At 42.8% G+C, this 60,948-nt stretch overlaps 2 protein-coding genes across 2 annotated transcripts; both read left to right on the plus strand.

Moving 5' to 3' along the window:
- Positions 1–14,323: 14,323 nt before the first annotated feature.
- On the plus strand, positions 14,324–15,497 carry LOC311262653 (trace amine-associated receptor 1-like; the record flags this gene model as incomplete). Its single annotated transcript, XM_084362218.1, has 2 exons — positions 14,324–14,505; positions 14,687–15,497. Exons 1-2 carry the CDS (start codon positions 14,333–14,335, stop codon positions 15,495–15,497), a joined length of 984 nt encoding a protein of 327 aa, XP_084218344.1. The 5' UTR covers positions 14,324–14,332.
- Positions 15,498–33,752: 18,255 nt separating this feature from the next.
- On the plus strand, positions 33,753–60,289 carry LOC311262150 (trace amine-associated receptor 13c-like; the record flags this gene model as incomplete). The annotated part of the gene is made up of 3 exons (XM_084361380.1): positions 33,753–33,925; positions 34,175–34,943; positions 60,041–60,289. The coding sequence occupies 3 exons, from the start codon at positions 33,753–33,755 to the stop codon at positions 60,287–60,289; spliced, it is 1,191 nt and encodes a 396-aa protein (XP_084217506.1).
- Positions 60,290–60,948: the final 659 nt, after the last annotated feature.

Genomic DNA, 60,948 nt, shown 5'->3' on the forward strand with positions numbered 1-60,948 from the left:
AACCATACACCTAAATACCTAAATTAGACTGTAATTAGAAAATGCATGCAAATGATGTATTAGGAACCAAATGGAGACCCTTATACACCATAACATACAATTTTGCAAGATCATGCAATAAGTAATGAAATGCAATTCCATATCAGATCCAAAATCGACACTATTTTATCCATATTACTAAATAATACTGTAGACACCACACTTAATGCTACCAGCATGGACCTAAACTGGGTTAATTAGACAACACAGGCGGCACATTACAAGAAAACTGTGCTGGAAAATAAAGCAGAGAACATCTGATGTCCTACCTGTTAGACCATTATTAGACTATCTTAGAGGTTAATAAGACCACCTGTTTGGCTGGTCCAGTAGAATTCTATACTTCTGACAAACATTGGATGCTTTATCCTGTTGCCACTTTCTCTGCCATGCACTTGAAAACTCAGAAGTGTAAAATTGTAAGAAACCAGCCAAATGTTGTAATGTGTCGCTAATTAACCTCTGAGAATATCTAATACGGGTCTAACAATGTGGTTTTAGCAACAAATTACCCAGTAATAAAGTAAAACTATGTTAGTAAAGCCCAAATAAATGCATCATCCTCTGAGCTCTGTTTTTTGTTGGACCATTAATATGGCACTACTTTTGTCAAATTACAGCTTGTGCTGTCTAATTAAGCCATCATAGGTCCAAGTTGGTAGCATTAATAAGTGTGGTGTCTACAGTATTATGTGGTAGAAAGGGTAAAATAGCGTCTAAGTAGTATATTTTGGATCTAATGTGGCATTGCATCTGCTATTCAGTTCCTAATTAGAGTATAATTAGTAGGTCAGTTTATCAGTGTTGGGGGTGATGTGTTACAAAAGTACAAAATTTATATTACTAGTTACAAAAGTACAGTTCAAAGTTCAGTTTCTGTGTGGATGAAATGAGCGGTATTTTGTAGGCCCAGTGATGAAGCCTAATTCTCTATGCGCACTATAATTTACATTCTTGAATCACATATGCCCATGCGTTCCTTGCTCTATTGACTAAAATAAAAAGGCATAGAAAAATAGATTTTTGTCTTGGCATGTCAGTGTAGGCTACATTATGGAAGGTATAGGTCTTTTGTGTTTCACGTATCTAAGCCTACAATTAAAAATATGTATTCCTATCTCATAATATATCAGACGGTGATCTTTTGTCTGCCTGCTCATCCCTGTGTCCAAGGCCATTTGTTTATTTAAATATATATGTTATATATATATATATATATATATATATAGGTTATTTGGGCATTTTCTTGAAAGTAACTAAAAAGTACTGTAATAAGTAATATATTAATATTTAGACAGTAGACAGTAATATTGTAACGTAATATATTCCTTTAAAACCAAGGTAACTGTTAATATGTAATATATTGCATTTTGAAAATAACTTGCCTAACACTGCAAATTATGCATTATATGCAGTTTCTAATTTCAGCATTATTGAGGTATTTAATGTACATATCATTTCTAGTTTTTGCCTAATTTGATATAAAAGTCAGCTTGCTACATCTTAATGGAGTTATTATAACTAAGGACTCCGGAATCGGACCACGCCGCTTCTCCTGGCTGATCTGCCACCCAGGCTCAGCCAATCCAACCACCTGCGTCTCATCAACGTAACCACCTGTGTCTCATTAATTTAACCACCTGCGTCAACCTGATTCAATTCCCTGTGAAACTTATATAGGCATGCCTAACCAGTGTTCTCCCGTTCGTCCCAAGTTCTGACATCGTCTAACTGGACTAGCAAACCTAAAATCTCAAAACTAATCTTATACTTTACTGCCTTCATCATGGACCTGGAGCTGCTCCGACGATCTCTTCGCCGAGCGCTCTGTTGTATCTGAATCTCCCTAGTCCGTGATCGCCTCCACTCTGGAGCGGCCAGCCGAGTGGCCATCATGCCTGCGCTCCACCATCCACATCCCCCGGCAGCGCCAGTGCATCATCCATTATTCCGCATCCACCAGCTTCAGCAAAGCATCATCCGCGCAGGGGTCGTAGCCCTCCACGCCGCGATCCAAGTGATAACCGGGCTTCCAGACACTGCGGGTCCGACCGGCCAGCCTCCTGGCGCTCAACCCACGGCCGCATGGCCGCCAGCCAAAGACGCCTCCCCGTCCCACCACATCCATTTCAAACTGGACAATCGCTCGCCTCCAGCATGCCCTCAGGGAAATGCGCATCCCCTTCATCCAGAACCGACAATAAAGCCTGGCTCTTCCTGCTGCTGACGACCTGCACATCCACCTCCACTACGGCCACCACACACGCAACTCGGTGCACCAATGAGGTCAGTCACACCGATGATGTCACTGCAGCAGGGCCGCAATCTCTTCCAGCCCCAGCAGAGGTCCAGGTCATATCTCCCCTTGTGCCTGCTCCCTCCATGTTTAACCTGTTTTCCTCTTTCCTCTCATCCTTGAACCCACAGGTTGCACAATCCTCTCATGCACATACATCCCTTCATCCCAGCATCCCTTCTTCTTCTCTTCCATCTGCCTTCCCTCCAATTAACCTCGCTCCGACAGTAACATCCAGTTACCCTTTCCAGGCAACCACTACCAACCACACCACTGCACATGCCGCCACCACAACCACAGGCCAGGGCACATCCATGGCTGGCCCTTCCCAACTTCCTACTTTTCTATCCCTGTACCCTTCCCGCCCCCTCCCTCCGCCCTTCCTCCCCCAACACCCACCTGAATGTTCTGTTCCCACAGCGTCCTTCAGTCGAGTTCGCATTCGCTTTCTCCCTTTACCAGGACTCACTCTGCTCTGTCTTCCCTCTGCGGTTCAGCGACACAGGTTTCTATACTGACTACGTCCTCTTCTCTTCCCAAGCCGCAGGCCATCTACACCAGTTCAATCAGGGTACATATTGGGGGACCCTGGATTCCAAGCTCTACTGCGGCTTGTTCGCGGCAAGCCCCTACCTCCTGTGCAACCTTTGCGGAGCTTCCTCACACCCAGCCACCGAATGGGTGGCAGGATGGTCTGTAACAACTTCAACGACCAGGGTTGCAACCTTTCAAGCTGCCGCTTCTTTCACACTTGCTCCTTTCTGTGGCGGCACCCACACCAGGACCACCTGCCCCCATAACCCAACAAAACACACACCCTGACTAAAGCGACACCTCAAGACACCCATCAACATCACCGCCCTGAAGGCCGCCTTGACTCACCACCTCTACTGTTCCTTCGTCCACTTCCTTATCCATGGTTTCACTTTCGGCTTTCACCCAGGCATCGTCTCCTTCCCCGACTCATCTTTCATCTGCCACAATCTACAATCCACACTCGCCGAACCTGACACAGTGGACACATTACTCCGTAAGGAAGTCACGGACTGCTTTATGATCAGCCCCTTTTCCAGCCCTCCCTTCCCCATCTACCACATCAGCCCCATTGGCATTGCCACCCACAAAAGCTCAGGCTTATCATTGACCTCTCTTCCCCCCACGGCACCACCACACTAAGCATCAACAGCCTCATCCCCAGCCTGGATTTCTCCATGCATTACACCACCATCACCTACGCCATCAACCTCATCCGCCATGCCGGCCACGGTGCCTGGCTAGCTAAGGCAGATATCACCAGCGCGTCCAAAGTCTTGCCCATCCGCCATTCATTTCCAACTACCTCCTCGACCACCACTGCACCAAGCGCCAGCTTCTCTCCCTGCTCAGACACCTCAACTATGGCATCCGCATCATTCCCCAGGGCCGATCCCTCATCTCCCAACTTCTATCCCTGTCTTACACCATTCCGTCCCTCCACGACCACATCGATCTGGATGATTCATGCAAAATGGAGCTGAGAATGTGCCGCGATTTTCTGTCCGCATAGAATGGCATTTTCTTCTTTTATGATGACCGGATCACCCAACCAGAAGATATCCAGCTGTATACAGACACTGCACCCTCAACAGGTTTCGGAGGAGGCTACTACGCCGGCAGATGGTTCGCCTTCACATGGCCCCCGGAACTGTCCTCACTCTCCCCTTTCTCTGCCCTCTACGAAATATACCCAGTCATAATCGCTGCTCTTCTTTGGGGACATGAATGGTCCAGAACAGTCATCCTCATCCACTCCGACAACCTCCCAGCTGTCAACCTCATCAACAAAGGCCGCTCACAATCACTGGACATCGTGCAATTCATCCGTTGCCTCACCCAAGTCACAGCCCCCATAATCCGCACAGCCCACATTCCCAGCTACCTAAACCGCATTGCTGATTCACTCTCCCGGTTCTTGTTTCAGAAATACAAGTCCTTGGCCGCAGACTCGGACCCTCACCCTACACCAGTCCCACCGTTTTCGACCACCATCTACACAAAAAACCCCATCTCCTCCACCTCGTCGCCTCATCCCAGCACCTCGTCGTCTCATCCCAGCAAGTCATCCTGGACAGCCTGTCACCCTAACCCTCCGCACAGGATACTCATCCCCATTCATTGACTTGACCCTCGAATCAGTTTTCCTACTGGCATTCTTCGGCTTCCTGCGATGCTCAGAATTCACCTCCACTCACGACCCCTCTCGACACGCAACCCTCTCAGACATCTCCATCCACTCCCAAGACACCCTTCGATTCAACCTAAACGAAGCAAGACCAGTTCGGCCTCTCTCATCCCATCTTCCTTTTTCTGATTAAATTTGTACCTAAGCCCTTACGAATGACAAGCACACCACGCCTCCCCACAAGATCCACTCTTCATCACCGAATCAGGCAGAGTCTCAACTCTCTTCTGGTTCCATCACCATCGATGCCAGATTTTAACTAAGTCAGGGATCTCTCCCGAACTCTAAACAAGCCACTCCTTCCGCATAGACACTGCCACTACCACCTCCAGACAAGGAATTCCTGACCACACCATCAAGCTCCTGGGCCGCTGGTCCTCCCAAGCCTACAGCTCCTACATCCACAGCCACCTCAGCGATATCCATCGAGCACATTTCCGTATAACCCAGTAATCCTTTTTGGGGGATGATGAAGAAGCCACGCTGACTAAGACGTGCGCCCATTGAGACGTACCCCCATTCCGAGTCGCAACCTCCCTGGCTCCCAGATGGTCCGGCCAATAAGCAACTCAAACCCCGCTCTTCATCTACCTAACTCACCCCCCCTTCCTTCATCCACCAACCTCGACCCCTTTCCCTCATCCAACAACCCTGTCAGGGACCAAGGAGTATGGACAAGAACACAGGTACAATTTCAAACCAAAGTGGGTTTTATTTTACCCAAAAAAGCCACAAAATCAAACTTACAACTCAGGATTTGGGCCTCTGAAAGACGTCAACTTAATATAACTATAAATCAACTGGCAAATCATAAAGTACCAACTGAAACAACAGACCTCCCCAAATGAGATACAAGGGGATCTTATATACTAACTCGGGTAAACCAAATGTAACACAAAGGGGTGAACAAAATAGGCAACACCCTAAACTAATACAAAACACCAATAACTAAACCCCGAACCCCCCCTGACATCACAACAGGTGGTTTGGTCCCATTAAGCCGATGATTGTATAAAGGTGCTGCATGCCCTTGGCCACGCCTTTTGTTCCCCTGAGAGCCACCACCCTCCAGCCAGGTAACTCAAAGAGAAGAAACAATAATTAACACAATGTTTAAATCACAGTGTTGACGTGTGTACTCCAAATGATATAAGATTAATGTAGCAGGATGAGTATTTCCCCTTTTGTGTTGCTCATTGCCATGGTTGTTGCTTTAATTAAGCGGTGTATATAAGAGGGGAGGGACGCATAGATCGCCCCTTTCTCTGGCAGCTGGTGCGTGCTTCCCTTCCGGGTTACCTGGGTTCAGGTGCTGCAGACACGCTGCATCTCCCTCTCCTCCGCGCTGTTGTGCAACAACGTCTGACAAGACAGTGTCCAGTGTGTGCCTTGGCTTCCTTTTACCCTGCCCTCCGTGCTGTTGTGCGACAACATCCAACAAGACAGTGTCCAGTGTGTGTTGGCTTCCTTTCATCTTCTCCGCGCTGTTGCGCAACAACGTCCGACAGGACAGTGTCCAGTGTGTGTGTGTTGGCTTCCTTTCACCCTCTCCTCCTGGTGTTTGAGCCCAACGACGCTGACGGGTATGTGAATGTTTATTCCGGCTTTTATCAGCCCAGTCGTCCCATCCCTAATTTTATTGTGGTCATTTTACAGACAGGCTGAGGTCTCAGCACATGGCCTGCAGGAGCCACGCCACTCCACTCGGGACCGTTGCTGCTTTATGGAGGCTTGAAACTGCTGTTAGATGAAGGCTCAAACATGCTGCTGTGTCGAGCCTATTTTGGGATCATATTGATTATTGCTCTATTTGAGATTAGTTTGCTGCTTAAGTTTGAATTATATAATTTGGATATTGTTATACCTGAGTATTTTTTTTATATATTGTTTGGTTTTGTTAGAATACATGGTTTTGCCCTCACCCTAACCACGCTACCTGCAGCCAGATGATTTCATCAGTTCGATGTGGAACATGGCTCCTGTTGGATCGTCGTTTTGTATGACTTCTAGTTTTTTTCGTGTTTCTCGCGGAGATCTAACATTTTTTACATTTAACCCACCGAGCGTAACAGAAATATCTGGCCAAATTATGGACCCAGCGGATCCAGCATCCATCCACCAGGCCCTGAATGCACAAAGTGTCTGACACTTTGAATGCCAGGCGATGCCTTTCGGTCTCTCGAATACCCCAGCTGTCTTCCAAGCTCTCATCAATGACATTCTTTGTGACATTTTAAACCATTTTGTATTAGTCTACTTGGACGATATCCGGATTTTCTCCAGAACACTGGAGGAACACATAGAGCAGGTGAGGCTGGTGCTCAGACGACTCCTGGACAATAAGCTTTATGTGAAGCCAGAGAAGTGTGTGTTCCACTCGGCTGAAGACAGCTTTTTGGGCTTTGTTATAGCCAGGGGAGGCTTCAGCCAGACCCCGCCAAGATCCAGGCCGTGGAGGAGTGGCCCACAACTTCCCCACGAAAACAGCGTTTCCTGGGGTTTGCCAACTTCAGCTGGCAATTCATCCGTGACTACAGCCGAGTCGCGGCTCCTCTCACACAGCTCACCGCCCCTTATTCCCCTTTCATCTGGTCTCCACATGCCGACACAGCCTTCAAGAAGCTGAAGGCACTGTTCACTCATGCCCCCCATCCTTCAACATCCCGACCTGGCTCGCCAGTTCGTGGTGGAGGTGGACGCTTTGGACTCCAATGTAGGGGTCATTCTCTCCCACCACAACACCTCTACACACAAGCTTCATCCCTGTGCTTTTTTCTCCTGACGTCTCTCCCCTGCGGAGAGAAACTACAATGTGGGAAATAGATAGCTCCTGGGCGTAGGAGTGGCGACACTGGCTAGAGGGGACCCTGGAGCCTTTTCTCATTTGGACAGATCATAAGAGCACGAGATTCCCTCACCGGATCTACCTCGCGAAGTCAGTGGTTGGCGGATTGTCACGGTATCCCCACTCCCCAATATCAGCCGGGAGAAAAGGTGTGGCTTTCCTCTCGGGATCTCCTTCTCCAGGTGGAGTCTCGCAAGCTGGCTCCATGTTTCGTTGATCCGTTCGAGGTGGAGAAATGAATCAATCCCGCTGCTGTCTTATAAGTGTACTGATTACATTAAGTGAAGACAATTAGCCTACATTTTAATAAATGGGGCACTGTGGGGGACCTGGATAATGGATAGGGGGGCAATGACCAAAAACAAAAAGTTAAGAACCACTGGTTCAGAGTAAAGTATGACAGCTGAAATAAATTCACAGAAACATATTTTCATAACTCACATGGTAGTCTGACTTCCTTGTTCACTTTTTATTCTAAGCAAGCTTCTTTTTGGTCTGATCTCCGTATGCATACATAACTGTCATACAGCTTGGAGTATCCGCAAACTGCCACTGTGATCTTCTCCCCCTTGCTGTTTGTGAAAGTCAGGATGTCAACGACATTCACACCGTTACATCAGTTCAACATTTCAGAATCAGAATCAGAATCAGTATTCCTTTATTGTCCCACAATGGGGAAATGTGTTTGCCACAGCAGCCAAAGGACAGAATATTACAAAAAAACAATAACAATAGCCATCAATTAACAATATAATTATAAAGGTAAGAAATAGAATAGACTTATATATACATATAAACATGATATTGTACAAAATTAACAGCAGTGAATTTTTATTTATATTTATACAATACAAATAATAAATATGGGTATTAAGAAAATTGACCAGATAGTATAGTCGTATTGCACGTATCGCTGTGAGGTCTATTGGGAGCAGTGCTGATTATAGAGTCTGACAGCAGCAGGAAGGAATGACCTGCGATACCTCTCCTTCACACACTTAGGGTGTATCAGTCTGTTGCTGAAGAAGCTGCCCAGTGCTGTGAAAGTGACCTGCAGGGGGTGAGACTCCTTCACCAGCAGCGATGACAGCTTGTCCATCATCCTGCTCTCTCCCACCACCTGCACTGGGTCAAGAGGGCATCCCAGGATGGAGCTGCCTTCTTGATAAGTTTATCAAGTCTCCTCCTGCCTGCTGCCGAGATGCTACTGCTCCAGCAGACTACTCCATAGAAAATGGCTGATGCCACCACAGAGTCATAGAAAGAAGTCAGGAGTGCCCCCTGCACCCCAAAGGACCTGAGCTCCCTCAGCAGATGGAGTCTGCTCTGACCTTTCTTGTATGTATTTAACAACTTGCACAATCACACAAATTTAGTCTATTTGTGTCTTTTCATTGAGTGTTGACACAATCAGCCTCAAACATGAGGCAGTACAGAGTGGTGTAGGGAGGGGGCAGGGTGTTGGATTTTGGATTATTGCGGAAAATAATCTCTGTTTATGATACTGACACATTTTGTTCAGAAAGATAATCTTCGCAGATTAACACCATTTACATGATTTTCGAAGTGTAAAGTAAATTGCCAGAAGTAAAAAGCTGATGTTAGGCTATAAACAGACTTCATTGCGGTCGCATTACTCCAATGTCACCACCGTCGTACTACACAAGTACTATAATAGTTTGAAGCCAATGTCCACAGACGAACTAGTGGGTCTCCATGTTTGGTGTGATGACATTTTATGTCCATGACAACCTCTGTAGTCTCATTTAGACACGTTAGTGTGGCGACATGAGGAGCGTACTTTGGGCAGCAGTTGGTTAAGAATGAATTTCACACCAAACAACGCCACCCTGGGGTTTCACCCAGGGACCTTTTTTTTTTTTAAAAGGACTATTTTTAAAACCAAGAAGGCACTATTAATTACATTTCCAAAATCTTTAAAATCTCCAATGTTAAGGGGTCACTCAGGGGCAAAGAGGGGAGCCCATCAGGGCTGAGACTTACTGAGGCAGATGTGTCCAAAACAAGGGGGAACCCAGGAACACCACACATGAAGTAAATGAAAGTGAAACAAAATCAACCCAAAAAGTGCTAACACAAGGGGGACACCGCCACCAGGACACCAATCCGCCACCCTAGACTCAGCACCTGAATGGGGGAGTCAGAGGACAACAATTGAGAAACAAAAGAAAATTAAATGTACCTAACAACAAAACACACATCAGAAATCAAGAAATTAAATATACAAATTCTCCAATAATTAAACACAATAGCAAATCAGATAGAATTAACAAAATTGAAAAAATTCACAAATGAAATTTACCTGCAACCCGCAAAGACCAAAATAACCGTAAAGCAAACTTAATAGTCAAAATTACAGATTGCAGTGAAACCAATTGTTACAAAAGAAAAAATCAAGGTTCAAGGTTTAAGGTTTCTTTATTAATACCAGCTGGTAAATTTGTTGTGCAGACAGGCACTCGGCAATCCCAATATAAAAAACAGCCACACGCAGACATCATGACAGACAACTAAATAAAGACAATCCCATAAAGAGCAACTAATCATGAAGAAAATAAAATAAACTTTCCCACTGTTCTCACACACACACACACACACACACACACACACACACACACAGGTTAAGAGGTGACAGGGCAACAATACACAACAATACGGCGACAATTCAGCCACGGCAATGCTGAAACCGGACCTGGATGAAGGAGCAGAAGCTATTGCCTAGCCAGCTGTAGTGAGCAGCCAGGAGCCAGCCTGACAGCATTAGAGCACCGCGACAGCGTGTGCAGATAAAAGTCTGGAGGCGAAGCCGTGTGAAGCCAAGCAATAAGACAAATTAATAGCAACGATAAGAAGCAGCAAAGCAGCTAGGCAACGTAGCGAAGTGGCGAGCAGCGAACAGTGAGCAACATGCAGCCAGCAGCAACACCCAAGCAAGCCTCTGAAATAAAATAACCAGAATGAACAACTGGATGGACAGCATGAGACCAGACTGCAGTCGCCGCCGCCAGCCTACCTGCCACCAAGTGAAAGAGGAAGTGGAGGGCGTCAGGAAGTGACGTGACCCAGGCTCCGTCAAGCAAGAGGACAACCAGGTGCCTTCTGCCTGCCTTTATAAGGTGCTCTCTCACAGCGATTGGCTGGGCCACACAGCTGAAATCCACCATACACAACTTCACACTGCTACATTAGCAACCGGCATTTTTAAGACACGCAAGTGCATTTAGTTAAATCTGCATTTAACGAATAACCCATTCATAAAACCGGAGTATCTGGTGAATACTGAGTTCGTTGACAGTCATGTGACTTTGCTCGCTAGCTTACAGATAATGTGCAATAAAAGTGTTGTGGCTGTTTTGAGATCCCCACGATCAAACTCACACGAGTAACATGATGCAAAATTTGCTTTGCGTTAGGGTAAACTTCCTGAAATTGAATCAGTAGAAGAAGTCAGTGCTGTTTATGAGATTTCTACCAACTGGGATAACCCGGTTGCAAAAAGATTAAGGCAAGGATGTAATTTAATGGTCAGGGAAATTAGAAAGCCAAGTCTGGGTCATCTCAGGCCACTAACACACCCTTAAGCTACTCACTAACACCCCTAAAAAAAAACACCCCCTGTGGGGTTTCATCATTCAACCCAGCATCTGCAGCTACAGTCCTAAATTCTACTGAGTGCTCAGCTACACCCCTGCCAGAGTGAAAGGAGGCAAATGGCAGCTGAAACAAAAGGAGTTTTTTTCTTATTCCCAAATGTCCTGTTATGACCCTGGGTCATTGTTTTGTGTATATGGTGTGTATACTGCTATGTCCCTCCTCCTCCTAAGGTGTGAGCAGTCTCCTCTCAGTGTGTGTGTGTGTGTGTGTGGGTGTGTGTGATTGATAGCAGGTTGGACCTGCAGATTGGCTATCTCTGGCTGATTGCCGACCCAGGATTGGTCAGAGGCAGGAGAGGAGCCTTTTTGAAGCACCGGCTGACTGCAGTCTCCCTCTCTACCTGTCTTCCCACATCCAACAAGGACTGGTGTCTAAATGTGTAGCTCGTCTGTTGTGAGATCCAGTGTGTAAACCAGTATAATTAGGTACTCCGACCGTTGTACCTCAGTCAAAAGGAACTGTGTATATGGTAGCCCAGTAGGAGGGGGAAGCCTTTAATTTAACTCTTTTTCTCCAGTTTTTTCCCTATTTATGAGTTAGGTAAGGATTTTGTCTTTTGGTTACTATTTTGGTTTTGGTTAGGAAGGTAGGGGTTTAGAGTCTTTTAGTTTGTTGTTTTGGCTTTGGTCTCCCTCTGAAGTAAAAATAAATGCTACCTTGAAAATCACTATCCTGTGACACTGGCCTTCTTGGGAGTGGGGAGAGTGGGTGAGAGCACCTCATGTCATGTCTCTGGTTCCCCTAGACCAGGGGCGTAACAGTCCAGTACATCCATTTCAGTAACATATTATGTCCAAACACACAGTATTCCATGAGGAAACGGTGTCGAAGTGGCAAAAAACTGCGATCACGGATGCCTATTCATGCTTTTATCTGTCAAAAAACTCCTCACAGACACCAGTTTATTTCAGTTTTCAAAGCTATAAATTTAAAGTTTATGTAGTTTTATGCATTTTTTTCCTTTTAATAGGCTTCAAGAAATATAATGAGTTTTTCCCCGTGTTACCCTGTTTAGGCTATCAGGGGTATGTTGAGGTCATGCAATAGCATTGTTTTGCCAAGTGCCTGTATATTTCCTCAGAAAAAACAAGTGCTGAGTGTATTGTTAATAAATTGAACTTGGACCATGTAAGATTACATGATGTGGACCAATTCTATCTTATGTTCAGCACAAAGCGGTAAATGCTAGTTTCAGACCGACGCAGCTGTCATTTTCATGCCCAGCGCCCACATTGTATAAAAAGTAGATGTTCCTGCGCCCACTGGCGTGTTGGTCCGAAAAGGTCAGGCTAGGGTGACCAAATCCCAATAAGCCAAATGTGGGACAAAGGGTATGTTTGTGTGGAACAATGTGGGACACGTCACCAATGTATGGACGTAGTCTAAAATTTTGATATATTGTCTAACTTACTTTAAAATATAAACATTTCTATTCTGCCTGGTAGCTCACAACATCTATGCTTCTTCATTTTTTTGTGATAGTTTCCATTATATTCTGCCAAAATCTGCATCTCTTTCACTCTCAGTTTTCCTCATTGCGGGGGCGGGACAGTGGAGACAGTGACCGGTTAACTTGACTGATTGCGCAGTTTGATTGATAGCTGCTGACACAGGGATGACAGCCGTCCCTCCTTTCTTCACAGCCATTGGATAAACGATACATTTTAGAGGAAGCATCTTTGAAAAAACTAGAGCCAATTAAATTGCGGGACATCATCTCAATATGTGGGATGCGGGACAAGTGATTCAAATGCTGTGTAGTCCTGCACAAAGCGGGACATCTGGTCACTCTAGGTCAGGTGCACTAATGGCACATTGTTATCTTGAGGCAGCGGAAAGTGACTGTGTCATGGATGAAGAAAAAGCTGGTACCAGCGCAGTCTGTTTCCTGCTATTTAAAGAGCACATTAGATGCAGCAACAAAGAAGGGTTCACACCGTTTATACACTCTGATTTTATGATTTGAGAGGCTGCTTTCAGTTATTTTAAACATTTCCATGAACACAGTCATGTACTGTATCAAATATCATGGCAAACTTAAATCTGTAGTTATAAACTCTCCAAAGAAAACGAGTTAGGAGTTTTAAATAATCAGTGAAGTTTATCAGCTATTTCTTGTGCGCAAATGCGCATGTTAATGTAGGGATACACATGTAGTTTCTGCTGCTGGTGCTGGTAATGTCATTAATATTTTTCTCATTAAGGACGTATTTCCCCCCTCTCATCCCACTGGTTATTGATCAGGATGATACTTTTTATGACCCGTCTGATCCACGGACTGAGATCCGTGCACACACAGAGGGACGCAGCAGCAGCACTTCTCCTCCTCCTCAGTTAAATATCAATGTATTTTTTCATATGCAGTCAAACAGAGTTGTTGATGGGACAGATGAATGTTAAAATGCAAGGAATCCCTTTCCCTCAGTGAAGACGAGTACTAGTGTTTAATATGTGTCAGGCCCTGGTGCAGCTGGCTCTTAAAGGGAATGGGAGACGACACTCTGAATTAGTCACGGGTGTGTTTTGGGTGGAGCATAAATCAAACTAATCTGAGTTGAAATACCACCTCTATGCACCTGCTTGCAGATTATCCATTGTTTAACTAACAAAATGGACTTGGACACGCCCTAAATGCACTAGCATGCAACGCTTTAGACCGAGCGCTATAGACTGTCTAAATAGGGCCCATTCCATCTTTACAGCTGATAGAGGCCATTACAGGTCATCTTCAGGCTTATTTTTGTATTAAAAAATGTAAGCGATAATTCAGGTTCTTCTAACCCAGCACTCAAAACTAAAAATCATCTTAATAACCTTTCAAGAGAGCCCCAAACCATGTGACCAGCAATCCATGGCTCGACTGGGATAGGTGTTTTGTGATCATTTTACATACATTTCCAGAAATAAGAACAAGTTCATGGGATTTCTACCAGCTGGGATAATCTCAAGTGCACAAAGATTAGAGCAAGAATGTACTCTCACAAAGTGCAACATTTACCACTTGAGCTCAGCCCACTTTGACCTGTGACATCTGGCAGATGGCCAAAGGTGGAGATAAACATAAACCGAAGTCACCAACATGACGAGGAGGATGAACAAAGAAGGCCTAATACTTCAATCTCCATGGAGAGGAACAAAGCAGCAGAGGTGAGGAGGAAGGAGGGCTGGGCTGGAAGGATAGTGATAAATTAGTTGTATGACGGAAACCTTTGGTCAAAAGGCCGCCAGAGCGCAGCAGGTTCTCCTCTCTCTGGTGATGGAGACCTTGGAGGGAACTGAACTCTGCTTTCCACAACTCCTCAACAGCTCCTGCAGGAAGCCAATACGTCCTCACTTTGAGACCATGCTGATTTACATTCTGCTGTCCTTCATCTCTCTGCTCACTGCAGCTCTTAACCTGCTGGTCATCATCTCTATCTCCCACTTCAAGTAGTCATTCATAAATTCTTAAAACTGATACATAGTAACAAAGAGTCTTTGTGTCTGTGAGAAACAGTGGATTTTTTTCATAGTAATCTGATTGTATTTCAGTCGTGCTCTATCTGCAGTTTTCTCAATGGCAATTGATGCTATAAATATTGATAAATATATTTCTGGTCTTCCTCTCCAGGCAGCTCCACACTCCCACCAACCTCCTCCTCCTCTCTCTGGCTGTCACAGATTTCTACGTGGGCCTCTTCATGTTCTTTCAAATTGTCCTCATAGACAGCTGCTGGTTCCTTAGTGACCTCATGTGTACTGTGTATCAGTATGTAGATTATGTTATTTCCTCAGCCTCAGTAGGAACCATGGTGCTCGTATCTGTTGACCGCTATGTGGCTATTTGTCATCCTCTGCATTACTCCAGTGAAATCACACAAAAAAGAGTTCAGGTGTGTGTTTGTCTGTGTTGGATATGCTCTGTAATTTTTCAAAGTCTGACCCTGAAGGATATAATGAAAGATCCAGGCAGGTATCACTCCTGCATTGGGGAGTGTATATTTTTCATTAGCTACATTGCTGGACTTGCAGATCTCACTTTTTCCTTCATTGTTCCCATTACTGTTATTGTTGTTTTGTATATGAGAGTATTTGTGGTGGCTGTGTCTCAGGCTCGTGCCATGCGGTCTCATATTGCAGCTGTCACACAATCAGGGAAAGTAACTGCAAAGAAATCTGAAATGAAAGCAGCCAGGACTCTTGGTGTTGTTGTAGTTGTGTTTCTAATATGTCTCTGCCCATATTATTGTGTCGCTCTTACAGGCCAAGATAACTTGCTCAATGCTTCATCTGCTGCCTTTGTTTTCTGGTTGTATGATTTTAACTCCTGTCTAAATCCTGTGGTTTATGCCTTTTGTTTTCCCTGGTTCAGAAAATCAATTAAACTCATAGTTACATTTAAGATACTGCAGCCCGACTCCAGTGAGGCAAACATACTGTAGAGACACTGTGCATGTGGCCTGAAACGAGACCCTGAGCATGAATAGACAAATGTACATGTCACGGTGAAGAGTAATTAAATGCTGCAAATCACATGTGTGTCTTTACATTGCTTATGCTACAATATGATATTCTCTAAGAATGACTGAGTGGAAACAGAGAAGTAACTTGGGGTTTGTTATTTTTCCATTATTTCTTTCAAAACAGCATCTCTTGGGTTTACCGTGTAGTCTGTAAATATCAGGACTATAACCTTTTTTTTTTGTGGTGGTGGCTTCACAGTGGAGTGAAGAAAACTGAGTTTCCATTCCCAACCTCTAGTAGTGTTTTTTTTAGATGTTATTATCCACATCAGAAGAAAATGTTGGAAGTTGTACTCCATTTTATACTTGACCGAAGTCCGTGCCCACAGAATTTAGCAGGTACTGTGTCTTCACTGGTGGTGCAAGCCAGGCCTTCAATGCAGCCATTTGGTATGTGAACACCTACAAACAAAAATAAATCTAAGAGCCAGCAATTAACAGTCAGCTCAGAACCTCAAGAAACACAAAAAGAAAAGAAAAAACTTAGCATACCAGCCCACTTTAAACAACTTTTGAACTTTGGTCTATTTGTGGTCTATTCTTTTTTTGTTCTGATTCCTTGTGGCTTCAATAAACCATTATACAAGTTAGACAAAAGAGTAAATTTAAAAAAACTAAAAAAATTAAAAGTTTACTAAGTAATGCTATAAAAACAACACTCATTAGAAATAAACAATCCTACACCAGCGATGCCAGCCACCCCGCACAGTCTCCTGCCCTCTGGGAGAAGATATCGGAGTCTCTGTGCCCGCTCAACCAGACTCACAAACAGCTTCATCCACCAGGCTGTTAGGAAGGTGAACTCTCTCCCCTCTCTCCCACTCCCCCCCCCTCAGAAACTTTTTTGCTGCTATTACTGACTGACTTTTTTGCACTACATATCATACAGAAACTGGACATACTGTACATACAGAAACATAGTAGTTTTTTAAATATTTTTTTGTTTATTTAATGTTAGTAAATGTCTTTATCTGTTGTACACTTTATTGTTACTTTAGTGTAAGGAAATGTCGGTCTTCATCTGTTGTGCTTGTACACTTTATTTCTCTCACCGTGGGATAGTGAGAAACGTCTTTTCGATTCCTCTGTATGTCTGGTACATGTGGAGAAATTGACAATAAAAACTTGAATCTTGAATCCAATTAAACTTACTCTCCTCAATCAAAGCTAAACTAAAATGTGTGCCCCATACAGCCTTTAAATTCAACACAAAATAATTTGAGCACTGTGATTTATTGTTGCTGATTTTTCATTTTCAGTATGTTGCCTACTAAGTCATGTGTCAAGTGGCATGAGTCCAGAATGAAATATCTCAACAATTACAGATTGATTGCTATGAAATTTTGGATTGGATTTATGGTCCCCAGAGGAGGAAGCCTATTGACTGCTGATCCCCTAACTTCACCTCAAATGCCACCGATAGTTTGACATTTGTGGCTTTTAGTGAAATGTCTTGATAACTATGAGAATGAATGTCTTGCATTTGATTTACGAACAAAGACCACCGTAGCATATACTGTAAGTAGTTTTATTTCAAATGGCTCAAAGATAGATAGATAGATTTGTGATGTCGATGGAAGGTTGGTTGGTAGGTTGTCTGAGTTATGAAAGGACTGCAACTGCAAGAACTGGTGGAAAAGGTGGAGGGGCGAAAAGGTGAAAATGGTGGCTGAAAATGGAGCGACCAGTGTAGGGCGACGAATTGAATTTCTTGTATGAAAACAGTGAGTCAGCAATGATCAACTGTTGTTGGGCTCAGTTAAGGTCAGTATGCGGATAAACTTTTGGACCACTCGTGCCACCAAAGAAGGGCAGTGATGACAAGTTGGTATGAGGAGAGTCCTGGAGGCCAATCAGCGGCAAAACATCTGCAGCCATAGTAACATCCAAATCTGATTTAGGGTGATGTGTTGGTCTACAGCTTGACGTCTTTGGGTTGAGTAATGTGGTTGTCATAGACAAAAAGAAAGTTTGTTCCGAGAGGAAAAGATGGTGTGCCACAATCCCAACTCCAATTTGCAGGATTCGTCCATGATGATGTAGTCATGGAGTGATGGAATGGTTGAACACAGGGACAGTAAGCAGGAGATCAAGGATCAACATTGAAGGATTATGGTGAAATCTAGGTGTGCAAGCAGTGAGAGAAGCTGATGCTTGGTACATTGGAGGGCAAGGAGGACATTTGTAATGTATAAGGAGATAAAGTCATGAAAGTCATCCAGAAGGTGAATGATGTGGAAATTGGTGACTGTTGAGTTGTTTTGGGCTGCAGCACAGCTCCTGCCTGCCCTATCTGTTTACATGGAGTTTGCCTTTGATAATTATTGATGAATATGATGACGTGATATTCCTTGACCCCTTGAAAGAGAGAGACAGCTGGAGGGGCAACAGGAGGGAGCGAGGGCGAGAATTCTCTTCATGTCTGTGACATATTCTAAACATACAGACATTAAACTGTCTTAACCCTCTAGGCGCCAGAGTTTATTTAGGAAAATATTCCGTTTGGAATTTAAGATTTCAAAAGGCTGTAGCTTGGAAGTGATGAGAGATAAATCCATAGTGTAAATGAGAAAAATATTCATAATGACCTAATGTTTGTGATGGGAGTAAATTTACTCATCTAATTAGCATATTGTGACGTCACCAGGTGGCAGCCATATTGGATTGTGTAACTTTCAGTAAAACTGATTTTTGAACATATTTACACAGAAAAAAAAAATTTATATTGTCATCTCATCCTCAAAATAAAGGAACAGGAGTGTGATTGGAGTAAATTTACTAATCTAATTGGTATATCACTAGGTAAAATTCAGTAAAACGGAATTCTGAACATATTTACACAATAGATTTTTTTTATTTCATTTCATTTTTCATAGATTTTTTTGACCCTCTCATCCTCAGAGTAAATGAAGAGGAATCTGATAGGAGTTGAACTTATATACATTTATCAAGATGGCATTGTTTGGGGTTTTTCAGTGGCACACAGACCTACTCCACATTGACTGCACCTGAACTGTGTCTGGCGTCGCCCCTTAGGACGGGTGCGATCTGAGCAAACTACGCAATCTGGACGATCATCAGTATTGCGGAGCCAGTGGCGTTCAATGAGCCGCTGTGGCATTTCTCCCCCTTCCACTGAAGGCCTTCCTCCCTTCTTGCCTTCTGTCTTGGAGTAACCCTCAAGTAAAGAAGTTACAATGTCCTGGATGAAGGCCTTCAGTGGTTTGTGTGGGCCAGGACCACACCGACTTTAGATGATGTGGGCATTGACCACACTGATACTAAGAACCGCATGAACACAGACTCATCTACCCTTTTCGAAGGCAACTGAGCTGGTTTCAGGCCCTGTGGCATCCCCCGCCTGTTGCAGTTCACAGTCCCACACAGTCCAGGTCCGTTAGCTGCTAACTCGTTAGCTAAGGCTGGTGATGTGTAGTAGCTATCCATATACACCTCATGCCCTTTTCCAATGTATGGAGCCATCAGCTGACGGACAATACAGTGGGTCGCACCGAGATGATGATCATCCTCATCTGCTGCGTGTCAAATCAAATCAAATCAAATCAAATTTTATTTGTATAGCCCAAATTCACAAATCACAGTTTGCCTCAGAGGGCTTTACAATCTGTACAGAGACGACACCCTCTGTCCTTCGACCCTCGATTCGAGTGAGGAAAAAATTGCCCCCAAAAAAGCCCTTTTAACAGGGAAAAAAAATGCGGAAGAAACCTCAGGAAGAGCCACAGAGGAGGGATCCCTCTCCCAGGACGGACAGACGTGCAATAGATGTCGCATGTACAGAGCAGATCAACGAGATCACAATGTATACAATTATAATAGATGGTTGACAGGAATGAAAGTACATAAAGAGGTATTACAGCAATAATAATGAAATGCACATAATGGAAATGTGACTACTAGTGATAACAGTAGTAGTGGTTAACGGTAAGGATAGTATGTAGTAATGCATTACAATAATAGTAGTGAAACGTATGTAACAGAGATATGACTAATATTAGCAACAGTAGTGGTGGGTGTCAGGCAGGGCCATGGCAGTAGGCGCATCCACGATCCACGACCCGGGTGCGGGCAGGATCCATGAGAGCCTGTAGGACTAGAAAGCACAAGGACTCCGGGGAAGAAGTGAAGTCAGTGACATGCAGAGGTGGGGCATGTATACAGGCATAATGTTTACAGATGGAGAGGAGAGGAGGAGAGAGAAGCTCAGTGTGTCATTTGTCCCCCGGACTGGGCCTATAGCAGCATAACTAAGAGCTGGTCCAAGACAGGCCTGGGCCAGCCCTAACTATAAGCTATATCAAAAAGGAAGTTCTTAAGTCTACTCTTAAAGGTAGAGAGGGTGTCCGCCTCCCGGACCAAAACAGGAAGATGGTTCCACAGAAGAGGAGCTTGATAACTTAAGGCTCTGGCTCGCATTCTGCTTTTGGAGACTTTAGGAACTACAAGTAATCCTGCGTTCTGGGAGCGTAATGCTCTAGTTGGGTAATAGGGTAGTATGAGCTCCTGGAGATATGATGGTGCCTGACCATTAACAGCTTTGTAGGTGAGGAGAAGGATTTTAAACTCTATTCTTGATTTTACAGGGAGCCAGTGCAGAGAGGCCAATACAGGAGTAATATGATCTCTTTTCTTAGTTCCTGTCAGTACACGTGCTGCAGCATTCTGGACCGGCTGGAGACTCTTTAGAGACTTGTTAGGGCAGCTTGATAATAGAGAATTACAATAGTCCAGCCTGGAAGTAACAAATGCATGGACTAGCTTTTCTGCGTGTTTTTGGGACAGGATGGGCCTGATTTTTGCGATGTTACGTAGATGAAAAAATGCAGACCTTGAAATTTGTTTTATGTGGGAGTTGAAGGACATATTTTGATCAAAGATAACTCCCAGATTCCTGACGGTGGTGCTGGAGGCCAAGTTAATGCCATCCAAACTAGCTATATCATTAGATAATGCATCTCTAAGGTATTTAGGACCAAGTACTATAACTTCGGTTTTATCTGAATTTAACAGCAGAAAATTGCAGGTCATCCAGGTCTTAATGTCCTTGAGACATGCATGGAGTTTAGTTAGCTGATTAGTTTCATCTGGCTACTTATTGATAAGTATAACTGGGTATCATATGCGTAACAATTAGGGGTGGAGCCGAACCCGAATACGGTATTCAGAAAGGCACAAATAACGTGTTTTTTACAAATACTTATTTCGAACAAATACTTTAAAAAATATTTGTAGGCCTATTTGGAAACAAGAAAAACATCATATCAAAAAGCTACGTTTCCTCATGAGACCGCAGTGCATGCCCGGATGAGTGAGTGAGTGACGTTCAGGAGTCGGGGGTGGGGGCGTCAAACACCGCTGTTCCGACCCCCCCGCCCCCGCAGCTGTCCATGGTGCTGCTGAACCAGGTGACGTTGTTTACACTCTGCGTTGTGGCTTGTCTGTGAAAGGCGCGCTGCTCAGGGACTCGGCAGATCTGTCCCACTTGCTTTGTCCCTCACTCCGTTGGGAGATCTTCCACAGAGTAAAAGAAATACACATTGTTTCTCTCCCCCACTCCGCTCGAGCGCGGATGAACGCGGCTTGAGCCCACTTCATGGGCGGGAGGCTGCTGCAGCCGGCGACCCTGCTGACAGCAGACCGGGGGAGAAAAAAAATTATTTGCTAGGTGCTTTGGTTGGGTTTTAGGCAATGAAGAAAGGAGTTGGTTAAGTTTAGTAAAAAGACCAGGTAGAGGCCAGAAGCAGAATGACCGTTAGCTATAGGCTACTATGTCATATTATTTACAGATCAAGTTTAGTTCTTGGAATTCTGTGCATTAGAAAGAACAGTTCTTTTAAGTATTATTTGTTTTTATTCTGTCTGTTCAACGTCCTCCAACAAGGACGGGTGGTGGTGGGGTTCATAATGTTCACAATGATATTTTATTAGTTGTTGGTTTAACCATGGATGATGTAATGGCTGTTATGTTATTTTCTTTTCAATGACATTCCTTGTTACATGTTCATTGCTGGATTTATGGAAAAACATCAACCAATATTGCATATCCATAATTATTATAATGGATAATTAAAGAATACTTACACTATAACGAAAATTAGAAGTGTTACTCAAAAAAAAAAAAAAAATGTTACGCCTATTTTGAATTTTACTCGAATACGAATACAAATACAAATACTTTTCCCCCCTCAACAAATAAAAATACAGATACAAATATCGGCTGCTCTGCACACCCCTAGTAACAATGAAAGTTTATGGAGTGTTTCCGAATTATATTTCCTAGAGGGACCATATATAAGGTGAATAGTATGGGTCCAAGCACGGAGCCTTGAGGAACACCATGACTAACCTTGGTATACAGGGATGACTCATCATTAACATGTACAAACTGAAATCGATCCGATAAATAGGACTTAAACCAGTTTAATGCGGGTCCTTTAATGCCAATTAAGTGTTCCAGTCTCTGTAGTAGAATGTGATGATCAATGGTATCAAATGCAGCACTAAGATCTAACAAGACCAGGACAGAGACAAGTCCTTTGTCAGAAGCGATTAGGAGGTCATTTGTAACTTTCACCAGTGCCGTGTCTGTGCTATGATGTGCTCTAAAACCTGATTGAAAATCCTCATATAAACTATTGTTATGAAGAAAGTCACATAGCTGGTTGGCGACTGCTTTCTCAAGGATCTTGGAGAGGAAAGAGAGGTTGGATATAGGTCTATAGTTGGCTAAAGCTTCTGGATCAAGATTAGGCTTTTTAAGAAGCGGTCTAATTACAGCTAGTTTAAATGACTGTGGTACGTATCCTGTTAATAGAGACAGGTTGATCATTTCTAGTAGAGATGAGCTAATTAAACGTAAAGTTTCTTTCAGCAACCTAGTTGGGATGGGGTCTAGGAGACAAGTTGTTGGTCTAGATGAAGAAATCATCGAAGTTAGTTGGTGGAGGTCAATGGGAGAGAAGCAGTCTAAATATAAGTCAGAATTTGCAACTGTTTCTGAGGTTCCTGTGTTTAAAGATACAATAGTGCCAGTTGAGGGCAAGCGATGATGGATTTTGTCTCTAATAGTTAAAATTTTATCATTTAAGAAGCTCATGAAGTCATTACTACTGAGCGTTGTAGGAATACATGGTTCAGTAGAGCTGTGACTTTCTGTCAGCCTGGCTACAGTGCTGAAAAGAAACCTGGTATTGTTTTTATTTTCCTCTATTAATGACGAGTAATAGCTTGCTCTGGCATTGCGGAGGGCCTTCCTATATATTTTAAGGCTATCTTTCCAGGCTAAGCGAGATTCTTGGTGGAACGCCATTTCCTTTCAAATTTCCGTGATGTTTGCTTCAATTTGCGGGTATCCGAGTTATACCAAGGTGCTAACCTCCTGTGTTTTATAGGGTTCTTTTTCAGGGCAATAGAGTCCAGTGTTGTTCGCAATGAGCCTGTAGTGCTATCAACAAGATGATCAATTTGTGAGGAACTGAGGTTAGCGGAGGAGTCCTATATTATATTAAGACATGGCATTGAATTAAGTGCCAGCGGTATAAATTCCTTAAATTTAGCTACAGCACTATCAGATAGACATCTAGTGAAGGAGTTTTTGCCTAATGGTGTGTAGTCCAGTAATAGAACTTCAAAAGTTATTAAGTGATGGTCTGATAAAAGAGGATTCTGTGGAGAAACTGTTAGATTTTCAATCTCGATACCATAAGCTAGAACAAGGTCAAGGGTGTGGTCAAAACAGTGAGTTGGTTTATGTACACACTGAGAGAATCTAATAGAGTCTAATAATGAGATAAATGCAGTACTAAGGCTATCATTAACGACATCCACATGAATATTAAAATCGCCTACAATAATTACTTTATCTGATTTGAGGACTAGACTTGATAAAAACTCAGAGAATTCAGATAAAAATTCTGAGTGAGGACCAGGTGCTCGATACACTACAACAAATAGAACTGGCTGTAAAGTTTTCCACGTTGGATGTGAAAGACTAAGAACAAGGCTTTCAAATGAGTTATAATTTAATTTAGGTTTAGGATTGATTGACAGACTTAAGTCATAAATAGCTGCAACACCACCTCCTCGGCCGGAGCCTCGAGGAATGTGAGTATTAATATGACTAGGGGGAGTGGATTCATTCAGGCTGACATATTCTTCAGGATGCAGCCAGGTTTCAGTAAGATAGAATAAATCAATATTACAGTCTGAAATTAAGTCATTTACTAATACAGCTTTCGATGACAGGGATCTGATGTTTAGGAGTCCACATTTAATTCTCTTGTCTTGTTTTGAAATTGCAGAGTTGCTGTTAATTTTTATTAGATTTTCATGCACAACTCCTCTTCTGCTGACTTTTGATTTGATTAATTTAGGTGGTCGGGGGGCAGACACAGTCTCAATAAAGTTTTGGGTGTGCAACTGATCTAATGGAGGCTCAGAGAAGCGTGTAAGACTGCAGCTCTCTCAACTCTGGGTTGTCAGGCTGGTGGTTGGCTAATAAAATAGGTCAGATTTCTAGAGATGAGAGCCGCTCCGTCCAAAGTGGGATGGATGCCATCTCTCCTAATCAGACCAGGTTTTCCCCAGAAAGTCCGCCAATTATCAACAAAGCCCACATCGTTGTCCTGTGTACATGGACCACTGTAAAACATAGCCTGAGCTAGCTTCACTCAGTACAAATGCCTTGTAGCCATATTTATCTGTTTTTTTTGATTGTACAGTTTCAAGGTTGACCTCCCCTTGAATGCAATGGTCATTTCATCCAGGGAAAGTTCCTTGAGTGGACCATACATGGCTGAAAAACAGGGGATGACCATATCAAGTACTGGACGCACTTTGAATAATTTGTCATAGCCTGGCTGACCCCTCTCAACTTGCTCATCATTATTTGCAAAGTGGAGGAAAGAAAGGATAATCTCAAATCTGTTCCTTGTCATCACTTTGCCAAAGCCAGGTGTGTAACTTGGCCAAAATCCTGCCCAGTAGTCCTCAATCTCAGGTTTTTCAACAAGCCCCATGCACAAATGAAGTGTGATAAAGGCTTTCATTTCAGGGATGGTGACATCATACCAGCCATGAAATCTGGAGTTTGGCTGAAGTGGGTGTGTGTCAAGGTACTGGTGAGCATATCTGTTGGTTTCATTTGTGATGAGGTTCCAGAAATCCTCATCCAAAAACAGAGACAGGAAATCACATGCACTAGCATCTGTGAGATCCTTGTCTCCACGATACCCCACAGGCTCATCAAAGTCCCTGATCCATTTATGGAACACCTCCTCACTTCTCAAATATTCCCAGCCATCATCATCAATTACAGCCCTATTTTGATGACCCCCTCTGCCGCCCCAACGTCCTCTCCTTCCCCGATTTCTCCCACGACCGTGGCGGAGAAAACTCTCGCCGTGATCAGTGTGTGTTGCTTGTGTGACAGTGTGTTCAGCTACAGCATCGTCAGAGTCACTTGTCTCTGACGAGCGATCGTCATCAGAGGGCAGATCGTCCCCTTCTGCATCGCGATCAGCAAAGATCTGTATGATGTCTTGGTCATTTTCAGGGTGATCTTTACCAAGAACCGCACCAGTGTCGCTGTAAAAATAGGCAGGACGCAGCAGCCACGTGCATCTCAGGCATCCAGTGTCACCGCGAGAGGTAACGCCACGCAGCAGCGCTGCACACGCATCCTGTGTGTCCAGCCTATAAGCCGACTTTTTTGGCATGCAGTCTGCCTACTGTATCGGCTCAGCATGTGTGGACTGGAGATTGTGACAAGTAAATGAAGATGTTGTGATGACCTTGACGTCTGGGTGGAAACCAAAGGTGAAACAATGAATGTGGAAGTGGACTAACTGCCAGTGTTTTGGATGACGACGTGACTATGTTAACTGGCGACCTTCAGCCGACTGCTTCTGTGGTTGTCGTAGCTACAACGGATGTTGAAAACAGGAAGAGAAGATGTCGCTGTCCTCGGATATGCCTCTTTGTTCAGGTTTGCTCTGTGCAAAACATACCTGATCCGTGGTTGGGCTGCTGTTTGAGGAAACGTGTCTTCTGTATTTTTTTTCCTTTTTCATTTAAAAGGGTTCCATAGTTCTTCTATGTGATGCATGATTACTCAAACAGGACGAGTAAGTGTATTTAATAAAGGTTTATTAGAGATACACATTCACAGGAAGAGCAACGCTCCCTTTTCTTGTTTACAACGTCTCCCGTAACAGACAGCAACGCTGATACAGCGACTGAGGGTTCCTCAAACAGGAGCCCAACCACAGATCAGGTATGTTTTGCACAGAGAAAACCTGAACAAGAGGCATATCCGAGGACAGTTACGTCTTCTCTTCCTGTTTTCAACATCTGTTGTAGCTACAACAACCACAGACGCATTCAGCTTAAGGTTGTCAGTTAACATAGTCCTGTGTTAAACTGAAACACCGGTCAGGATGGGTTTTCAAAGTGGACTTCCAGGTGTTGATGCCAATGGGCATTTTAAGATAACAGCATGGTCAGAGACGAGACTTGTCTATGTCCTTGGGAATCAGACTGTGAGCTGATGTGCATGTTTAGGAGCAATGGATGGAGGAGGTGCAGTAGGTGTGCAGGTGGGGCGAAAGGGTGGTGTAGCAGGTTGGCAATGACAGAATTAGTGGTTAAGTGTGAAGAGCCCGGCCAAAATGAAATTATCGGTGGTCATGGGGTAAATTAGGGGGAGACAGAGAGAAATGCTGCAGGAATACAAAAAACAGCACCTGGATGATCCTAGGAGCTATGTTGTCCAGGCCGTAATGCCCCTGGTAGGGTCTCCCAAGGCAAACAGGTCCTAGGTGACAGGTCAGACTAAGAGCTGTTCCAAAGCCCCCTATGAAAGAGATAAGAACAAGGACGTTTACGTAGCCCGGAATGGCGTCACCGGGGCCCCACCCTGGAGCCAGGCCCGGGGTTGGGGTTCGCAGGCGAGCGCCTGGTGGTTGGGTCTTTGCCCATGGGACCTGGCTGGGCACAGCCCGAAGGAGCAACGTGGGCCCGCCCTCCAGTAGGCTCACCACCCGCAGGAGGGTTCAGAAGGGGCTGGTGCGGTGTGATTTGGGTGGCTGTCCTGGGCAGGTGCCCCGGCAACCCAATCCCTGGACGGTGACTCTAGCCATGGGGACATGGAATGTCACCTCGCTGGGGGGGAAAGAGCCTGAGCTGGTGCGAGAGGTTGAGTGCTACCGGCTAGAGATAGTTGGGCTCGCCTCCACGCACAGTCTGGGCTCTGGAACCCAATTCCTTGAGAGAGGCTGGACTCTCTTCTACTCTGAAGTTGCCCGCGGTGAGAGGCGGCGAGCTGGTGTGGGCTTGCTCATAGCTCCCCAGCTCAGCCGCCATGTGTTGGAGTTTTCCCCGGTGAACGAGAGGGTCATCTCCCTGCGCCTTCGGGTCAGGGATAGGTCTCTCACTGTTGTTTCGGTCTACAGGCCAAACAGCAATGCGGAGTACCCAGCCTTCTTGGAGTCCCTGGGAGGGGTACTGGAGAGTCTAACCGGGGACTCCATCATTCTACTGGGGGACTTCAACACGCACGTGGGCGGCGACAGTGTTACCTGGAGGGGTGTGATTCGGAGGAACGGCCTCCCTGATCTGAACCCGAGTGGTGTTCTGTTGTTGGACTTCTGTGCTAGTCACAGTTTGTCCATAATCGCCTCCGACCCACCCTCTCCTTCCCGGCCGCCGAAACACTAATTCATGCATTCATCACCTCCAGACTTGACTACTGCAATAGCATCCTGTATGGTCTCCCCTCCTCTATTCTTCAAAAGCTGCAATATGTTCAAAACTCCGCTGCCCGACTGCTCACCCGCTCCCACTCCAGAGATCACATCACACCTATCCTCCATCAACTTCACTGGCTTCCCGTAAAACAACGCATACATTTCAAGATCCTCCTCATCACCTACAAAGCCCTAAACAATCTTGCCCCTTCATACCTGACAGATCTCCTCCATCGCCACATTCCCCCTTGCCGACTACGCTCTGCAGATGCTAACACCCTCACCCCCATCACCAGGACCAAATACCGCACCATAGGAGACAGAGCCTTCGCCATTGCTGCCCCTACCCTCTGGAATTCCCTCCCCCTGGCCATCCGTAACTCTGATTCACTGCCATCTTTCAAAAGTCATCTCAAAACCCATCTCTTCAGCATCACTTACAAGACCTGACAAAATCATCTTCCACCATCTTTCTTCTTATTTTTCCTGTCTACTCTTTTTATTTTTTATTTTTATTTTTTTGTATTGCTGTTTATCTACCTTTGTTTGAGTCCCTGTATGTGTATGTATGTATTGTCTGTTTGTTTTGTATTTTTTTTGTAAAGCGTCTTTGGGTACCCAGAAAAGCGCTATATAAAACCTATGTATTATTATTATTGTTATTATAATGAACACCATGTTCAAGCATAAGGGTGTCCACCGGTGCACGTGGCACCAGGACGCCCTAGGTCGGAGGTCAATGATCGACTTTGTGGTCGTGCCATCTGACCTCCGGCCGTATGTCTTGGACACTCGGGTGAAGAGAGGGGCTGAGCTGTCAACTGATCACCACTTGGTGGTGAGTTGGATCCGCTGGCAGGGGAGGAAGCTGGACAGACTTGGCAGACCCAAACGTATTGTGAGGGTCTGCTGGGAACGTCTGGTGGAACCCTCTGTCGGGGAGGTCTTCAACTCCCACCTCTGGGAGAGCTTTGACCAGATCCCGAGGGAGGCTGGGGAGACCTTGTTCTCCGCTTCCATTGTTGACGCGGCTGTTCGAAGCTGTGGCTGTAAGGTCAATGGTGCCTGTCGTGGCGGCAATACCCGAACCCGGTGGTGGACACCAAAAGTAAGGGATGCTGTCAAGCTGAAGAAGGAGTCCTATCGAGCCTGGTTGGCTCAGGAGACTCCTGAGGCAGCTGACGGGTACCGGCAGGCCAAGCGTGCTGCAGCGCGGGCGGTCGCAGAGGCAAAGGCTCGGGTCTGGGAAATGTTCGGGAGGCCATGGAGGAGGACTACCGGTCGGCCTCGAGGAAATTCTGGCAAACCATCTGGCACCTCAGGAAGGGGAAGCAGCCCTCCACCAACACTGTTTACGGTGGAGGTTGGGAGCTGTTGACCTCGACTGGGGATATCGTCAGGCGATGGAAGGAATACTTCGAGGATCTCCTCAATCCCACTGACATGCCTTCCACAGAGGAAGCAGAGGCTGGGGACTTGGAGGTTGATCCATTCATCACCCAAGCCGAAGTCACCAAGGTAGTTGGGAAGCTCCCCGGATGCCACCGGGAGTGGATGAGATCCGCCCTGAGTACCTCAAGTCTCTGGATGTTGTGGGGCTGTCTTGGCTGACACATCTCTGCAACATCGCGTGGCAGTCGGGGACAGTGCCTCTGGACTGGCAGACCAGGGTGGTGGTCCCTCTATTCAAAAAGGGGGACCGGAGGGTGTGTTCCAACTATCGGGGATCACACTCCTCAGCCTCCCTGGTAAAGTCTATTCCAGGGTACTGGAGAGGAGAATTCGGCCGATAGTCGAACCTCAAATTCAGGAGGAACAATGCGGTTTTCGTCCTGGCCGTGGAACACTGGACCAGCTCTATACCCTCCGCAGGGTGCTCGAGGGTTCATGAGAGTTTGCCCAACCAGTCCACATGTGTTTTGTGGACTTGGAGAAGGCATTGGACCATGTCCCTCTGGGCATTCTGTGGGGGGTGCTTCGGGTACGGGGTCGGGGGCCCTCTGCTAAGGGCTGTACAGTCCCTGTACAACCGGAGCAGGAGCCTGGTTCGCATTGCCGGCAGTGAGTCAGACCTGTTCCCGGTGCATGTTGGACTCAGGCAGGGCTGCCCTTTCTCACCGGTTCTGTTCATTATTTTTATGGACAGAATTTCTAGGCGCAGTCATGGGCCAGAGGGGATCTGGCTCGGGAGCCACTGGATTTCATCCCTGCTTTTCGCAGACGATGTTTTCTTGTTGGCTCCTTCAAGCCAGGCCCTTCAGCACGTCCTGGGGCGGTTTGCAGCCGAGTGTGAAGCAGCTGGGATGAGAATCAGCACCTCCAAGTCTGAGGCCATGGTTCTCGACCGGAAAAAGGTGGCTTGCTCCCTCTGGGTTGGGGGAGAGTTCTTGCCTCAAGTGGAGGAGTTCAAGTACCTTGGGGTCTTATTCACAAGCGAGGGAAGGATGGAGCGCGAGATTGACAGGCGGATCGGTGCAGCGGCCGCAGTAATGCGGTCGTTGTATTGTATTGGTCCTCGATTTACCGGTCAATCTACGTTCCTACCCTCACCTATGGTCATGAACTTTGGGTCGTGGGGCGCTCCCTTAGAGATAGGGTGAAGGTTCTGTCACACGGGAGGAGCTTGGAGTAGAGCCGCTGCTCCTCCACATCAAGAGGAGCCAGCTGAGGTGGCTCGGGCATCTGTATCGGATGCCCCCTGGACGCCTCCCTCGGGAGGTGTTCCAGGCATGCCCCACCGGGAGGAGACCCCGAGGAAGACCCAGGACACGCTGGAGTGACTATGTCACTCGGCTGGCCTGGGAACGCCTTGGGATCCTCCCGGAGGAGCTGGAGGAAGTGTCCGGGAAGAGAGAAGACTGGGTGTCCCTGCTCAGACAGCTGCCCCCGCAACCCGGCCCCGGATAAGCGGAAGAAAATGGATGGATGGATGGATGGATGGATGGATGAACTGTGAAATACAGCATATCAAAATGTACTCGATTGGTCGGCACATAATGTTATATAGACATGGTTTCTCAGACGATGTATCCCAATGAATCTGGTGATCACTTTTCCTAAAGCTCCAACATCAGGTCCAGATTTGTGTTTCTGGTTCATATGTCTGACAGCTATTGAATGGATGCCTTAAAATTTGGTATACACATACATGCCCCCCTCAAGATAAATCTTAACTTTGATGATGCATTGAGTTTTTATGTTGTCTATGTAGAGGAGGAGGTTTTCAGGCTTTGTCAGCTTTGAAGTGTCTCAAAAGCTGACAAGGAGCAGCACCGGCATGGGCACCAGAAGGGCAAGCAGAAAGCTGAACCAGGCTCAGCAGCCTCTACCAACATCATAATTAAGGCTAAGAATCTAAAGGACACTGATGGAGGAAGCTAAGAAGAGAAAAAGAGAGAGTAACTATAAAGAGTAAATCTCAGACTGGCTGTTAATCAGTGCCCATATTATTACTATTATATTCAATTTTTAAAAAAAGGCAATGTTCTTCTGGTGGGCAAAGTGCAAGGGGTCCTGTTCTGGTCCGACCACAAGTTAGTCAAGTTACGGCTGCCGGTGGCTGCCGTTTAGCATGTATTATGTTTCCATGAGTGCTGTTGCAGGTCATGCAAATCCAGCTGTGTGATTCCCTGTCGAGGATTGGTCCTTCTGGAGCTGAGACCGCCTACCTCCTGGTTGCTGTTCGCTGGCGTCTGTGATTGGTGTGGCTGTGATTCAACCAAACCTATCAGGAGTCTTCAATCAACCCCAGCTGCCCTTCAAATAGCTGGTGTGTCCACAGTTCAGGCAGCTGTGAACCAGTGGTCAGTTTGCCTCGCTGTGGGTTGCATACCATTGTGTTGGACTAGAGAGTATTTAGAGTGTGTATATTCTTTAGCATTGCCTGTCGGAGTGTCTGTGCTTTGTTTGGTTTGATGCAGAGTACCAAGAGTTGGACAGTCTTGTTTAAGTCTTCTAAGTTGCCGATCAACTGCCAGTTTGCTTCTGTCCATTGTGTGTTGTGAGCTAATGGGTGCTGACCTATTTTTGTTCTTTATTGTATATTCAAGAGCTAACTGACTGCCATTTATTCATCTTTATTTTGTTTGTTTTGGTTATTTATCAGCACCTGTATAGACTTACCCTCTTCTGTTATATTTCCTGGTGCAAGAGCACTCTCCTTAGTTAATTAAACACCTGACTTTAACCAGAACCTGTCCCGGTGTCGCATTCCTCCTCCTTTTATTTCCCCAAATATGGTACTGCCGGGTCGTAACATAAACTAACAACTAACTAAAGAAAGGAGAGTATAGCAGTGTTTCTGGTGGCTATGGCTGGATACAGTTTTGTGTGGTGCAGACTCAAACACCTGCAGCTGGACATTAGCGTGACGAAGGAGCTAATTGTGGACTTCTGCAGAACTACTCCTCCTCTGATCCCTGTATTGGGGCAGCATGTCGAGTTGGTTCACTCCTCTAAATACTTTGGAAGGCACCTGGACGACCGACTAGAGAGACAAACACAGAGACAAAGACTCATACTCACAAGATGTTTCACCGAGCCGCGAAGGTGATCAATCCTGCTGGTGCCATCAAAGTTTATAATTATCCCCATTCTGGCTCAGTATGGACATAAGTGCACTGACAGGCTGCCTGGGTCCTAACTGGACTTGCAGTTGCATTCTCTGTAACTACTACATTTTTTAAACATATAACTTAAAGTTACACACATTTTTTTTAACTATGATACTTTGTTTCCCCTTCATTTTGACATAAAAGATAAACTGCTAATGTCTGCCTTTGGTTGTTTAATTCACAAAGGGTCTGTGTAAAAACCTGCACAGTGTTTATCACAGAAATGCACATAAAGATAAGTCAGTCAGTCAGTCAGCTCTCGCCTGTCCACTGCATTTTGGGGCTTCAGGAAGAAGATTGAAGTAAGTTAACATGTGTTTAGTGCCACTGTGAAGGCCGAGAGACTGTGGTCTGTGTGAGAATCTCGTGGAAAAGTGACAGTCTTTTACTAAATGTACGTTTTCTGTCACAACTTTCCCGTGGATATGATACTATATGCACTTGCATCTATTGTTAATTGTTTGTCCTGACTGGCAGTTGTCACAGCTTAGTTTAGCTTGTTATTTCATACATTAATTATTACCAAACTACTGTTACCTTAACAACTAGTCCATCAACATGACAAGCATAATAGCTGATACAACCTACAGCTGGACACTTATTGTGGATCATCAAAATACCTATTGTGCGTACCTAATACCGTTACACAATAATAACACACTTTATTAACTTCTCTTGAATACTTCAATGGAGTTATTATTTATATACTATTTCTTCCAAAAGATGGATGATGACCTCCAGACTTTCCTGCAGCAACGGCTGGTTTCAGAGCTAATTTCCAATGAGGGCATGTTGGCTGAGGTACTTCGAATTAGTTAATCGCACGTGTGTTGTGTAAGTCTGAAATCTCAGCATCGGACTGTGACGGATAGCAGAAAACATCCAACACAGACAAACAGATCTTAAACTTTACTTCGAATGACTTTAGTGAAAAGTTCAACATTTATGTGAAGCATCCACATTTTGTAGCTTCTTTGTGTTCCCTTTCCCCAGCGAGTCCTCAGTCTGCCGAGGGTCTCCTCCCAGTTGGCCATGCTCGGAAAACCTCCAAAGGAAGGCAATCAGGAGGCATCCTAATCAGATGCCCGAACAACTGCAACTGGCTCCGGAGTCTTCCTCCAAGTCTTAAGACTCTGCCTCTTCTGCAGAGGACATATTAGATGGGTTCATGTGCTCCACAAAGTGCTCCTTCCACCACCCGACAATATTTCCAGCCCAGCTGAGCAGTCCTCCTCTTTGGCTGACCAAAGCTTTGGCTAAGCCCCGCTTCCCTGAATGATTTGGCAGAACTTCTTTGAGGCTGACCGAAAGTCCATCTCCATAGCCTCCTCGAATTCCCACACAAAAACTGAAACCCTCACACCAAAAACTAAAAAGATAAATCTGTTGCCTTGAAAGCAGAGTTTTCTGGAAAAAAAAAAAAAAATGTAGAGTCAATACATTCAAAGGTACATGTACAGTTGGCTCCATGCTGTCTGAACAATATAACTGACATGTGCAACGAGTCACAAAGGGGTTTTACTGTAATTTTTGGTAATTCTAAAGTACTTCAGTAGATAACGCAGTAACGTACCAAGTTACCCAACAATGATGATATTAAAGAAAGCTAAAATCGTCCTTGCAGAGGATGATGAAAAAGATAGACTATAGCAATAAAGGGAGGGACTTCAGTCTCTGCTGGAGAGAAAAAAATAGCGGAGCAACTCAGAGAGACGAGAAGGGATAAATAAGTCAGCTGTATAACATAGAGATGCAGTCAGAAAGCAGCTAGAAATCAGCAGCTTCACTCTCTGAAGATGGAGACTACAAAAGGAGCTGAACTCTGCTTTCCAAAACTCCTCAACAATTCCTGCAGGAAACCTACACCATCTCAGTCTGAGACCATGCTGACTAACATTCTGCTGTCGTTCATCTCTCTGCTCACTGCAGCTCTCAACCTGCTTGTCATCATCTCCATCTCCCACTTCAGGTACAGATAAACGCTCAGCATAAAATAATTTATTTTCAGAATGAAAACTGCATGTCTTCTTTTAATGTTAATGTTCCATTTGTGTTTCTTACAAAGAAATTTATATTTAAATGTAATGTTGTGACAAAATAGTTTAACCTGGCACTCCAGAATAGATTTATATCCATATGAATGCCCTTCCTGCTACTGCATTAACTAACAAGCTATCATTGATGATAATGTGATTTAATGATGATTTTTCCTCCCCAGGCAGCTCCACACCCCCACCAACCTTCTCATCGTCTCCCTGGCTGTCTCAGACTTCCTTGTGGGCCTCCTGCTGATGCCGGTTAAGATCCTTTTGACAGACACTTGCTGGTTCCTGGGTGACCTCATGTGTGCTCTGTGTTATGTTGCAGATTTTATCATTACCTCTTCTTCAGTTGGAAATATGGTGCTCATATCAATCGATCGTTATTTTGCTATTTGTGACCCTCTACATTACACCACCAGAGTTACTCTGGACAGAACAAAAGTCTGTGTTTGTCTGTGTTGGATCTGCTCTATTTTCTATAACAGTGTCATTTTAAAGGACTTTCTGAGACATCCTGATTCACACAATTCCTGCTATGGAGAGTGTGTAGTGGTCCTCAACCAGATCAGAGGAGCTGTTGACTTTGTCTTTACCTTTGTTGCCCCCATTACTGTCATCATAGTTCTGTATATGAGAGTATTTGTGGTGGCTGTGTCTCAGGCTCAAGCTATGAGGTCCCACATCGCAGCTGTCACACGGCAGAGTTCAGTGTGTGTAACTGCTAAGAAATCTGAGATGAAAGCAGCCAAGACTCTTGGTGTTTTAGTGATTGTGTTTCTAATATGTTTCTGTCCATATTACTCCCCATCCCTTGTAGGCCAGGATATTGAAGACAGTAGTTCATCCTCAACCATTACAGCGTGGCTGATGTATTTTAACTCCTGTGTGAACCCTGTGATCTATGCCTTATTTTACCCCTGGTTTAGAAAATCTATTAAACTCACTGTAACACTTAAGATACTGCAGCATGACTCTTGTGATGCTAAACTACTGTAGAAACTAACCGGTGAGTAACCCAAATTCTGTGAATATGGAATTTCACTGTTGTTAACAAGTCCCTGAAATCAAGTAAAAAGATGTCATGGTCTGATGAAGAGCGTTGTTCTCTTATGCTTATATTTTAAACCATCATGTGTCATGGTCTCTATCAGACAACCAGCTGTGTTCATCGTTATTACTACATCTGAATTTTAAACTCAACGTGCTTTAGTAGTTCATGTAGTGGCAGTGATAACATATTAATTTGTTAGGGCTTTAACTTCATTAACAGTGGACATCTGTGCACTGGGAGGTTTACTGGGAGATAATAATCACAGTAACAATACTGTTTTATCTCCATATGCCCTAATACATGTTACTCAAACCAAACTGTGTGTGTTTGCCACAAGTACATTCCAGAGAGAGGAGGGCGAGCATGAGCAAAGGGTATGGTGGCAGTTTGAAGATAATTTAGTTTAACTATGGTACTGGCCATTGTATAAAATGATACTGATGGGGAGGAACCTATTCTCTAATAGCTATCTATTCATTGTGTCAACATCTGCAAGACATAATGTGCTATCTGGGTTGTTTCTTCCAACACGGAGGACAATTGGCCCTATTCAAAAAGCCTACTTTCTGTAATTGCATATGTATGTTTTGCACTTTCGACGGGGTCCTATTCTTTCTTAATGATACTATGCATAGTGAATAAAAGATTTTTGATATTAAATTGTCAGTAATTTTGCCCCCTCGCATCGCAGTCAATTTCACAATCAATTTTCATTCACTCACACAGAAACTGCATGTATGTATTCAAGATTTTTAATTATTTCTTTAAGTCAAAAATATCACACCAAATAAATACTGAAGAAAGAAACAAGTGATAAATTAAAAATACAATATAAATAAGGCATTGCACAAACATATTAAAGAATGTTCTATTTACGTACAAAATAAAAACAGTGAACACAAAAACAAGTGACATAAAATGAATTAAAAATACAATATAAATAAGGTATTGCACAAACATATTAAAGAATATTGTCACTCTGCTGTGCTGAGGTAGAGGACAGGAGCACCTGATGCTGTGTCACTGGGGGTGGTGGTGAAATATTTTAAAAGTCCATCTGAAGAGAGAAGAGAAGTATATGTGATCACTGGATGTTACATTTTAATAAAAAAAAAAGATGCTTGGTGTGTGCTATACATAAGACTAATATCTTATCCACGCCCCCCGGGGATGACGGCGCCCTTAGCATTCACCTATACAGCCTATGCCCTGGAGTAGTAGGTATAAAAAGTAAAATTATTAACTCAATACCACTTCACCTCCAAAATTGAGATTGCACAGATTGTAGATCCCTAAAGTCAGATTCATTTAAGAAAATAGATCATGCTCCTGAGGAAATGAAATAATATTGTAGGACTTATCTTGTATTTAGCCATAGCATCACTGATCCTGTTTTTTAATGTGGTACCTACAGTTCTACTATACATAAAATATATGTATGTATGTATGTACAGTATGTATGTATGTATATCTAATCATTTAAAAAAAAACTTCATTAAACAAAAACAAAAGTTTATTTTGTCTTTATTTATCTTACGTTGTGCACGTGTATTTTTCCTTTTACATCCATACAAAACTCCTAACGCCTAAAATGAATGAGTACAATACAAAATGATTATACTGATTGTGAATGTGTATTTTGGGCATTTTCTTTCCACTAGTCTGAAAGAAGACATGCAAGCAAAATAAAAAATCTAAAAACTGAACCGTGCATGACCTGTAGTGTCTCCCCTTAAGTAATATTTCTTTGGCCATGAAAATAAACGACACCTGATGCTTCCCCAATAATTAAAACGATTCGCTCATTTGTGGGAAAGAGGCCCACAGTCACTGTGCCCCCACCAGTCGCAGTTATGATCTGCCTATATAGGCAGATCTGCTTTTTGGCTGTGACTTTGAGGTCTGACCACTTCTTTTTCACCTTTGACATGGTTAGACTCTCAAAGCTGAAGGCATTGATGGCTGCTGCTACATGTTGGCTCAAATCTCCTTTTTGTTGGTGATTCCAGGGTTATGGCTCTCACAGAATTTTTTTTTCCTGGCCTCAATCTCCCCCACATGCGTCTGTTTCACAGTCTGGGAAATTTCTCCTCATACCTCTGTGCTCTGCCATTTTTGCAAGGACAAAACCCACTATAATGGACATTTGAATATGTATTATATTCATTAAGGGCTATCTAACCATTTATGAATGATTGTGAGCATGTGTCATTGGTTCGTGTACATGTGGACAATTTGATCTGGGATTTATAAAAGGAAATTGCACACTGGCAAATGTATGTACATTTTCTTATTTGTACGTGGGCAAAAGGTGTGAATTCTCTTCAGAGTTTTATGAATGGGGCCCCATGTCTGGAAAAAAAAGTTTTTATTTTTTTTAATTTTGTATCATTAACTTAATTATGGTCAATACTGTACCACTTATGATCTGTTGAAATTGTAATTTTTTTCATAATTTTCAAACAAAATTTAAATTTCCAAACCTGAAATCAGTGTCAATCAGTGTTTTCAGGAGGATCAGTATTATAAATTCTGTACACTTGCACACTTCACTCATTTCCAAGAATAGAAGCATTTTTTAGCACTTTTTTTATCAGGTTACTCAATTCTTGTCTGGTTAGCTGGGCTTGATGTGTTCTTTATGGCTGCAGAGGTTAGCTTCAGGTGAAAACAGTTACCATGGTTTGTAATTGTTATGAAGCAGAAAGTACACACAACTTTTGTACAACTGAGCTTCAAATTCAGAAAATCCGACATGCCTTGAGATGTCTGCTTTCAAAATAATGGGTGCCTTTTTTCTAATTACTTGCTCCTGATCTTTGCATTCCATGATCACATCTCCTAACATAAGAAACGTTAGCTGAGTGTTCGCCCACAATTCATAATAAGCAACACTGTAACCTAACTTTACAAGTTTATTGTCCAGCTGAGGCTGGAAAATCGACAATCAACATAGCTTGCAAACTCCCCATTGACTGTATTCACAGTATGCTCAGAGTGGGAAGCTCAAATGCAGGGATAATGTTATGCTGCTATGTTCTAAGTTGCAAGTCGAATAACATAAAGAATGTGACAAATCGTAACAAATTTCCAGTTGTCAGATTGATTGATTGATCAGTAACTGAGAAGATGATGAGATGGTGAAAAGTTAGAGGGACTTTTGGCCATATTTCAAGGTAAAATAATATATTTGATAACCCATCAACTAACGTTAGTATTACTGTTTGATTATATCCCCTGCATTTCACTTTCAGGCTTAAATAAATGTATGCAAGATATGCATTGATATTTTAGAATTAATTCCTGTCATATTGTTAACATTAACATTAAATGTAATGCTAATTAGGAAGTGGTTCAAGACCAACATTAGCTGTTGTCCATGGGAAGCTAATGAGTTACCAAATATGTTGTTTACTTTGAAATATGGCCCAAAGTCAATCAATCGTTTTTTTACAACCTGGACCTTATTTCTAGCATAAAATATGATCATTTGCTCACCCAGATAACTTTTGTGTCATTTGAAGTCGAAACTAGATCAAGTGGAGTGCCGCTGTATCCATATAATGCGAGTGATCCGGGCACCGAAGCACAGCCTATATAACGCATTATCTGCCATGAAACTAGTTCATTTCACCAATATTTTGTCATGATACGCTAGTGCTATTCCCCTCTGAGTCCGGGCTTGTCTGTTATCAACATCCGGGGTCAAACTAGCAGTAGCAGCTACAGGTAAACAAGCCGGCTGTGGATATACGCGGCGCTCCACTGGATCTAATTTCGTCCGAACGACGCCAAATGACACCAAAGTTATCTGGGTGAGTAAATGATCGTATTTTATGCTAGAAATAAGGTCCAGGTTGTAAAAAACAGTAGTTCCCCTTTAATGATGTCCCCATATAGAGCTGTACTTATCCTGTTGATTGATGAGATTAATACAAGCATTGACCCCATGTTATGAAGGGTCAAGACATTGGAGAAACAAGCCAGGATGAGAGAGAGAACATAGCTGCCTTTGTCTCTGTAACAATGTTGCCTGCACATGATGACCTTGTGGTGAGCGGTATCTGTCTGTGGAATGATAGCCAAGTGTGTCTTAGAGGAACTCAAAGTAGTGCAGAGCAGTGCAGGATGAGACAGGAAGAGAACAGGAAGAGGGAGGGTCTTTCCACAGGGCGATGTCTTCATGGATTGGAGGAATCATGTTGCCAAGAGGCTGGGACCAGCCTGTGCACCAACGATAGGAGAAGTCAAGTCTAAACCATGGCCTCCTCACCTTTTTTTGACCAATGAGAAGTTACAATACCTCAACAGCAAAATATAACTGTTATTGTAACGTGAATATCTGCATCCTTTTTCTGGGCGATGGGTTACAGAGTAACAGCAATCCGCTGACCGTGATTTGTCTAAAGGTGCGTTCACACCGGACCTTTTATTTTTGTCGCTGTCGCTCGTGTCGCTCCAAAAAAGTCGCTCTGTTGCTCAGCTGCAGTCGCTCATCGGCACAATTAGACAGATCGCTCTGATAACATCATTCAAGCGATTCCAGTGAATTTCACGTCGCTCAGAGGCGCTCATTTCTTCCCGTTTTCAACGGTATACGCGGCCTTTGTGCGACCGTGAGATTCCTTTGCTGCAGCTCATTGAAATGTTTATTCGCTTCCTCTACCAACACTTCTAATTCCAAAGGGTCGAATTTCACTTTGCGCTTTCGCTCCTTTAAACTCGCCATGCTGAAAACCGGGGTTCGCCTGCTATTCCGACATCCCGCTATTCCGACATGTCTCTATTTAGACATGCCGCTATTCCGACATGTCTCCGACAATGACAAAAAACAATGTCGAAATAGTGGGACGCTTGAAAAATAGCTTTAATGCCGCTGTTCCGACAATTAGAGGTCACTGTCTAAATAGCGGCATGTCGGAATGGCAGCATGTAACCCTCAAAACCATGAAACACGCTAAACCCTCATTTAAATAGGCGTGTCTCCAACACGTTTGCACCTGTTGTTATTAACGCAATCACTCTTAGTAAATCGCCACACGCAAATTTCTAGATTGCCCATGCAGATTAGTACAAGCAATTTGGGATCTTAGTGGATCTGGCCCTATATGTATAAACAATGAGGTAGCTGCCATATTTATGCCTAATTTATATTTTGTTATTTTGACTGTTGATAGAGCAGCTCCAATCTCAGCACAGCATAGCTCTGATTGATCCGAACTCCATTCAGGGAACAAGCATTTTAAAAGCTGACGACAGACGTTGTTAGTTCGGCGTCCTTTTGATCCATTTATTGGTAGCGCTGGAAGCGGCACTCATCCAGACGCAGCTCCTGAAGAAGACGGTGAAATTCAAGGAGCACTGGATGGTGTTGTGGACCCAGACACGACAGAGTTGGGTGTTCCAACATCTCCCAGACTTCACAACAGGTAGAGAGCAGCGATGGTTGTGATTTTGTCTCGTCTCTCCCATGTTTTTTATAATTTGAATTACTCATGCCAGACATGCAAGTAAAAATGTATTATCCTGCGATCAATATCACAGAAGTAACGTGATGTGAATATTCTCTTCGCGTTTGGTCTGAACGCACCATTAGAATCAAGAAATTTCCACGCCTCTTCCACATACACATTTGCATGCTGTAAATATACTGTATAAAAAGTAAGAGAGCATACAACAAAAGGAGGGCAGTAACATATTGTGCAAGTAATTTTTTTCTACTGGTTTTCTCTTTTGTTGTTGCAGGAAGTGACATACTTACAACCAGAACTGCACATTCTTCCATTATATTTGTCTAGTTTTAATGTTGTGTAATAAAGTCTAATTCTGTCTCTACAGCTCCATCATCACAATAACAGCACAGCATGGGCAGCCAGACCTATAGGTCACTTAGTCTGTACATTTGCAACATCTTTCTCAGGTTCTCATCATTTACAATGGTTAGGTCGTCTGCCACAGTGTACTGTCTGTTTATGTTCTTTGTTTATGTTGTGAGCTTGTAATATCAGTGATCAGTATTTTTCTATTTCTTTGGTAACATATGGTTTGGTTCCAATCTTTTTATATTTTGTCTTACATCTTAGCTACTCATTCCTACTTGTGTGATTTTCTTTTTATACATATTGTTGAGCATTGTTGTTGGGAGCCTGAGAATTAAGAACTTCAATACCAATGACTGCTTCACTGTAATTGTAATGCATATGAAAATAAAGAATTGGAAACTTTTAATGGGATCACCTCCAGCTGACGCTTGATCCTGTCTTTAGTCAACCCTGGGGAATGCTGAGCCACAGAGGGGTCTTTTGTTTTGAAAAAAAGAGGAAGCAAGACAGACAAGAGATATAATGGTAAAGGACATACAGTATAGTAGTACAGTATACTGTAGATGTAATACGCTAATAAAATCTGCATTCTACAACATGCCTCTTTTACACCCACCCACACACACACACATAGCGGCCCACTTTGTGCAATAATTGTGTCTTTATTTTTTATTTTTTTATTTTTATTTTTATTTTAGTGCACATTAATGAACATGACTGTAAAAGTGCCAGTGTTAGCCAGAGGCTAATTTCCGACTGTAGTCCTCTGGCAAGATGTTAAAGGCTATTTAAATATACAAGGACACAAGGGACCTAGAAACACTACTAAGAACAAAGACAACAGATAGACAGTAATACACACAAAGAAACAAACAAACAAATCGAACAACAACAACAACAACAACAAAAAAAAAAAAAACAAGAAGCAAAAACGAAAACCAAAGACATACAATATAATAAAGTGCTACAGTGCTCAAGTAAAGTGTTGCAGTGCTCATGAGAGTTGTTGGGGTTTGAATCAGCTGTCAGAGGTGGGTAAATGGGATGAAGTGCAACAATGCAGAGACCGGAACACGATTTCTTGTTGGGAGTTGTGCTAAAATGAAATGAAATGAGAGGTAGTACATTTATAAAGTGCTGCAGTGCTCCTTATGGTTTACCCATATCACTGCACATGTCCATGGGCGGTCATGCGCAGTGGCATGGGGAGCTATGTGTGTTCACTTAGAAATGATTACAGGTCTGGTTGGACTTGAGCCAGTTTTTTAACTGCCTTTTGAAAATAAGGAAGGTAGAGCAGTCTCTTATGGAGGCTGGCAGGCCGTTCCAGATTTTGCTGCCTCTGACTGATATAGCAGACTGTGAGAAGGAGGTGCCCCTAAATGAAATTGCACAGTCTCTTCTCATAATAGCTCTAGTGTTTGTACCGTTGGTGGATTTGCGTTCAAGAAACTGACTCAGGGGTGGAGGTGCAAGTCCATTCAAAATCTTATAAACACAGCATGCAATTTTGAAAGTGATAAGACTGTCGAAACTCAGTAGATTATGGCGTGTAAGGATGTCACAGTGATGGTAAGAGAAAGATTTTTTGTTGAAAATTTTCAGGGATTTTTTATAGAGATTCAATGGGTTTAAGTATGGTTTTTCCCGTTAAAGTTGAAATTGTGTTAAAATTGTGAAGCAGTACTCAATATGTGAGAATATCATAGAGTGCATAAATATTTTTGCTGCTTCTTCAGTTAATGAGGATCTTATTTGCCTGAAATTGCTCAGATTGAAATTAACTGTTTTGATTACTTTTTTCACATGCTTTTTGTAGGATAGTTTAGGATCTAAAGTGACACCGAGGTACTTAAATTCTGTCACCAAACTTAGTTCCTCCCCCCTCAAAAATACATTAGAATTTTGCATAACAACAGGTTTTTTAGAAAAAGCCATACAAACCATTTTTTGTGTATTTAAATACAGACATGAGGCAGTGAGCCATTCTTGAACATTGGACATGACAGATGTTAGTGTCTTAGACACCTCACTATAGTTTTTACCGTGAGCGAGGACAACGGCGTCATCTGCATACATCTGAAAATGGACATTGTTACACACATCTGGTAGGTCGTTTATATACAAGGGGAACAACAAAGGCCCAAGAATAGAGCCCTGCGGAACCCCAAGAGAACAACTGAGATAGGGGGATTTAACATTATTAATATAAACACATTGTTTTCTGTTTGATAGGTATGATCTGAACCACTGAATAGCCTCTGTAGAAAAATTAAAATGGGATAGTTTAGATAGGAGGACCTGATGATCCACCGTATCAAAAGCCCTTTTTTGGTCAAGAAACACTGCCATGGCACAGGGACTGCTATCCAATAAATGCCTCACTAGATCAGTTATTTATTCAAGTAGATCAGTTATTTAATTTAAATATGAAAAGATATGGCAGTGCACGCTGCAGAGAGAGAAACTTATGTGGTCATTGTCAGTATCATTCAGAGAGAATATGGTCCCTAGTTCCTCCTTTCTTTTAGCCTGTTTGAAAAATGTATTATTTGTGATTAAAATAATGGTTGTTGGTAATGTTTTAGTGATGTATTGTTTTTACTGTTTTCATGGGAGCTCAGACCAACCTTATGGGAGCTCAGCCCCCATTGGCTCCCACGTAACTCAAACTTTGCGCTCAGTCATCTTCTGCCTGGCTGACCCAAGCCCCTGAGACTGGTTTTGTGTCAAGCACTTAACAAGACAAACATCGACATAGACTATACGTGGATGTTCTTTAATGACTGACATTTGTCAAGGATTCACACCTTCCTCTATTAATGTCAGATGATTGCAAGCACTAATCTCAGAGGGATCATTCCAATTAGAGGTGTGAAGGAAAACGTCCATGTTCTGGAGTAAACATATGATGTAAAATCCACACATGAACACATGATGCAACCTCAGCTGATGGGACCGACAAATGGAAACAGCAATGACAGAATTAAATAATTTTAATGTAGTTACAATTCCTTTAAGTGTAAACTCACAATGATGGACAGTTAGGGGTGCAGTACTTCGCCAAACTCAAGTTTTATTGTCAGGTGATTTATTCCTCTGAAGTTCTTTGAAAAACAGATGCATCCAAATACTATGCAAAAAAAATGTCAGATGTAGTGTAAAGACAGAAAATCTGAGTAGGGTTGAGTTTGGGGTTGATGGACGGATCAAACAAACTCAGGACTTTGACCCAGGAGACTTGTGTTTAAAACTAAAATTCAACATTGACTTGTTTTAATGGACTTAACGTACTGTATGTACCTGATGTGATGTATGTTACATTATCTTTTCCCAAACCTAAAGTAGTTTGGTAGCCTAAACCTAACCTTTACGATTTCAGTCTACATCGTTACCACAATGATGGTAACCTGACTATAGATGACGACGCAGATCAAATGACTACTGTAATTTCCGGACTATTGAGCGCACCTGAATATAAGCCGCACCAACTAAATTTAAAAAGAAAAACAAAATTGTACATATATAGGCCGCACTTGTCTATAAGCCGCAGGTGTCCATGTTGTAACATGAGATATTTACACAGAAAGATTTTTTAAAAGTTTAATTAAATAAATGCTTTTTTCCAAACAGTGCCTGTGACACGACAGTAACACAGCAGTAACACGGCAGTAAAACAGCAGTAACACGGCTGGTTAAAAAAACAGTCTACCAGAAAAGTCATTGATCGCTATCTTCATCTTCCTCCTGCGCACCAAAACCAGGAATGCAGTTTGCGGTACTTACCTGCAAGCTGATGACGTGTACCACTGATGCACTCAGTAAATTCCCCGACAGAGGGGTTGAAGCTGTGTCCTCCCTTTTCCTCTGAGAACTGGTTTTACAAAGAGTAAGTGTACCATTGTCAACATGGGGCAGAGCATTATTAAAATCATCAGCTATAATACCTCCAGGCAGTCTTGGATGAGGTTGGATGTGCACACTCTCACACATCAGCTGATGGTGAACCATCCTGGTACTCCTGATGCTGACCAACAGTCCCAGTTGGCGTGACGGTGTACGTTATAGTTACAGCAGTTAAGTCACATGAACAAGTTAGTGATACCAGAGTGTGTATTTTTTTTACAAAAGGCTTTTGGAACACTGGCCTTTTGGTCCAGTGGGGTATATTCTGTACAATCTGGTTTTTGGATAATGGGCCACTGGACCAATGGCAGGCACCATCCAATAAAGAGCAAACAACCACGTTAACGGGATGTCTACATTTGTAAATGTAGGTATTACCATAGGTTTATTTATGTTTGCATACAAAGAGGAATAACATTTCAAAGTATTCCTGAATAAGTATGATCCTTAAAGCCTAGTTTAAAATGATTGTGAATTATGCTAACGTGGCGCTATTTACCAATTCAGTCAAATGTTACTGGCTTGTAAGTTGAGGTATGTAGTGTTATTTTTTAACATGTACTTTAAAATCTTCAAAATGTACATTATAATTGGCAAGTTTTGGCTAGTTGCTTCTACTACTGTTTTACTCTTAACAGGTAAGATAAATGGTGCAACCCATTTAAAAAAACACTAGTTAGGTAACACTTCCATTTGAACCAGGCAAAGTTTGGACTTGCTAACAGCAGATGCGCCAAACTCCATGTATCAAAGTATAACGCAAGCTAAACTGATATAATCCCCTCAAAATAAAATATGGTTAAGGACACCTACAGGAGCAAGGGTCAGAGCCAGTGCAAACCTTGTGTGAACTTTGCATCAAAGGCCATTATCAAGTGCAGTGTGCATGCAGTTTAAAGTACTTTACATGATGATTTTAAAAAAGATGTGCATTCAAAGGTAGAATAAGGAGTACACCTGTTATATATTACATTGGCATATTTGTGTATAACAGATGGAATAATTCCATCAGTCCATTGCAGTGTATAGTAGTACTTGCAGTATTGTCCCTACTTACTTTTTTTCTAATTAGTTCTTGTCTGTATTTTTTTTTAAGAATGCCTGTGATCTGTGTGAAAAAGCTGAAGATGTGACTAAAATCAGAGTTTATGCACAACATGGTGTTATATTTATTCCAACAGATTTTGAGTAAAAGCACTGAAAAGTTAAAAATCCTGAAATGACCAAATGGCAGCTGATGTTGTCTTGTGTCTTTACAGTATGTGATGTACTGTGTGTGTGTAGACACACGTCTGTGACACTAACAGTGTCTCCCTCTGTTGTCCATTGTCGATGTTACATCTAAAATGCAACCTGCTGCTGTTCTTTCACCTGGTTACACAATACAAACAGTAGATGATACTATTACCTGCTTTTTAATAGACACGTGGACTTGAAATGTGGCTAAACATACATGCATCTGCTGCTGTAGGCCACAAACTTGTATCATTTCAGCTTAGTGACTGTTTCATATTTTGTCCACATATTTACTTTTAAGCTTTTAAAGGGTAATTTAAGAAAAGGGTTGTCTGAAATCTTATTGATAAAATGTAATGTGACATAATAAAAGGTGACATAATTTATACTGAGAACAGACAAAGACAACAGAACATTCAGACATCAAGACAAGAAAGGAGGAAGAGTTGATACATTTGATAGTGAATACAATTACTAACAGCAACAGAGGGAGAACCGTCCAGCTTCATTTTAATGAGTTATGTTTGATCAACACCCAGACATGTAGTAGGCTGGCCTGTTGCAGGTCTTTCCACGTTGAATCATTTCCTATCAGAAGGAGGATCATCCACTGATGATGAGCAAAGCTTTCCATACCAGTAAAGCCACAACATGCTGCCAGAGACTGGACAAAGGCCAACCAGTGACCAGCAAAACTGCATAATAAAGAAAAATGTTAGTAATAGTAATTAAACTTTAATGTGCAAGTGTGTAAAAACAAAAAGCAATGCAAATTATTATAATTGAATATAAAATACAATAAATCAGAAAAAAAATGTTGGTACCAGTCAGCAGATGAATGGAGATATACATCATTCAGTGTAAGCATTATATATGTCATAGCCCTGGCTCAGAGAGCAAGACAAAGTGGGAGGCCACACACCTTTAAAGTAACTTATAAATGCAACCCAAAACAACATACTAACGAAGTCTCTAATCTGTAGAGTCAGTAATGTATGCAGTGTTGTTTGTAATTGAGGTGTGGTGATAACACAAAAAACACAAACCAAACAGGCAGCCAGTGGTCAGAGAGAGAAAATGGGAATGAGGAGCCAGCTAAATAACCTGGGCCCAGGCTGCCCAGGTGAATCTCGTCATATCAGCAGCTCCACCCATCTACCTGAAATGAGCCTGCAAGAAAAAACAAACAAAGGACGACCAGGAGAGGGCGGGGTCGTCACCCCCCCTTAAGAGCGGAGACCCACTAGGTACTCTGCAAAAATATATCATAATTATTTACAAAATACAGTGATCACATCAAAACAGAATGGACAATAGCCACATTTTTCACTTTACAGTATTGACAGAAAGACACGACCTTCCGCAGTTGGTTGGGAGTAACAAAAGAAGTCATACCTTCTACTGATCCCTCAGGACCATCTCAACCAACCATCCTCCCTCCCCATCCAACCATCATCAAACCAATCATCATCAAACCAACCCTCAAATTCCCTTCCAGCAGGACCCAAACTATCAAGGTGGCACTCAGTTCTAAATGCCAACTGTGCTGCAGAAGTCACAGGGGCAGCCAATGCAACAGGTCACCTTGGGCTGAAACTCCTCCCTTTTAAGGACTCCAGCCTCCACCAAGTTTGCTTTCAAAATGGCTCTAATATCTTCTTTCATCCGTTTATCACCAATCTCAATGTCATAATGCTCAGCTATTTTTAAAAGCTGATCTTTAGTGTATTGACTGAGAAGATGATCCAAAGGGGAGTGAAAAAACTCATCCACCAAAGCCATTATCAAAACCCTGATTTTAAGGTAGCAATTAAGCAAACAGCACAAAATCCACAATATATTTCCCCAATTACTTTACACAGACCAGCATTTAGAGAAACCAAAAATCATGAGTTCCCCCCTAACCTTACCTAACAAAAACAAAACAAAAAATCTTACCTAACCAACTCAACCCTGGCCTTCTGGCAGTCACATGTGGGGGGTACTTATGCACACTAAACCAGTGGAGTGAAGAAAACCAGCAATTTGGCCACTTTCCCACAGCCACGGAGATGCTCCCGAGCTTTGCTCTACCCACGTTCACCACCGGCCTAAAAATTGAGAAAGATGAACCCCCTAAACAGGACTCACCCCTTTTCCTACCCGGGGAAAACTCCTATAACAATTGCTCTCCTCTTGCCAGTCCACACCGAAGAAAATCTGGAAAATACCTTAGTGGATCAACACAATCAAAAGGACCAAAAACTCCCTTAACCAATCACCAAAACCTCAAACCAATCATACATGTGTGAATCTCCCAACCATTTTACCAGTAACAAAACAGAGCAACTTGAAAATCTACCACCCTGAACAACAATCCCTGAGGAAAAAACAAACTGGCACAAACTGACTGAAACCTACTAAACAGCAAGTCTAATTCCACTCAAAAATAGATCGACGAGCCCCCATTTTGTCATAGCCCTGGCTCAGAGAGCAAGACAAAGTGGGAGACCACACACCTTTAAAGTAACTTTAACTGAAATTTTATTTATAAATGCAACCCAAAACAACATACTAACGAAGTCTCTAGTCTGTAGAGTCAGTAATGTATGCAGTGTTGTTTGTAATTGAGGTGTGGTGATGATAACACACAAACCAAACAGGCAGCCAGTGGACAGAAAGAGAGAAAATGGGAATGAGGAGCCAGCTAAATAACCTGGGCCCAGGCTGCCCAGGTGAATCTCATCAAATCAGCAGCTCCACCCATCTACCTGAAATGAGCCTGCAAGAAAAACAAACAAAGGACGACCAGGAGAGGGCGGGGTCGTCACAATATACAGTAGCTTCCATTAAGATGGATGTTGGAAACATTGATTGAAAAGGTTAATATTAAGAATTCATTGTACATATCTATATAGAAAATATATAATGGATGATACCATGCACTGTAAACCCCAATCTATCCATGACACAAAATTTTACTGTGAAGTCCACACAAATGTTCAGGACTGTCAAAATGACATAAAAACTTTATGTTCACTTGACACAAACACTCATCCCTTGTGAGCACGACATAATTTTTTTAAGTCAGCAATTTTTGATTTTTGAGTTCATTTCACTAAAATTTATAAAGCCAATGTAGCCTATTTAGTTCAAGGCCAATTAACAACACATACTTTTTGCACTTAGCATATATTTTGATAGTTGAATGACCTCACAAGATGGCGCTCTTGTCCCAATCTGCGTGACGTACCTTAACATTCTCTATTCCTTCAACACTTGTTCTGGAATCATAGTGTGGGTTACAGGAACATCCATGTACAGTATGACGTGTAAGGGGTGATGAATTCAAACTTTTCCCTTGTATTGTTACAAAAACAAAGCAGTAAATATACTGAAAATGAACGCTGGGCATTGCTGGGTAGCTAAAAATACAATACTTAACAATATTTTGCCCACAGTAAAAGCATGAGTGCAAAGATGATACAGCTGACAGGTATCTATAATACACCATATGTGTGTAACCATAAAGGAAAAGATACCCCTATAAAAAGTAAAATATTTTTTTTCAAACTGCAGCTATCATTCCTATACTGTATTTATTTATTCCATTAAACAGAGATTTCAGTTTTACAGACAGATGAAATCAAAACAGTGTACCAAAAACAGAATCAGCATTTTTACCATACACACACACACATATGAAATCATGCCATCATTCAAATATAAAAAAGGCATAAACTGACACAAGGCGCAACTGCCAGAAAGGGAAAAAGTTTAGGGACCAAAAGGAATACAACTCTGGCTCAGTAACACTATCACAATATTTGTGCCAGATCATATCATGTTATAACACTGTATGAATCAATTGTCCCACCTCATAGGTTTTTCCATTTAACTTCTTCACAATAAAAGCATCTCTCTGGTTCGCCAGTGGAAAGCTTTTAATGTCAAGCTGCAACAGCAGGAAAGGTTTGGTATGCATTAGCAGTAACTTAGCACAGCTCCAACACAGCTGAAAGCAATCAGTAAACAGTAAAATAAGGCTCATATCTGAAAGTACAAACAGAAAAACAGGAGTTAAATAAAACTCCCAACCACAGAGAGATTCTTAAAAACAGAGCTTTCTGTCTGGTCTCCAGCACAGACACGCAAGTTTAGCTACCAAGGACACAACTGAGGGAAAGAGACCGGCACGGGTCGGCCCTGCTACCAAACAAGACCACCACAGCGACCACACAGCGACCACCACAGCGACGCGGCGCAACATGGCTATCCCCTTGAGGCTGTAGTGGAAGCGCATGTTTTCACAGCGTACCAACCCGGGCTGATGGAAAAACCCTACAGTTTCTTGCTCAAGGCCAAGATTTTAGGTTTCAGTTTGTCTCCATCAATGTGTAAGAGTACACAATGAAAAGAAAGGTGTTTAACATAGATTTTGGGTAATTTAGGTGCAAAGCATAAATAAGACCAAAGAGGTAAATGAGGGCATCAGGCCATGAATGGAGGGGTGATGTCACCACTCTGCCATCAAGGATTATGTTGACTTGACATGGCTGCAGGAAGACTGCATTTCCATCTTCATCATTCAGGACGATGGACAGTATGCAGATTGGACTGTTACTGTTGTAAGTTTTTGGTTCCGCTTTCTAGGAAAAGACAAAATTGACATATTCATAACTGAACTTTTAACAGAATAAATTTACTTTTCACTTCTTTTTTACATGCCTATAGTAGGCATCTTGGAGTATAATCCAAGCAAGGGTCCCGCCTCCCCCTCAGGTCAAAAGCGGGTGTCAATGTATACAACTTCAATAAGAGGATAAAATAAGAGCTATCCTTCTTGTCACAAAAAGAAAGAGAGAAAAAAACACCATGAGAGTGAATTGAACAGCAGTTAGGTAAACTTGTGTTCTCTCCTCTCCAAGTTTGATGTCAGCAAATAACTGTAACATTAAGTTGATGTGCAGCCTGTGGTGCATCTCTCTCTAGTCTGTCTGTCTTGCTAACCGCTGTGCAGTGGCCGGCCACTTTATTAGGTACACCTATTCAACTGGTCGTAAATATCTAATCAGCCAATCATGTGGCAGCAACTCAATGCATTTAGGCATGTAGACACGGTGAAGACAATCTGCTGAAGTTCAAACCAAGCATCAGAATGGGGAAAAAAGGTGATTTAAGTGACTTTGAACGTGGCATGGTTGTTGGTGCCAGATGGCTGGTTTGAGTATTTCAGAAACTGCTGATCTACTGGGAGTTTCATGCATAACCATCTCTAGGGTTTACAGAGAATGGTCCGAAAAAAGAGAAACTATCCAGTGAGCGGCAGTTCTCTGGGTGAAAATGCCTTGTTGATGGCAGAGGTCAGAGGAGAATGGCCAGACTGGTTCGAGCTTATAGAAAGGCAACAGCAACTCAAATAACCACTTGTTACAACCGAGGTGCAGAAGAGCATCTCTGAATGCATAACACGTTGAACCTTGAAGCAGATGGGCTACAGCAGCAGAAGACCACACCAGCTACTTTATTAGGTACACTAATAATAATAATACCAAAATTATGACTTCGATATGATAGTTGCCTAAAATCAAGCATAAACTGGTTAGGGGTGAAAAAGGTGAGGGGATATGCCCCCAGGAAGAAAATGTTGTCAATTTTAACAAATAAATGCATCAATCTGGCCTACGCCAGGTACGGACAGGACGCCGAAGCGTCGCAAAGCGCCGCGATCAGAAATTCTCGCGCGAGCCACGGCCCTTCTGTTCACACCAGACACGAATTTCTCCGCGCCGGTCGGCAAACAGCTCTGCTCCTCAGCTGTTCTGTAGTCACACTTGGAGCTGTTTTTTCACCATAGGAAAGTAAATAACCGCATAAAATTACAACGCCATGTTTTCCTGACGACTGTAAATGTATGTCCACTTCATAGTAATGAGTAGTTTTCTGTCACGTGAAAAAAATAGACCAGACGCCGAAACGATCGCTGCACGGCGCGCGCCGGCAGCGGAGCAGAGCACCCCGGCACTACCTATGTGAACGTCACCATCGGTTAACATGGGCGCCGAATCGAAAATGGCTCCGCTCCTCGGCGCTTTGCAGCTAATCGCGGCGCTTCGGCGTCCTGTCTGAACCCGGCACTACTCTGAAGAGAAAGTGTAAAGATTTATTTCACTTAAAAATTCATTATTTATCCACCACTCGAAATTCATGTTTCACTCTACTTCTATTTCGTACGTGCTACGCCTTCTAACAGGCTCGCTATTGGTTTATTCAGCCCACCTGGGAAGGGGTGACTTCTCTCCGTGGTCGGGAAGCACAGCAGAGACTTTGTCTTGCCTCCAAGGACGAAGTTCATGCTAACTGCGGGGCTAACCTCCCTTACTTTACCCAGCAGTTGGGAAGCAAGACACGGGAACTGTACTGGGTCATGAGGAGCTGCAGCATTTATTCAGAGACTAAAGGGCCTTTGAGACACAACGTGCTTTGCGTAGCCGTCGTTGCGAGGCGCACGCCATTGGAAATAATGGGTTTCAGAGCGCAGGGGTGCCATTGTTGCGTTGTGTCTCAAAGGGCCTTAACTGAAACCTAAACTGTACATTTACTACTACTTCACAACTTTACTGTTAATTTCTTTTCTGCTCTGTCACCAACACCTGTCTGCTCTCACAGCAGTATGTTGGCTGCTGTCCTCCTCCTCTCCTACATCTCTTTCTTCAATGTCTACCGTTAGACTGATCTATTTCTCTTCCTGACCCTGTCTTTCTGCTTGAGCAGCACTGGTTGAAGCCTGAAAATATTCGAAACAAATTAATAACATAACTAATCACTCTGGTCGGACTGTTCAGCTCTATTTCAGACTGATACCTCTGGTTCCGGCTGGTCCGCATCCTCAACACGTGCCTTTTTTAGTCGCGGAAAATACTTTTCAATACTCATCTGGATTGAAGCAGCAAACATTCAGTGTAAGAGTAAAAAAATAACATAACATAATCTATAAGAAGTTTATTTGATTCACAGCAGCTACACATAGTGTGTTAACCTCGACAACCCAACTGCATTTTAACGTGAACTTGCAACTAGTTAACTATCTAAAGAAGGCCTAGGAATCGCTTGTTTGCTTAAGGGTTGGGTCAGGTCTACAACATTAACACACTGACAGCATTGTATTCAGAACATAGAATATTTTTTATACCACTTTTTAATGTGTGATTGTGTACAGGTGTTCACGAGATACCAACCTTTCGTAAACTCTTGAATTTCGCCAGCCGTCTTCTCTGCACCAAATATCAAGCTTCCACGCCTTTACTTCCAGAGATTATCTTGTTTTGGTGGAGACAGACACAGTGTGCACGGAGGGGAGGGGCTGTGTGTGTGTGTGTGTGTGTGTGTGTGTGTGTGTGTGTGTGTGTGTGTGTGAGAGAGAGAAACATGAGTGACAGAGAAATGGAGGGAGAGCAGGGAAAGGAAATGCAGAGTATTTGAATACTCTGTGTTTTAAATTAAACAAAATTTTAAAAAACGAAACACTATGTGTCGGTCGGTGTTGATTTTGTGGTGCACCGCCACAAGTTAGTCAACGTGTGGAAAACACTGAGCTGCCTTCTGGATGACTACATGTCTGTGCCCAAGAAGGAAGACTGGTGGAGGACTGCTCAGAATCTCAGTACCCTCTGGGCCTTTCCGAACTGCCTCGGTGCAATTGATGGGAACGCAGCATGCATCTGCTTAGTGCAGGGCCCTACGCTAAGGGACACTTGACCTACCTGAAAACACCACTCTTCCTGGTGCAGAGGAACTTGGCCCTGTCCCCTATGTCTTTGTGGCTGATGAGGCCTTCCCTCTCAGAAGAGACATACTGAGGCACTACGCTGGGCAAGTCTTCAACTTCAGGCCTTCCAGTGCCAGGAGAGTGCCCCTTTAGCATCATGGCTGCTCAGTGGAAGCTGCATCACAGGATGGTTGGTGTGTCTCCAGAGGTGGCACAGAAGATTGCGAAAGCAACATGCATGCCTCACAACTTTATGAGGTGGGAAGATGATCGCTCTGTGCCAGTGCCTGCAGTGCCAGCAGAGCCACTCCTTGGTGCCAAGGACATCAGACAGGTTGGAAGCAACAATGCCACCAGACAGGCCATTGCTATCAGTGAAATATATTCTGATTACTTCTCATCAACAGGACAGGTGCGGAAACATCTTAGCACCTCCTACCGCTCATCCTCCTTCAACCATAGACATTTTAAGTGCCTCCCACAGATCCGTAACCCGTTTAATCCCAAATTTTTCCCTGCAAAATAAGTGCATGCATTTCACTCCTTAGACCTCCCTAGCATATAATATGTATGAATTTTTTCATTTCATGTTGGTTATGTTAGTGAAAATGTAGGTTTTATACTCGGCAACAATTGTTGCCGGTGGGAAACCGCATAGTCTAAATTTACACAAATTCTTCGATTTGACCTATTTTAAACAATAAAAATAACATGAACATGAGTAACATATTATAACTAGGCATGGTTACAAATGCGTTTAGAACTTTATTAGATACGTTTAGATATCATTTCAATGCATACTGAAGGGAACTAACAAGGACAACAACACAATTACTGTATTTCATAGTCTCATAAAAACAGTTAAATAACCGTAGAGCTAAGATTGTTTTAACTTTCAAAATAAGAACTGATACTAGTTTGTAAAAAATAAAATAAATTCACATTGTCAGTATTTACTGTACCTCAAAAACAGTGCAAAAGATATAAAAACAAAATTTGATTTACGTAACACAGGAGCAAAGCACAGCTCAAAGCACATAAAACCGTTAAATAACAGTAGAGCTAAAAGTGTTTGAACTTACAAAATAAGAACTGATACTAGTTTATAAAAATAAAATAAATTATCTCGTCAAAGCGGTTCCTTCTTATTGCATCTGCTTCATTGTAGACATCAGGGTCATATGACCAATACATGTGCCTCCGTGGTACTGAACTGTAGCCAGATGTGAGCAGAACCCCATAAAAACTCAGCAACTCATCCAAAGGAACAAATCAACAGGGTCAGGTTTAGTTTGTTTTATGCAATCTGCTGCAGTTGGACCATAGGTCACAAAATCTGGTATACCGGATGTGGCTGGGCGTTGTGATCTTTTAAAAATCCTGTCCCTATTTTGTTTATTTTGAAGCTTTTTTTTTTCTGGGTTTTTTGTTGTTTTGGGGTTTCATTTTCTTCAGGACATCTCCTTTTTTTTGGTTGTGGGATCTCATTTTCCTCAGGGCATCGTCTTTTTCTGGTTTGTGTTCTGGGTTTCTGGCTGGACACTGTGGGAGATTCACCAACTTGCGGCAATGGGTTTTCTTCAACACCAAATGCTGCTGGAGTGAGAGATGAGGGAGTGGGGGAGTTGGGGTGGCAGGGAGGGTCTGGGGGTAGTTGTGGACTTATCAGGTTAAAAGCTTTCTCATCCTCCAGATAGGTCACCTCTGCTTCACCATTCAGCAGTCTAGCAGGCAAATGGCCTGTTTCGCCTTGGTACTGAGCAGTCACTATCACAGTCACTTTCAATCGCATCTTTTTCAACTGTAGGAATGACTGTTATGTAGCACACATCACTTTGGGGTTCTTTTAAGTCTAGAAGATCCAAAACCTCTGATAGTTTTAAGGTGTGTATAGAAAAACATAAGAAAAATAGAATAAACAGCTAAAACTTTTTGACACCTGACTATGTGTTATGCTAGCGGCAACAAATGTTGCCGTGGTTATATTTACTCATTTTATGATCAAAAGATTTATGCAGGCATATAATTCTCATTATATATCAGTAGTAGACCCTTCAAATAATATATGTACAAACAATTTCACTTATATCTGTTAATTAAGGTAATTTAATTACTTCCTCTTGTACAAGTTTGAGGAAGACTTTCTCAAACTTGTTAATTTCTCAATTTCCCGCCAACGGTGCAAACAGGAAGTAAAGAGGCCTGGTCATGTGACCATTCACTCTAGTTACATGAAATTGATACAAATTAGAGGAGACAACATATTCTTTTATTTAAAAACTTGCATTAGCTGCCAAAACCAAAACAGCACTTTAAGAGCGGCAACAATTGTTGCCAAATCAAATTAACAAGCAACTGAAGTGATTATTAATTTGATTTGTTACATATTTAAATATTTAAAAATCTTGGCCTTTTTAATGTAACTATGACAATTATCTGTTTACAGATTATAGTCTTAGCACCAAGTCTAAGACCAACTCAACATCAGAAAATTCAACATTGTACAAGAATTGCTGGAATTTGATTTGAACAAGTGCTTTTTTTTCTATTCAAGTCATTTCAGAGACGGCACTAGGCTTAGAAAAAAATGCTCCTCTAACTAATGTCTTTGTTACGGACATCTAGAACTTCCTGCTGAAACACAGAGAGGGCAGATGGTGGAGGTGGTGGTGGGGCCCTTCCTCATTTTGCTCCACGTACAACCTCCCTGGAGGGGCCACGCCGATCAAAAACCACTCTTTGTGATTCAGCAGGGGGAGCATAATTCAGTTTGAAGATGAATTACTAAAGGAATTAAATGGCACACACACATTTATAGTGACAAGGGACTTAAATAATTGGGGAGGACAGTAGGAAAACCAACCCTCCATGTCATGTAAATGTACACTATAGCTAGACAATTATTTTATGAATGACACAGATTTGGTAATGTTTTATTTCAACCAATTACTATTTTTATCCCTCTTCATCAAAAATAGAGGATGAACCTTCTCTGCCTCCATGGACCACTATATATAATGTATACATGTCAGGGATAGTGCCCGACGAGGTTATTCTTTATCAGGAATTAGGACGGTTGCCTCCACGCAGTCCATGAATTCCTGATTATGGACACCTTGAAGGGCATTATCCCTCTTATACCATGGTCACTTGCCAAAGAAAAAACGATTAAGCCAATTTGCTTATATTTTCGTGTTTTTTTTTTTCACAAACAGTGACTGTTTCCCTAACAACTGAGAGCCTGAGTGATATCCCTCTTCATCAAAAATAGAGGATGAACAACCTTCTCTGCCTCCATGGACCACTATATATAATGTATACATGTCAGGGACAGTGCCCGACGAGGTTATTCTTTATCAGGAATTAGGACGGTTGCCTCAACGCAGTCCATGAATTCCTGATTATGGACACCTTGAAGGGCATTATCCCTCTTATACCATGGTCACTTGCCAAAGAAAAAATGATTAAGCCAATTTGCTTATATTTTCGTGTTTTTTTTCACAAACAGTGACTCTGTTTCCCTAACAACTGAGAGCCTGAGTGATAGCTGGAACAATCATTACAATCACCTACAGTTCTTATGTAATGGAAACATTGTTCACTACTCCAGTTAGTATGATGGACCTTAGATACAACTTACCAACAGGAGATAAAGTAGTCCACTCAGCTCATTGAACCCTTCGTCTCAGCTTTTACCCAGATAGCTAACATTATGCTAACAAGGTTAAGAGTAAATAACGTCGCGTACGGTCGACACACTTAAACCCATTAAGATCAGGCTTTTGTGTGCAATGGGAATATGTAAACTCTGCATTTAAACCAGGGTCAGTTGACTTTGCATCAGACACAGGTTATGACCTCAGCTTGGCTTTGATTAAACCCAAGACCCTGGTGAACACGCTAAATTCTGCCGTGCTAATTGATGACCTGTTATCAACATACGGTAGTGGCGGCAAAGGTGACAAGTCCTTCCCCTTATGCTATATGATTAGCTACCTGAAAAAAAGCGGCGGTGATGTCCCCAGCGCCTTTCTGAATAGTTGAGAGATTTTCAATCCCAATTGCTCGGAGCACACAAAAAAGGCGGAGGACTCGGAAAAAAGACGCTAGGCCTTTTTGCAGATGCAGATGCTGAAAAATGATTTGTGGACAAAGGTCCTGAAAAGGTTATTCGGGGGGAAACCAGAAGTGCCATTATTCATTGCAGTACCAGGTTTTAAGGTAGTGTTTTCAATTGATGAGCTTTTTGATAGTGTATGTACACTTGATGGCTTTTGTGTGATGTCTGAAGGCAAAGTTTGGTTTTGATGTATAGATTACATTGTTTGGGGTGGAGAGTTTAGTTTTTGCATGGAATTTTGAAGTTTGTCGAGACAAGTGTGTAGTTATGCATTTATGTTGAGAGTTCTAGGAAATCCAACATAATTAAAAGAAATTGTGTTATTAGGGCATTTTACCCAACATTTGATACAAGGACCTAAAGAAAAAACGTACGGATATGTTTGCCACTGAAATAATAAATCAATTGACTGAAGTCTGTTATTAGGTAGTTCAGCTACATGCTACATATACTTTTATGAAAGTAACATTGAAAATGTATTTCGCTTCCATGCACAGCATTTCTGCAAAATTGTAACATGCTTCTAGAAACAACTTCCTGTTGTCTGCACTTACACACCTGCCTGCGTGATAAACAGAAAATGAGTGCATTTATCAAAGAAAAAAAATCCTTTTTGTTTCTCAGAGTTATGACTCATGATAAGTGTCAAAAAAGTATGTTTACTCTTTGTATGTTTTGGGTGATCAGAACCTTTAAGCAAATATTGCATCATGTGCTGATGTGTTAAGGTTGCATCATAAATGTTTTGTCATGATAGAAATGAAAAACAAAATCTGAGCTTGTTCTGTATTACAGTAACACCTCTGATTGCAGTGATGTCATCATGTAAGACTAATGAAAGCAGGTGTGAAAACTTTCTTAGCCAGAGAGGTACACATCCAACAGGAAAAAATAATGAGCTACACACTGAGAGCTGTTCAGTGTCCAGAGACAAATGTGGAAGGCCTTAATGACTGTGAGTGTGAGTCAGATTGTGCCTTACTGTGTGTGTCTGTGTGTGTTTGTGTCATATGGAGCTGCTAATGGCCAAAGAGGTTTTGTTTAGTGAATCTGTATTTTCAACCTGAAACAAACCCTCCTGCAATTCAGCAGGTACACTTTGCTGTACATTTGAGTTCACTACAGTATCCACACTAACACTATAAAGATACCTTGAAAATATAATTTAAACATCATGGCATGGAATTGGGGTGTGCATCTCTCCCTAATAAGAAGATATGATACGCATCTATATACAGTGGCTCTGATATGATTTGAGGACGATACATTTTTAATACAGGATGATTCAGTATGATTCAGTGCAATCTGATGCAATATGATGCAATCTGATACCGTTCTTGACATTTGTTTCATATAGTCATTTGTTTTCCATTATGAATCGAAATAAACTTTCTATGAAAGTGGTAGTACTTTTATGAAGCATATCAGTATATCTGCTATACTTGATGAAAAACCAGGGAACCCCCTGCATTTTCTTGCTTGTGTAAACCGTACTAGCAATCACATAATTACTACTAGTCACCCGAATATGTTTTATCATAACATCTCTCCAGGTGAGTGTTGCCATCGTGCTACCAGTGAACTTAATCACTGTTCTTCAAATAGCACAATCAACCAGATTTTGTCCAATTTTCCTTCTTTCTTTTAAAATCCAAATGTCTTCCACACTATAGACTTAATGGTGTACTGTGAACCATGTCAGCGTTGTTGGACATGTTTATGTTTAACCCTCTTAAGCATGATTCTAAGAGTAATGGAGACAGTGCGCGAATATAACTCTCGTAAAAGTAACCCCTTGATTCAACTGGGCGCATCTTTGTTACCTAGCGTGTTTCATAATTTCGCCTTGATTTTCGTGCTTCTACTGTGTGTGTTGAGCAGGCTACATAGTTAAATCATTTCGTTATTTGTACGTTTTAAGTGTGTTTATTGTAAATATGTCTGACCTTGTTGTGCCAAGTCGGCATTGAGTGTTTTATATTGAATATGAGCGGATGCACTAAGCCTTTCTGCTGCTCTGTGCAGAGTTTTGCGGCTGCAATCCGCTTCCGTCAGCCTCTTCTGGGTTGCTGCTGAAACGTGCTGTTGCACAGCAGGTGGAAACACAAGCATTGATGAGGCCTTTGCACTCCGGAACAACCTCATGAGACCATTCGCCAGGTGCATCCTTCCAAGAGAGCAGTGGATCCTCAATTACCAGGCATGCCATTGAGGTCCGGCCAGAGGTCACAGACGTGTGAAGACCACCTGTCTTCTACACAACTTCATGCAGAAAACAACCTGGTTGGTGAGATGGAGCCACTGCTGGGTCTGGGGAGAGTTGCTGCCAACTACACTGCAAGAGAGGCCACCAGGGTCAGGAAGATCTTCACGTCATACTTCTCTGCAGAGGGAGCTGTGCCATGGTGAGACATTGTGTATGTGGCGGGTGGTTAGGTCAACCAGGTATAATTGAGGAGGAGCCAACAGTGCCACTCTGGGAATTTCACCCAAGGAATAATATTTTACCTCTGACCAAAACTGATCACTCAAGAGCACATAGGTTTATAATACTACGAGGCTAGAGACGTGGTTTCATCAACAATAAGCCTTTATTTTAAACACACAATACTAATAAAAGGCCAGAGAACACAACATAAACAATTATTGAGGGGCAAAGAAAATGGGTGAAGCTGAGGCTTACCAGTGGAGAGGTGGGCCACCAGGAGTGAAGTATCCAGGAGAGGGTCACCCCAATCACAAGTCCACACACGTGAAGGATCGCACCAGGGGTAGACAGCACAGCGCATATGAGGGGACACCACCACTGGAGGACACCAACCCCCACCACTTTAAATTCTCAACTTCTAAAACAAACAAATACAAATTAGTGGGACATCATTCATACAAATAAACAAAACACTGTATTACACTGACTAACTGCTGCAAAAATAACAAAAGAAATAAGTTGCAGTTAACAAAATAAACAACACAAAACCAGATTAATGGCGGGGGCTAAGCAGCCAGGTATGGGTAAATAAGAAAACAAAACAAACAAATTAAAATAAAGCAAATAAACAGACTCAACT

The sequence above is a fragment of the Pagrus pagrus genome (assembly GCF_965226575.1).
Source record: "Pagrus pagrus genome assembly, chromosome: 9".
NCBI lineage: Eukaryota > Metazoa > Chordata > Actinopteri > Spariformes > Sparidae > Pagrus > Pagrus pagrus.